The sequence below is a fragment of the Castor canadensis genome, chromosome 15, assembly GCF_047511655.1.
Source record: "Castor canadensis chromosome 15, mCasCan1.hap1v2, whole genome shotgun sequence".
In the NCBI taxonomy this organism is placed as follows: domain Eukaryota; kingdom Metazoa; phylum Chordata; class Mammalia; order Rodentia; family Castoridae; genus Castor; species Castor canadensis.
Genome location: NC_133400.1, coordinates 19,724,310 through 19,795,726, shown reverse-complemented (window position 1 = coordinate 19,795,726; position 71,417 = coordinate 19,724,310). Strand labels below are relative to the sequence as shown.

At 41.3% G+C, this 71,417-nt stretch overlaps 3 protein-coding genes across 4 annotated transcripts in view; 1 reads left to right on the top strand and 2 right to left on the bottom strand.

Moving 5' to 3' along the window:
* Positions 1–8,670, bottom strand: part of Terb1 (telomere repeat binding bouquet formation protein 1) — a 20,796-nt gene extending 12,126 nt beyond the window's left edge. The window contains exons 1-10 of the mRNA XM_074055365.1: positions 8,516–8,670; positions 7,605–7,733; positions 6,306–6,437; positions 5,453–5,513; positions 5,246–5,361; positions 5,018–5,140; positions 4,267–4,419; positions 2,658–2,789; positions 1,568–1,693; positions 1–57 (exon numbers count right to left, since the gene is read on the bottom strand). The exon at positions 1–57 is cut by the window's left edge and continues 104 nt beyond it. Coding sequence (XP_073911466.1) covers positions 1–57; positions 1,568–1,693; positions 2,658–2,789; positions 4,267–4,419; positions 5,018–5,140; positions 5,246–5,361; positions 5,453–5,513; positions 6,306–6,437; positions 7,605–7,733; positions 8,516–8,624 — 1,138 coding nt within the window. The 5' untranslated portion in view covers positions 8,625–8,670. The remainder of the gene's footprint in view (positions 58–1,567; positions 1,694–2,657; positions 2,790–4,266; positions 4,420–5,017; positions 5,141–5,245; positions 5,362–5,452; positions 5,514–6,305; positions 6,438–7,604; positions 7,734–8,515) is intronic.
* Positions 8,671–22,946: 14,276 nt separating this feature from the next.
* Positions 22,947–52,683, bottom strand: Nae1 (NEDD8 activating enzyme E1 subunit 1). Of its 2 annotated transcripts, XM_020174569.2 has the most exons (20): positions 52,558–52,683; positions 49,085–49,188; positions 48,937–48,997; positions 47,796–47,826; positions 46,794–46,865; positions 46,497–46,576; positions 45,484–45,593; positions 43,111–43,220; positions 41,556–41,618; positions 41,111–41,174; positions 40,764–40,855; positions 38,793–38,852; positions 38,568–38,701; positions 32,173–32,248; positions 31,432–31,471; positions 29,280–29,366; positions 28,762–28,854; positions 25,158–25,272; positions 25,023–25,072; positions 22,947–23,186 (listed from the first exon to the last, which is right to left on the bottom strand). In XM_020174569.2, the coding sequence occupies exons 1-20, from the start codon at positions 52,608–52,610 to the stop codon at positions 23,077–23,079; spliced, it is 1,605 nt and encodes a 534-aa protein (XP_020030158.1). In that variant the 5' UTR covers positions 52,611–52,683; the 3' UTR covers positions 22,947–23,076. The 2 variants fall into 2 exon arrangements, with proteins under 2 accessions (XP_020030158.1, XP_073912001.1); XM_074055900.1 differs by lacking the exon at positions 38,793–38,852.
* A 6,577-nt stretch (positions 52,684–59,260) lies between these two features.
* Ca7 (carbonic anhydrase 7) lies at positions 59,261–67,070 on the top strand. The gene is made up of 7 exons (XM_020174552.2): positions 59,261–59,481; positions 61,960–62,157; positions 64,015–64,133; positions 64,887–64,982; positions 65,085–65,147; positions 65,637–65,792; positions 66,312–67,070. The coding sequence occupies exons 1-7, from the start codon at positions 59,442–59,444 to the stop codon at positions 66,432–66,434; spliced, it is 795 nt and encodes a 264-aa protein (XP_020030141.1). The 5' UTR covers positions 59,261–59,441; the 3' UTR covers positions 66,435–67,070.
* Positions 67,071–71,417: the final 4,347 nt, after the last annotated feature.

The following is a 71,417-nucleotide window of genomic DNA, read 5'->3' as shown; positions in this document are numbered from 1 at the left end:
GTTCTGCTTCATTTTCATCAAAAGAATGCTCTTGCAGATGTAGAGATAATTTCTCAGCTTTGTAATATGGGGGAAAATAGTAAGTTTATCCATTACTAGAAATTTATTGTCACACTTTAAGGACAAACTTATGCCTCACCCTAACCCTTCTTTAAATTTTATCCATTCAGACTAACTTAACTAGTTCTGAAAATAAATTGAAAGAGTGCTTGACCAGGGCCTGGGACTCAAATATTGACATAAATTAGACTCTACTTACAAGAAAAGCAACATCATGAAAATGTTATTCCTGTCACACAAATGCCCTTAGGTAGATGAACACAGGGTTTAAAGTAGGAATTTTTGGTGCTGGGGATTGAACCCAGGGTCTTACACATGCTAAGCATTTGCTCTACCACTAAGCTACATCTCTATTCCCAAAGTACTTACTTATTTATTGACAGTACTGGGGTTTGAACTCAGAGCCTTGTGCTTGCTAGGCATGTGCTCTAACACTTCAGTAGTAGTTATTTAAAAAATAGTGTTCACGAACTGGTTACTTCCTATAATCTTTTTAATCCTTTTTGAATATATTACGACCATAATTTTTCTTCCACAAAGACAACAATCCTGATCATTGCTACCACCCTCTGTGCTCTAGCCACCCTTGCCATCATTTTCCCGAATGATCCACCCTCCCTGCTTTGTGCTTTGGTGCTGCTTAAGTCTGAGATTCACCAGAATAAATTCTCTTCTTTTCACCTAGTTAACTCTAGACATTCAGATCTCAGCTTAAGAATCACTTTCACCCAAAGCCTTTTCTGCTTCAAGTTTAGGTCCAATTCCTTTGTTACAGGCTCCCAAATATCCATGGTCTATCCCTCATAACTCTTATGTCAATTTATAATAGCATCCAATCTCATTGTGAGATAACTTAATTACTATCTGCTTCTCTAGTTAAATTAAGTTCTATGTACACAGACTGTTTTTCCTTATCACTGAATACCTAATGCCTAACATAGTACCTGATACCTAACAGAAACACTAATAGCTCTTTTAATTTTAAGTCCTACAAACTAAATTTGTCCATGATGCATAAAATAAGTGAATTAACTCTACTGTTGCTATCTATATGCTCTCTTCCATATAGGCTCAACTATGCTGAAAATACCCTAGTTGTCATGTCCAAATTATATACTGTTGGTTTTCAAGTGTAAAAAAGAACCTAGAGGCTGGGTATGGTGGCTCACACCCGTAATACCAGCTGTTTGGAAGGCAGAGATAGGAGGATCATGGTTAAAGGTCAGCCAGGCAAAAGTTAGGGAGAATCTCCAAACAAGCCTGATGTGATGGTGCATGCCTGTTATCCCAGCTACTTGGGAACTACTTGGGTGGTACAAACTGTAATCCTAGGATCGTGGTCCTGTCCAAGGCTCACTGGGGCAAAAGTTTGAGACCCTATCTTAAAAACAAACTAAAAGCAAAGAGAAAATGTGGGCATGGCTCAAATGGTAGACCATTAGAGCAAATATAAATTTCCCTTTATAAACTTTGGTTGGTATTATTATTATGTTAACAGTAAACTTACTAATTTTTCTGCAGTTGTGAAGCACATAAGTGGCAGCCTTGTTTAGTTCCTCATTCTGAGATTCAGTTAAGGCCTGTATCATGAGTGGAAGGCCATTGTTTATAAAAAGGTCATACTGATTTTCCTCTGGAAAAATATCAAATATTAAAACCGAAGGCAACTATTTTATCATAAACTGTATGCATTAAATCATATTCTTCTTTGTGATAATTATGAACATAGTTCAAAATTTTTATAATAGAGAAAAATAAATAGAGAAACTTGAAAAGTATTTTCAATTTAGGAAATAATCTGTTTACACAAAATACCTAAAGCTCATAAGCAATGATTTCTGAAATGCAGCCAGAGTGTCATATCTCATAAGAGAAAACAAATCCCCTCACTTGTTTTAAGAAAAAGGTTGAGTCAATCATAAGTTACACAGAGGTTAGGAGAAAGAAGAGAAAAATAAACTACTGGAAGGAGTACAAAATGAGTGAAGCAAAAGAGCAGAAGAAGCAAGAGAGCAAAGAGAAAAGTATGGAAAAGTGGGGATGGGGAAGGAGAGAAGGGAGGAGATTGGAAGACAGAGTGAAGAAAGTAGGAGGGTTAAAAAGAAGGAGTAGATTAGAGAGAGGGAGTGGGAAGAAAGTAGAAAGAGGAAGGAAAAATGGAAGGGGAGGAGAAAGACATAAAATGGAGAGAGTAATAGGTAGTGAAAGAAGAATCTGTGAATGTTTTTAGTGAGGATAATAGGATCAGATTTGTGCAGCAACATGAAGAGTGGTGTGAAAATGAAGATAGAAAAAAAAGGAGTGCAGGAAAGTAGCTATTACTTTAATTTTGGTGAAAGGTGCTGAGGACTATGGATCTAAATTAGGAGGGTAGCATTTGCGATGGTAAGAAAAGGAAAAGAAAGTAAGATCCACAGGTCTTAGTGACTGATACAATGTGGGAAGGAGGATGAGGAGGTAAAATGACTAGTTTGAGGCCTGAAAGACTGGGAGAAAGGCAATATTTAAAGCTTTTACTATCACTGGAAGGAAGAAACAAAAGTATGTTTCCATGCCAGTGTGTTTTAATAAACACACTGAATAAACTCAATACTCACCACATTCCTCTGTGCAATGACCAAGAGCAAGTATGATGCTAAATTTTTCTCCAGAATCCAGACTTTCATGAGGCAGTAATGCCAGAAGTTTTGAAACAATGTGGTATTTGGATAGTACTACCCCAAAAGCATCTATTAGTGTAAAACAGAAAAAGAAGGATAGTAAGTAAAAGTTTAAAACGGAGCCAGTGGCTCACACATATAATCCTAGCTACTCAGGAGGCAGATATCAGGAGCATTATAGTTCAAAGCCAGCCCAGGAAAATATCCAACACCCTACTTGAATATATCCAACACAAAAAGGGCTGGCAGAGTGATTCAAGTGGTAGAGCACCTGCTTAGCAAGCGTGAAGCCCTGAGTTTAAACCCCAGTACCACCAAAAAAATCATATATATCTTTATCTATATATATGTATGTGTGTGTTTTCAGAGGTTATTCAAAAATATCATCGTCTATAATATCTAATATACAAACATAATGTTTACATATGTATATGTTAATATAAATAAACTCATAAGATGATGGCTTATTATAATAGCCCGCATTAATCCTTCTAAAGCAAATTTTATGAAGAATGGTTTTTTTTAGTTATTCTGCCTAATGTTGTGAATATGAGTAATGCTATAATGTTATGATTATGAGTAATGCTACTTTCCTAAAAACTGAATACCCACTCTCAACTTACACATCTCCTCCTATCTACAATGGTCAGTAAAGCTGTTCCTATATAATCCAATCCTGCCTGACAATGAAATATGCTCTTAACTGACTGTGGTTCTACTGATGTTAGTGATGCAAGGAAGCATATTTGAACCTATGCTGAGATGTGACAAAAGTCAAGAAGTCCATTATCTTAAGCTACACTTCTCCTCACAGGCGTTTTTAATAGAGTTCACCAAGTCTAAAATACTGGTGTCAACAATAATGTAAAATCGAGCCATTTATTAATCATTTCAGTATATCTGGAGCTCAGCAGGCACTCCATAACTGCTTTTTAAACAATCATCTATTTTTCAGTTATTTGTGAATGCCAGTAGTTTCTTTTTTCAAAGATTTATAGAATAGTACATCTCAGTGCTTGTACAAATGAGAAGCAGGCATGTATTCAAGCCAGGTTCTGCTATTCACTCATACATTGGGAAAGTCAGACATCATACTCATCAGAAAAAAGTATACTTTAATTCTTTATATAATTCTTCTTTTTTTTTTGTATTGGGGTTTGAACTCAGGGACTCATGCTTGCTAGGCAGGTGCTCTACCACTTAAGGCACTCTGCCAGCCCTATGTAATTCTTAAATATTTGTAAATTGGGTTTTTCATTCCTTTTGTCTCAAAAATGTCCCTGATTTCTCATTTAAAACTTTTAATTTAATGCTGCTTTTTAAGTGAAATAAAGGTCTAGGAATGACAGAATCTTATTTTCATTCTTGAAGTCAGAAGAGCTAGATATATAACCTTAGGAATGTCCTAACTTTCATGAGAAAGATTCCTTTCCACTTGTGTGAAGATGTAAATCTAATCCATGACAGTGTTTAATCTACCATTTCAACACTCACCATGCTAAATTCAAATAAAATTCAAATAAAATTCAAAAGCATTTTCACTCACAATTATCAGCAATACAGGCATCTACTGTCTTTGTCACCACCACTGCAAGCTTAGCACTGGAAAGAGTCTTGTGTGAATCAGATTCCAGTTGCACAAGAACTTGAGATAATACATCCAGTCCACCCACAGATACAAAGTATTTCTGAACACATGCTTAAGGAATAAAGTAGCAGAACTGTTAATATCTCAAACAAGACAAGAGTATGGTTTCATTCAATTAATTTGCACTAAATATAACATTAACTTGACTTTTTCAAATACTTAACTAAAAATCCCAAAATTAAAATTTAAAAGTCCAGTCTTTACCTGCGCATTTATATTATCAGAGGGTAGCTTACTTATATAAGCATTTCACTTTGACATAGTACAACTACATGTAGTCTTCTTGAATGAAGAAAATCTTATTTATATCATTTAGTGAGAACTGGTATATTTTCTAAGTGATACTATTAAATTGTTCTACGGCATTATTAAATGAATCTTTCAATAGTTATAAAGAATAGATTCAGCAGGCTGGAGGTGTGCCTCAAGTGGTAGAGCACCTGGCTAGCAACTGCAAAGACTTGAGTTTAAACCCCAGTATCTCCAAAAAAAAAAAAAAAAAAAAAAAAGAGCCAAATGTACCCAAAATGACCTAAATGACCAAAATAATAAAGCTACTAATTAATGAAATAATGAATTAAATAGTTTTTTTTGTTGTTTTAAAATATGCTGCTATTCTAGTGTGGGCTAGAGAATAATGAATACTTACTGTTATTTGCAAGAGTAAGTCCAATAAATGAGCAGATAGGGCGAATTATCTCAGGCTTCATGCAATTTATTAGCCACTCATTAGCATGTGGAAAAAGTGAACAACATAACATTTGATTCTCATCTGAAATGAGGCAAAGTCAATCATGCTTTAATTTGACATTTGGAAAATATCAGTTTTTATTTGTTTTTATCCTTAACTCTGTATGTAAATATTTGAGATAATTACCATTTTGAGGGTTGTTGACACAGACACACAAAGTACTACATACTGAAGACCACAACTGATAACTCTGGAAAACATTATTATCTGACAAATTCAACTCATACTTTGGAAGAATTGTCCTGTCAGTTTAAAGAGAAAAGGAAATGAATTAATATAAGTGCATTAAGGTCTTAAGCAAGGAACAATTAACAAAATCCTGTTTTTGCTTACCTGAACAACTGTGACAGAACTGTAATGCAACCTGTTTCTCTCACAAGTGTTTGTCCATTTCCTTAAAAAAGTAGCCACATATTATATGAGTATGACTTTTATTTAGAAATAATTTTGTAGAAATAAACATCTATGTAGTACTTTAATAAAACATGAGCTTTTAAACTACTTTAATATATTAGAAGGTAAAACAGAATTATAGTAGGTAAAACATTATAATCAAAATTATTTTAGAATGCACTATTTATGCTTAGAGACTAACAAGTTGCAAAACATTTTTTTATATCATGGTTCTCTGTCACAATATGAAAATATGCTCCAAAGTAGAAAAAAATACACTCAATCTTTTCTAGTTTTTCCAAAATAGGAAAAATTAAATCTAGAAACATTTTAAGTACCTAAAAATTTGAATAGCAAAATAAATACTAAAATATAATCTTAGCCTGGGCAATTGGTTTATGGGAATATTCTATACTATATTTTCAACTTTTCTGTAAATCTAAAACTATCCAAAAATAAAAACCATTAATGGCTAATACAGTAAACCCTGTAACTAAATTATCGATTCAGAGAAAAATCAACCAATTGAAAATTTATGAAATGTTTCTCTTTCTCCTTTTAAAACTGTTAAATTTCAGTTACTATTTAACAAATCTCTAACAAATTACTATTTCTTAACAAATATTAAAGGATTAAATGCATACAATTAATTCCTTTTTCTTTAAAGCTAGTATTTCTCACAAATTAATGACATAAAGACAGTGATATAAAGACTAGAATAAAAGCATTAATGATGACTATTCCAATTTATTATTTTAAATGCTTTTTAACATTCTTAAGAGAATATACTTACTGTTATTTGAAACCAGAACCAAAATAACATAGACAGACATTCTTTTCAAATTTGTGTTTGACTCATTATTAGATAGGAACAAAATTAAGTCTTCAAATAACTCTGAGGTACACAAAGTTTGCTGACAGTAAACTGAAATATAAAATATAATTTTAATTTCAATACATTAGTACAAACCAGTTTTAAAATATGCAGAACAAAACACAAAGCTGTCAACCAGATGGCTCTCAACCAGATGTCACTTAATGGACATTTATTAGAAATACATGCTTTGAAATTGGAAGCTAAAAAAAATACAAAATTTCTGACAAACTGATATATGCTTACTTAAATAGCAGACCAAAGCAGCAGTTTCTTAATCAAAATTTACTTATCTAGGCTTCAAAACACAGTTAAAATCCCTTAGAATTTCCAATAAAAACCTAACTAAAAGCTGAAAGTCATACAAAAAATTTAAGAGTGTAAGTAACAAAACAAAGTAAGAAAAACAATTTAAGAAAATTCAGAAACCTGCTTTGGAAAACAGAGGGACAAATAGGACGATATTTGTACTATGTTTTGAGAATTTTCTAGGAATAAGTCTTTTTTTAAAAAACTCAAAATTGAAAATGAGTGTTGTGGCTGTTGTCCCAGCACTCAGGAGCCTGAGGCGAGAGGACCTTGAGTTTGAGGCTAGTCTGGACTATAGAGCAAGACCCTGTCTCAAAATAAATAAATAAACAAATAAATAAATAAAATGGTATCTGACAATGTTTTGATTTTTTTATTGAAACTCATGCAATATGCAGAATCTTACAAAAATAATTTAAGAGCTAGGAGGTGTAGCTTAGCATGCATGAAGCTCTGAATTCTATCCCTAGCACCAACAAATAAAAATAATAATTTGAACAAAGTGATATAATGAGCATTTTACCCAGTGCCTAGCACTAGCTATCAGACCCTATCTCAAAAGCAAGAACTACTAGATTATTCACCCCATACCTTCAACACCTAGCATAGAACTTGGTTCTTAATAGCTGATGAGATGTAATTAATTGACAAAAATGTAAAACTACCATGGTTTGACAAATGGTGATTTATATTCAACCTCATTTCAGGTATAATGAAGAAAAGTATTCTTGCCATATGAATTTCTGTACTCAAAGCACTCAAGACGGTTGTTTGTGGATTATTTTCATCTTTTGATTTAAGTGCCTGGATAAAACTACTTAAACACTGAAAACATTTAATTCTAGAATTACTTTTGACTAAAGAATAACATGATACTTGAAGGATAATGAATAATATTTTATATTTTACCATTTCCTTCTGCAACAGCTCCTAATGTAAATAAGGCTGCTTCTTTTACCATGCTATGCTCACTTGACTTTGCAAGATTTTTTACAAATATCAGACCACCAATTTCCCGAAAATAAACACCTGCATTACCTGTAGGGTGTAGAGACAAAACAAGACAAGACATATTTATTTATTTTGATTATGCTGTTAAGGATAAAAGAATCAAATGAAGAAAGTACATTCTCAAGTAAATAGATGGAACTGGAGAACATCATTGCAGAGTGAGTACAAGAAAAAGAAGCTTGCATATTTAACATATGCAAGCCAGGCTCAGAAGACCAAAAATTGTATGTTCTCTCTCATATGCGGACTTTAGATCTAGGGCAAATACAGCAATGTTGTTAGACTTGGGTCACAGGCGAAGGGGACAGCACATATGGGAGATATGGGAATAGCCAGGAAACCCAAAACATGAAAGTGTTTGATGTCCCCACTGCAAACACTAATACAGAAGCCTTAAAGTAACAGAGGTCAATATAGGAAGGTGATCAGGAACTAGTGAAAAGGTCAGGTAGAGATGAATCAATTTGGGTTGTAACACACTTGTGCATGGAAGTAAAGCTAGGAATCTCTCTGTATAGCTATCCTTATCTGAACTAGCAAAAACGCTTTGTCTTTCTTATTATTGCTTATGCCTTCTCTTCAACAAAATTAGATAAAAGGGCAGAACAGGTTCTGCCTGGAAGCGAGGGGAGGTGGGGGGTAGATGGAGGGAGGGACAAGGGGAGAAATGGCCCAAACAATGTATGCACATATGAATAAAAAAAAGTAACATAGCAGAGTGAGTACAAGAAAAAGAAGCTTGCATATTTAACATATCACAGTACAAAAGAACCAGAATCATGGATAAAAAGTTCACTATCAAGCCTTACTGTTTTGTTGACAAATTGAATGAATAGTGACTAAAGCTTGCTTCTGTGAGAAAGGGTTGTCCATTTGATATTTTAGACACTCCAACAGTAAGTTCAGGTCAGTCTTCATTTCTAGAAAAGAAAATTTTCATTATTTAAACCAAAAGTTTTATTTGGTTTTGTGGTCCTAGAGTTTAAACTGAGGGCCTTGTGCTTGCAGGGTACGTGCTCTACCACTTAAGCCATACCTCCAGCACTTTTTCCTCTTAGGTTATTTTTCAGATAGAAAATATTTTTTCAGATAGAATTTTTTTCCCCCAAGATCCCAGCTCAGACAGTGTTCCTCCTACCTATGCTTCCTGAGCAGCTGGGAGTACAGGAGCCTAGGCCAAAAGTTTTTTGTTTTTTTCAAAGTCTACCGTTCAAATTCTTTCATATCTTCAAATGCTTGACTTTAAAAATAACATGTATTACTTTTACAATCTAACAAGCAATAAAGATATATAAAAAGAAAGAAGTTCTTGCCTGGCACTGGTGGCTCATGCCTGTAACCCTAGCTCTTTGGGAGGCTGAGATCAGGAGAATCACATTTCAAGGCCAGCCTGGGAAAAAGTTGGTGAGACCCCATTCTCAACCAATAGCTTGGGCATGGCAGTACATGCCTGACATCCCAAGCTACACAGGAGGTTGAGATCAGGAAGTCTGCAGTTCCAGGACAGTCCAGGCAAAAAAGTTTGTGAGCTCTTATCTCAATGGTGTAGTGGCATGCATCTGTCATTTCAGTGACAGTGGAAGGCCTAAAATAGGAGGATTGAGTCCAGGTTAGTTTAGGCAAAATAATGTAAGGCCCTATCTACAGAATAACCAGAGTAAAAAAGGGTTGCAGGTGTGGCTTAAGCAGTAGAGTGGAGCCCTGTGTTCCAACTCCAGTACCACACACTTTTTCTCTAAATTTTCTTTATTCTTTAAATAAAAGAACTTACAATGAACTTCTTATAGTACCTTGGTTTCCCCTTCCATGAAATACAAGAATAGAGAATACAAATACTCTTTTTAAGTAATGCTACACTTGCTTCACTATCTGCCATTTAGAGAATTAAATGAAAATGAAAATACAGGGGGGATGTGGATAAAGAATGATGGAGGGGGTGAATTTAAGTAAGACATATTGTAAGCACTTTTGTAATTGTCACAATGTACCCCCAGTACAACAGTATGATAATAAAAATTAAAAATTTAAAAAGATCTATAATATGTACACTTTTCGAGGAGACCTAATACAGTTCCACAGTGTTCAAAGCAAAATAAATAGATAAATAAAATAAAAACAGCAATTTAAAAAAAAATGGAAATACATCAGAATCTGTGGGATGTACTTCAAGGTGTGGCTCAAGAGGTAGAGTGCCTGCCTAGCAAATGAAAGGCCCCAAGTTCAAACCCTAATACTGCAAAAACAAAATAAAACAATTTGTAGGATGATACTGAAACAGTATTTAAGAGGAAATTTATAGCAATAAATATCTGTGTTAGAAAAGAAAGCTCTCAGCTTCCACCTTAAGAAACTAGAAAAGGCTGGGGACAGGATTCAAGTTCTAGAGTGCCTGCCTAGCAAATGCAAGGTCCTGAATTCAAACCCCAGTACCACCAAAAGAAACTAGAAAAAGGGGCTGGCAGAATGGCTCCAGTGATAAGAGTGCCTGCATAGCAAGCATAAGGTCCTAAGTTCAAACCCTGGTGCCACAAAAAAAAAAAAAAAAAAAAAAGCCCAGTTAGTGAAACAGAAAAAAATAATACAGCAGGTTCTTTGAAAAGATCAATAAAATTGATAATCCTCTAGCCAGACTGATTAAGATAAAAGGAATATAGACACAAATTACTAATATAAGAAATGAGAGAGATGGTATCCCTACAGAGTCTACAGATATTCAAAAGATAATAAGGGAGCATTAAATATAATTTCATACCTACAGAATCAACATGTGATATGGAATTCATTAAAAGATATAAATCACTAAAATTCACCCAAGAAGAAATAGATAATCTGAATAGTACTGTATGTATGAAAGAAGTTGAAATCATAGTTAAAAGCCTTCTATTAAGAAAACTCCAGTTTCAGAGAATTTCATTTGTAAATTTCACCAAATACTTAATGAAGAATAATATCAATTCTATAGCAACTTTTCCAAAACTTTGAGAGGAAATACTTCCTTTTTTTGAGAAAGGATTTTGCTATGTTGCCTAGGTTAGCTTTGAACTCAATATTCTTGTGCTTCAAAACCGTAAGCATCTGGGATTACAAATGCATAACATACACCACTGTACCCAGCTTCCCAACTTAAGAGGTTGGCATTGCCCTTTCACCAAAACTAAAACCATTAGAAAGGAAAGTATAGAGCAACATACCTTGTGGACATATATGCGAAAAGTCTACACAATTTTAGCAAATTGAATCCAATAATATATTAAAATAACAGTACATCATAACCAAGTGGGTTTATCTCAAGAGTGCAGGGTAGATTTAAGTTTTGAAAAAAAATCAATACAATGAAACAAACTAAAATTAAAAAGGAAAATCTTTTGGTTATATCAGTAGATGCAGAAATAGCATTTAATATAGACTGAACATCTATTTCTGGTTGTTTAAAAAAGCATTCAGCAAGCTTAAAACAGAAGGAAGATTCTTCTGCCGGTCAGTGAAGCCTATAAAAAACAAAAACAAAACAAAACCGTAACATCATACTTAGCAGGGAAAGACAATACTCTCTAAGACCAGGAACAAGAGAAAAGTTTGCTAGTACCACTCTTATTTAACATCATACCTGAGAGTCTGGCCAGTGCCATTGGGAGAAGAAAAAGGGAAAGGAAAAAGAAAAGAAAGGAAAAAGGGCATTATTATGTTCATACAATCTCATAGCACCATTATAGGTAATAGCCAACACACTAGTAAAAACTAAAATGTCCTTCAGATGAATGGATAAGCAAGTCATAGAATAACCATATAAAGGGAAAATATTTAACAATGAAACAGATATAACATGAATCTCAAAATAATTATGGTGAAAGAAGCCACACAAAAGGAATACATACTATATGATTCCATGTGTTGAAAAAAAGGCAAATTAATTTATGGTAATAAAAAAACAGATCAGAAACTGCTTAGGGAAAGAGGGTCTGAAAAGGGAGAAAGGGAGGAGTTACTAAAGGGCAGATGGATAAATTTACCATCTTGATGTTTGCATGGCTATATACATAGGCTAAAAATTACCAAAGTGTAAATATTTTGTAATTAAACAGCAAATAATAAACAGCCATTTTCTCATAGAATGCTTTACTGTATTCCTTAAACAGGCCTTTCTCTTTAAGTATTTAAATAAATTGTATATTGATTTTGGAATAATGCTTGAATTAACATTTAGAGTTCGAAAAATACAAGACTAAGGAAGGACATAAAAATATAGAGAAGCACACTAAAAGAAACTAAGATGTATTAACCAATATTTAGTTTTCCTCTTCAAAGAAATTTAACTGTCTTTCCAATGAAACATTCAAATGTTACTACTGAGGTATCTTTGGGCAACAACACACATATATTGATTATTGTATATATTAACAAAAACTACAAGATGGTAAGTTTATATGGATATTAATAAGCCACATCAATACCATGCCAAAGAAAACTTTTTTTCAATTATTGTGGTGTGTGTGTGGTACATTGTAACATTTACCAAAGTTCTTAAAATATCATAGTTAAAGTCACCTCCTCCAACATTCTTCTTTATCCCCCGTTCCCCTCTTCCTACAGGTTTCATTTTTCTATTTCATACATGAGTACATAATATTTCCAGCATACTCACCCTCTTATTCTTTCCTTATATCTTTTCCCCTCCCACTGGTGCTAACTCTCAGACAGGACCTATTTCATCTTTCTTTTTTTCAGTTTTTGAAAAAAGACATTTTGTTTGTGTAAGACAGCTAAACAGGGAGTTTCATTGTGACATTTCCATGTGTTTATGTATTGTAACTCTAATTGTTCATCCTTTCTATTTTTCTCCTTTCCATCTTGGCCCTCTTCTGGTGATTTCAACAGGTTTAAAAATTCTGTATTCATTTTTGTGTAGGAAGTACATCAAGCATACTCATATTCCTTTGCAGGAGTGGCAATAAGGTTTGAACTCAGGGCCTCACACTTGTTAGGCAGGAACTCTTACTGCTTGAGTCACTCCACCAGCCATATTCACCTTAACTTCCTTCTTTTACCTTCCCTCTCCCATTAATGACCTCCTCTTAGCATGACCTATTTTTCATAATATTGCTTTATTTATATTAGGCCTATATTCCACACATGAAAGACAGCATGTGACCTTTGGCTTTCTGAACCTGGATAACTACATTTAAGATGATGTTCTCCAGTTCCATTCACTTACCTGCAAATGACAAAATTTCATTCTTCTTTATGGCTGAAAAAAATTCCATTATATATAAATACCACATATTCTTAATCCATTCATCAGTTGTTAGGCATCTTGGCTGTTTCCATGACTTATTGTGAATAATGCTGCAATAAACATGGGTGTGCAGGTGTCTTTATTGTAACCTGACTTACATTCCTCCAGATGTATTTCTAAGAGTGGCATTGCTGGATTACATGGCCATTCTATTTCTAGTTTTTTGAGAGCCTCCATACTGTTTTCCATAGTGGTTGTACTAATTTGCTTTCCCACCAACAGTGGGTTCCTTCCCCGTCCCCACATTCTCGTCAACATTTGTTGTTGTTTCTGTTCTTGGTGATAGCTATTCTAACAGGAGTGAGGTGGAATCTTAGGGTGGTTTTGATTTGCATTTCCTTTATGGCCAGGGTGTCGAGCATTTCTTCATGTGTTTTTTGGCCACTTGGATTTCTTCCTTTAAAAAAGCTCTGTTCAGTTCATTTGCCCATTTCTTCATTGGGTCATTAATTTTTGGGGGAGTTTGATATATATATATATATATATATATATATCGAAAAACCTGTATATCCTGGTTATTAGCTCCTTGTCAGATGTACAGCTGGTAAAGATTTTTCTCCCATTCTGTGGGCTGCCTCTTCAATATTTTGTGGTGCAGAAGCTTTTTAGTTTCACGTAGTCCTTTTTGTCAATTCTTTCTCTTAGTCGCTGAGCCATGAGTTCTACTTAGGAAATTATTGCCTATGCCTACTAGTTCCAGTGTATTCTTTGCTCTTTCCTGCATTAGCTTCAAAGTTTCAGGTCTTATATTAAGGTCCCTAATCTACTTTGGAGTTGATACATGCACAGGGTGAAAGACATGGATCTAGTTTCAGTTTTCTGCATAAAGGCATCCAGTTTTCCCAGTAATATTTGTTGAAGAGGCTGTCTTTTCTCCATCATATGTTTTGGGCACGTTTGTCAAAAACCAGGTGGGCACAGTTGCATGGAATCATATTTGGGTCTTCTGTTCCATTGGTCCTCATGTGTTTTTGTGCCAGTGACATGCTATTTTTATTACTATGGTTCTGTAGTATAGTCTGAAGTTGAGTATTGTGATACCTCCAGTGTTGTTCTTTTTGCCCAGTACTGCCTTGGCTATTTGCAGTCTTTTGTGTTTTCAAGTGAATTTTAGGGTTAATTATTCAATCTCTGTGATGAATGTCATTGGAATTTTGATGGGGATTGCATTGAACATGTAATCACTTTTGGTAATATAGTCATTTTCACAGTATTGATTCTGCCAATCCATGAGCATGAGAGCTTTCCATCTTCTGTAGTCTTCAATTTCTTTCTTTAGTGGTTTATAGTTTTCATTATAGAGGTCTTTAAGCTTATTCCTAGGCTTTTTTTTTTAGGTTATTTTAAATGGACTTGTTTTCCTATATTTTTTCTCTGTCTGTTCATTATTGGTAGATAAAAAGGCTACTCAGTCTGGAGGTGTGGCTCAAGTGATAGAGTGCCTTCTTTGCATGAGTGAAGCTCTTAGCTCAGACCCCAGTCTCAACAAAAACAAAAACCACAAAAGGCTACTGATTTTTGTACCTGCTACTTTGCTGAAGGTATTTATGATGTCTAAGTTTTTTGGTGGAGTTTTCTAGGTCTTTTAGGTATAAGATCATGCCATCTGCAAATAGGGATAGTTTGACTTCTTCCTTTCCCACTTGAATTCCTTTTATTTCTACTTCCTGTCTTATTGCTCTAGCTAGGAATTCCAAGACTGTGTTGAATAAGAGTAGAGACAGTGAACACCCTTGCCTTGTTCCTGACTTTAGAGAAATGTTTTCAGTTTTTCCCCATCCAGTATGATGTTGGCTACAGGCTTGTTGTATATAGCCTTTATTATGTTGAGATACATTCCTTCTATTCCTAGTTTCATCAGAGCTTTTATCATGAAAGGATGTTGAATTTTGTAGGCTTTTTCTGCATCTATTGAAATGATCATGTGGTTTTTGTCTTTGCTTCTGTTAACATGCTGTATTACATTTAATGATTTGCGTATGAACCATCCCAGCATCCCTGGGATGAAACCAACTTGATCATGGTGTATGACCTTTTTGATATGTTGTTGAATTTAGTTTGCTAGTATTTTATTGTGTATTTTTGCATCTAAGTGTATTAAAGAGATTGGCCTATAATTCTATTTTTTTGTTGTGTCCTTGTCTTAAGATGTATGTTATACTGGCTTCATAGAAGGATTTTGACAGTGTTATTTCCCTTCCTATTTCATGGAAAAGACTGAAGAGTGTTAGTATTAGTTCTACTTTAAAGGTGTGGTAGAATTCAGCAGTGAATCCATCAGGTCTGGACATTTTTTTTTGGGGGGGAGACTCTTTATTGCTGCTTCAATTTCATTGCTTGTTTATAGCTCTATTTAGGTGATTTATACTCCCTTGGTTTAATTTTGGATGGTCATATGTATCTAGAAATTTGCCCATTTCTTCTAGATTTTCCAATTTATTTGAGTATAGTTTTTCAAAGTAGTTCCTAATGATTCCCTAGATTTCCTTGGTGTTTGTTGTGATCTCCCCTCTTTGTTTCTAATTTTATTAACTCGGATCTTTTTCCTCCTAATTTTAGTCAGATTTGCTAGGAGTTTATCAATCTTATTTATCTTTTCAAAAGAACCAGACTTTTGTTTCATCGATTCTTTGGTTTTTTTGGTCTCTATCTTATTGATTCTGGTCCTCATTTTTATTATTTCTTTCCTTCTGCTAGTTTTGGGTTTAGCGTGGTCTTGTTTTTCTAACAGTGTGAGATACAGCATTAGGTTGTTTGAGGTATTTCTGTGCATATTTTAATATATGCATTCATGGCTATAAACTTTCCCCTTAGCACTGCTTTTGCTGTGTCCCATAGATTTTGGTAGGTTGTGCTTTCATTTTCATTAAATCTCTGGAACTTTTTGATTTCTTGCCTTATTTCTTTGATGACCCACTGGCCAAGGAGCAATGTGTTGTTTAGTTTCCAGGTGTCTGAGTATTTTTTGCTGTCTCTTTTGTTATTGAGTTCTGGTTTTATTCCATTGTGGTCAGATAGTAGTATGCAGTGTTATTTAAATTTTCTTATATTTGTTAAGACTTGCTTTGTGACCTAAAATATGATCGTTTTGGAAAGTTCCATGGTCTGCTGAGAAGAATGTATATTATGCTGTTGCAGGATGGAATACTCTGTAGACAGAGAAAACTTCTGATGGGGCGTGGTGATTTTTAATTCTAGGTACAATGCAAGAACATTCTCTTTATGTACCCTTCCATTCCCTTCTGTTTTTCTCTCTCATAGTTTGAGATCTTCTATCATACTCTTTTACTTCCCAACCAAAGTACCTATCAACACCTACAACTATTGTGTTTCATCTTGGTTTTAACTACTCTAGGCTGAGCAACCTAGTTCCTTCAATAATTACTGAAGAAAACAAACAAGCAAACAAAAGCTGAAGAGCATACAACACCAAAAGTAATAAAAATTTGAAAATTAGACTTAAAATTCAGAACTTTTGAGTTTCAAAAGATACCATCCAAAATGTGAAAAGAAGCCCAGTTTTGAAGAAAATGCCTGGAATTTAGATACCTAATAAGAGGCTTATGTTCAGAATATATATTGAAAAACTCTCAAAACTCAATAATAAAAAGACAAGCTAATTTAAAAATGAAAGTTTTAAATACACATTTCTCTGAAGAATATAAATTGCCAGTAAGTTTATGAAAAGATAAATATTGTTACTCATTGCATTGTTAAGGAAATGCAAACCAAAACCACCATTTGGTACCACTTTACACTATTACTAAACGAATGACTGGTAAGAACTGATGGAGAAGGGCATGGTTAAAATGGTAGAGTGCCTACATAGCAAGCTTAAGGCCCTGAGTTCAAACCCCAGTACTGCCAAAAAAAAAAAAAGGCTGATGGAGAGGTACCCTTCACCCTTGGCTAGAATGAATCAGAGATTCCTAGAGAGGTTAAGTTCCTGATAATCTTTAGCAATTTTCTCCTAGGACCCATTTCTCATCAGAAGTACTTGCCTTCAAATGCTTGTTTCAAGGTCTATTCAGGATTGGGGATAGGGACCAAATTAAGACAAAAATGACAGACAGAAAGATGTGGAGTTGAGGTTGAAGGTTTGATAAATGGGGTGTGATCTGAGAGGGGCATACCTAACAATTATCCCCTTTCTCCAGATTCCTCAGCTTCTTTTTCTCCAGAATCTCTATTCTCTCTTCAAAAATTCTTTGTGTCTATAATCACGTAAGACTTCCTTGACAAGCTGGGTGTGGTAGCACACTTCCTGACTATTCAGAAGGCTGAGGCAAGAGGACCCTTGAACTGGTGAGTTCAAGGGCAGCCTGAACAACATAACATGGAAAGACCCTCAATCAAAAGATTTCCTTAACATTATAACCTCCCTCTAGCTAAGGTCATATACCTTCAGTCAAGTTTTCAAAAACTTAAAAAAAAAAGTGTTTTAAAAGAGCAAGCTATCCATAATGTCTTTGGATCTTTAATTTCCACTCAGACCTAAATATACTGCTATCTAGCTGAACTCTAAGTTTAGTGTTAATAAAACAAATGATATCACAGAGCAAAGTCCCATGGATAATTCAGTCTTTATCTGTGACATTTGACACTGATGCTCTTAAACCAATCTTTCTCATGAAGCAATCTCCTAAGGCTGATTTCCAATACAACACATGCTTAATTCTCTTTCCCCTTTCTTTTTTTTGAGGGTCCTCTTCTTCAGCGAAACATTAGGGGATACTATTCCCATTCACGCCCACAATTTCAGTTTCTATCTCTCCAAGGACAATTCTAACATCTGTAACTTCAGGCAGTGATCCTCTCAGGTTCCCACTGTTCTTCCCACCTCTCCACCCCAGGTACAGAGGATTGAACCCAGGCCTCTTGCATGGTAGGCAAGTGTACTACCACTGAACTACATCCCCAGCCCTTTTTATTTTGAGACAGGGTCAGAGTGACCTGGAACTTGAAATTCTCCTGCCTTAGCCTCCTGAGTAACTGGAATGACAGAGATGCACTACCATACCCAGTAAACACCTTTCTTTCCTATGCTATTGCAGCAGTGGGGTTTGAACTCAGTCTCAGACTTGCTAGACAGGTATACTACCATTTGAGTCACACATCCAAGCCCATTTTTGCTACAGTTAGCTTGGCTGAGATCGAAGGTATGCTACTATGCCCAGTTTATTGAGATGAGATCTCAATAACTTTGTGCTTGGATTGGCTTCAAACAATGATCCTCCTGACGTCTGCCTCATGAATAGCTGGGATTACAAGCCTGAGTCACCACAGCCTTTTATATTCTTTTTTTTTTTTTGGTGCCACTGGGGTTTGAACATAGGGTTTTGCACTTGCAAAATAGGCACTCTACTGCTTGAGCCAAACCTTCAGTTCATTGTGCTCTGGTTATTTTGGAGATGGAGTCTCTCAAACTATTTGCCCAGGCTGGTCTAGAATCTTGATCCTCCTGATCTCAGCCTCCCAAGTAGCTAGGATTCCAGGCCTGAGCCACCAGCACCCAGCTTATACTCTTTCATATCAACTATCATATGCTATTCTAAGTAGCAGCATGTCTTTTCCCACATGTTTCCTAAAGCCGGGAATTACGTGACACGAACAGAATAGGACTCAATATTTATGCTAACTGCTGAATGATTCTTTCATCTCCTGGATCCTGTCATATAATCATATCCATGAAACTAATTATAGAAATATGATCCATGAATTTCTCACCTTGCATTTTCTTTGTGTCCTCATTTTCCATGCTTATTTATATTCTATTCTCTTATAATTCATCTACAAAACAAAGGTATTTTCTCAATTTAAATCAGTTTTTAAGAATGCCAAAAATATAAAAGGGGTGGGAAAAGAATAGCTTTCCTAAAGACAGAAGACTAGAGACTGAATCTGCAATTTATTAGATGTATGATATTGAGTAGATTGCTTCAATTCTCTGAGATTTAGTTTTCTCACCTATAAAATAGGAAAACTGATACTTCTACTTCACAGGATTATTCTAAGAATTAAATAAGAAAACATAAATATAGCTAGCATTCGAAGGGACTATAGGCATTCAACAAATTTTATTAAATGAATAAATAACTGAATCTGATTTTTCTCTGATCCACTTTCTTATTTTCTTTCCTGCAATCATCATTTCATAGTTACAAATTGTGTACATCTCCAAGAATCAAAAGTTTAAAACACAGAATCAGGACTGGGGGCATGGCTCAAGTGGTAGAGCACCAGGCCTTGAGTTCAAATCCCAGTACTGGAAAAAAAATATTCACAGACATAAGTTATTTCCATTTCTCTTCACAGGCTAAGTTTAGTACTAAAAATTTTACTAACAACCCATGATTACTTTCAGCATGTATTCTACCATTAAACTTAAATCTTTATATATATTAGAATTTTTTAAATAACTGGCAACTCTGAAATGACCTCTCACATGCCCTACTTTAGAATGTTAAATTGATTATTTATTAAAATATATGAGAGTCCAATTCTTTTTTTTTTTTTCCCAGTACTGGGGTTTTAACTCAGGGCCTCACATTTGCTAGTCAGGTGCTCTACTACTTGAGCTACTCCACTAGCCCTTTTCTGTGTTGGGCATTTTCAAGATAGGGTCTCATGAACTATTTGCCCAGGCTGGTTTCAAGCCAAGATTCTCCTGATCTCTGCCTCCTAAGTAGCTAGGATTACAGGCATGAGCCTGGGTCTTTTCTTTTTTCTTTCCTTCTCCCTTCCCCTCCACCCCATTCATTCTTTTTTAACTTAGGCCTTGTATTTAGGCAGGCATTCTACAATTTGAGCCGCACCACCAGTCTTTTTTGCTGTAGTTTTAAAATTTATGCCCAGGCTGGCTTGGACTGGGATCCTATTTATGCTCTCCACATAGCTGGGATGGTAGGTGTGCCACCACACCCAATTTTTATTGAGATGGGGGTCTCACGAACTTTTTGCAGGGGCTGGCCTTGAACTGCAATCCTCCCAATCTCTACCTTCCACGTAGCTAAGATTAGAGGTGTGAGCCACTATTCCCAGCCTCAATTAATTTCTTACAGCAACAAAACCCTTGCACATACTAAGCAAGCTCTTTACCACTGAGCTACACTCCCAGCCCCCTTCAAAATCTAAATGTCTTTAAATTGAAACATACATTTTTCTTTTTTATACTTTCCTAATAAATGATTACTTTGCACAATAAAAATAAAGATAGTTTGCCAAGTACTTAGTAGTGTTAATACGAGTCATCTATTTACTAGCTAAGTGGTTAAAAACATGCACAGCAAAGGACAATTTACAACTTTCAAGGAATTGATAATTACAATATTACACTTAAAATTATAAATATAGTGTATTCCCAAGAACAGCATCTGCCAAATAAAGATTATGCAATGTTTTCAGTGATTTAGTGAACAGGCACAAATTGTCATTAACGATGAGATCTCAAAACTCTTTACTGGGTTCTCATATGAAAAAATAATTTTTCCATATAACAAAGGGAACAACTTCTCCAAACAGTACTGTTAACCTAAACTCATATTTCAGTTAAAAGTAAGTAACTTGCTTTACCACTAGGCTAATCACCATCCCTTGTTTTTCACTCTTTGACCTAACTCAGGAGACAGAGATCAGGAGGATAATGGTTGGAAATAGTTCAGGGAGGCCCTATTTTGAAAATACCTAACACAAAAAGGGCTGGTGGTGTGGCTCAAGTGGTTTTTTTTTTTTTTTTTTTCCGGTACTAGGGTTTGAACTCAGAGCCTTTGCCTTGAGCCACTCCACCAGCCCTTTTTTCGTGAAGGGTTTTTTCAAGATAGGATGTCGTGAACTATTTGCCCATGCTGTCTTCGAACCTCTGTCCTGATCTCTGCCTTCTGAGCAGTTAGGATTACAGGAGTGAGCCATAGACACCCAGCTCAAGTGGTTTTTGGAACGGGGTGTGGTGGCACACACCTACGATCCCAGCTACTTGCAAGGCAGAGGCAGAAGAAGGCTTAAGTGGAGGCCAGCTGGGGAAAATTAGCAAGACCTTATCTCAAAACCAAAATAAAAACAAAAGGGTTGGCTGCGTGGCTTCCGTGCTCCGGCGCTCCACTAGGAGGGAGGCCCAGAATAATAAATTGGAGACTTGTGAATCTATTATTACCCCCAAATATGAGAGAGAAATGGAACGTTTCCGTGCAAGGAAAACCCCAGCACAAGCCACTGGCAGAGGCCAGCACCCCGGAATCATCCACGAAGACAGGCGTCTCCTACGGCGAGGCGGGGCAAAGGGCACTCAGGCCCACGTGCGCACATCTCCCGCTACGCGGCCGGTCGGTCACCAGCTCTGCCGAGTGATCCGGGGAGGCCCGGCCCACCCGAGGGCCAGGCCTCCTAGCCGGCCACCCAGCCCCGCGGGCCGTCCTCACACGCGGATCCCACCCCGGAGCAGCCGGGGCTCAGGCGTGCGCAGACACCTGCCGCAATGGAAAGCCGCAATGACCTTTTTCCACCGGGGGCTGCGGAGGCTGCGGCCGAGCCTGGTGCCTGCTCGTAAACCCTGTCCCCTCAGCCCCCGGAGCGTCCTAGTCTCTGTAGGGCAGATGGGCCTCGGCCCGCCTTCCATGGGGGAAGCAGAGGACGTGGCCTTTACCCTCAACCTGAAGCGCGCGGAGCTCGTCAGTCCTTCCTCCCCCGCAGCCTAGCGACCACGACGCAAGCCCGGCTTTCCCGCGCAGCGGCCCGGGCTCACTTCCGCTGGGCGGGGCTTGCGGGCGGAAGGCCCGCCCTCACGCAGAGCCCCACGCAGAGCCCCACGCGCGCCGCTCGCCCTCGACGTTCTCTAGCGCAGGGGCTAGCGGGGTGCGGTGTGGGGTGTTTAGGTGGAGATGTATTCACTCTTACAGCCTTGGTGTTTGGGGCTTTCCTTCCTCCAAGGAGCACTCGCCGCAGGGGAGAGCGGGCTCGGCGATGCGATGACGAGCCCGCAGGTGTGGCAGGGAGACCTGGGGTTGGACTCCACTTTCCCGATCTTCTCAGTACTGGGCGTTCTTCCCTTGTGTCCGGTCCAGCATTCCATCGAGGGACAGCTGCCCCAGAGCAGCAGCCAGGCCTTTGCGTCCCCAGTGGCCTTGGTGCAGGCCAGGGGCACTTACCTCTAACACAGGACCAGGGCAGTCAGTTTACAAGTCTTAAAATAAGAGTCACATGAACCTGTTCCTCAGCCATACATAAAGTCAGAAACTGGGCCCTGCTTGATTTCCAGTCTGCCACTACTTTCATCCTAATCGCCCCCCCCCCCATCAGTGATTTTTCTTTCTTACGGTTTTTTGAACCAGGGTTTCCAGGCTGGCCTGGAACTCTGTATACAACTGCCTCAGCCTCCCAAGTGCTGGAACTACAGGAAGGCACCATGCTAGACTCAAAGTGATTATTCTTTAAAATGAAATTTAAGAGCTTATATAATGTGGACAGGATGATCCCTTAAAACTTCAAGAAGCAGGTATAGACAGCAAAACTTAAGTTACAATGACACTGAATACAAGGGAATGGATTTGTTTTCCAATAAAACTAAGCATCCTAAAATGTTTCTGTTTTGAAATCTATTTGCTTGAGCTGGGGGTGTGGCTAAAGTGGTAGAGTGCCTGCCTAGCAAGTGGAAGACCCTGGGTTCAAACCTGTTAAAAAAAACAAAACAAAACCCAAGAAACAAAAGCATAAAATCTGTTTTTAACAAATGAAGATGGTCCTAAAAGGTGCTGAAGTCCAAACGTGATTTAAATTCACTATTTACAATGGTAAGGAGAAAAATATTTAAGTTACTTCTAATGAAACAGATTTCTATGTTAAATAACTGAAATAGCAAACCAGTATTAATAAACTGAATTAGAAATGGATAGTTTTTATTCTTTGGGAAAATTACTGTTTTCTTCTTCCCACCTCTTCCAGTGAGTAAGACTACATTACAAATGAGAAAAATGTTTATTGGGGAAACAATTTAACAGCTCTCCTTTAGCAGAATTTTACAGATTATAGCACAACCTGAAGGCAATTACAATTTTAATCATTACTGCACTGCACAGGGTGCTTATTCTACAATTGGAAAGTTGCAGAAGTTTGTGACATGCCACTATAAATGTAAGTATTATTAAAAATTACAAATTGCTTGGTGATCACTTTGATAACTTCTTGAGCAGCAGCTCCTGCAAGGAAAAAAGAAAAAAGGAAACCTTTGAAAAGAGTAAATGTCCAAGAGTTAAATAAAAATACTCAATTCCATAAAGTAAAGCAAAAACAAAGTTGTTTAAAAGAAATCCAAAACAGATATAGCTTACTGGATCACATCAAAATAAAAGATCACAGTTCTTTTTAACTATGTTATTAAGAGAAAGAAAGGATTTTAGGCATCCACACAGTGGGGTATTATAAGCCACAAATTAAAAGAATGAAGTATATTTAATTATGGTGGTTTAGCAAGATTGGCAAGATACAATGTGTGGGGTGTTTTTTGTTTTGTTTTGTTTTTGGTGGTTGAACTCAGGGCCTTGAGTTTGCTAGGCAGGTGCTCGTGCACTTGAACCACTCCATCAGCCCTTTTTGTGTTGGTTATTTTGAGAAAGGGTCTTGTTTTAAGCTCAGGGCGGCCTGGAACATGATCCTATTATGCTTCCCACGAAGGTGGTATGACAGGCATAGACCACTGTGTCCAGACAGGAGAGAGAGATAACTTACAAATAATAGTATGTCAAATGACCATAAGTACTAAGGAGAAAAAGTAAGGAAAGAGCCATGTGGAGTGCAAGAGAAAGGGCTCAGTTTTAAATAGGGGAGCCAGGATGACCTTACAGGAGATAACATTTAAACCAAACCTGAAGGAAGTGAAGTGACAGAATGACAGTGTTCAAATGATTATAAAACACATGGAAGTAAAAAAAAAACTTCAATTTACATATTTTTCCGGTATAGGCAAATCATTCAGTCATCTACCCTCTCTGGTTGGTTGTATCTCTCTTAGAATCTAAACTGGATTTAAAAACTTGTCCCTCTCTGTGAATTGGCAAGTTACTATTTTGGCATGGGAGAGACTGGTTTTATTTAAAATGATCCAGAATCAGGCTTTAATTTTGGTTTGCTTAAAATATAGTTTTCTTAGGTCTGTATCATTCATTTGCATTTTGAACATTTTGAATGTTAATCAAAATAATATATAGAAGGAAAATATCACAAGCAAATAAATTGGGTTACAGAAATCATGGGCAGGAAGTAATATTTTTCTTCGAGGGTATTATGGACTGAATGTTTGAGCTCTCTCCTCCAAATTAATACAATGAAATCTTAATCCCTAATGCAATGGTATTAGGAGGTAGGGCTTCTGGGAGGTGATTAGGTTATGAAGGGTCCATGAATGGGTTAGGACTCGTATAAAGAAGATACTGAAGGTTCTCTTACTAGACCCTGACCATGCTGGCACCCTGATCTCAAATTTCCAGAACTATGAAAAATTTCTGTTCATAAGGAACTCAATCTATGATATTCTGTTACAGTAGTCTGAACTGACTTAAGACAATGCAAAAGTAGAGGAAGGGAGGGAGAGGGGAGATAACAGGGAGCTCTTATGAAAGAAACAGCATTTTTTTAATTGGACCTTGAAAGACAGGTAGATTTTGGACATGTAGGAAATAATTTTTAAGGTCAATATGCCCAGAGGAGCAAAGATCTAGGACAAGGAAATCAAAGAGCATGTCTGGAATTATTTCTGAGGACAACTGTGCAGACTGGAAGGAAGGGAGGGGGAGAGAGTGTTGTACTGGTGGTGCAGGGGTTAAGTGAGGGACATGATCAAAACTATGCTTTAAAGGACTGGTGATTCCTTTAAGAGTTTAATATGAATAGCAATAGGAGGGACAGAGGCAGGGAGACCACCAGTATGGAGGGCTACTGACCTCCCTACATAAAACAGCTAAGAAAACAAAACTTCATATTAAAACAGTAGCTATATTGTATAACTACAGATAAGTCTTCTCATATACAGGACTCACCTCCCAAGAACGCAGCAATGGTGTGTGGCTCAGCAGCTCCATATCGACAACTACAGGAAAAGAGAGAGAGATGAATTTAGATCAGCCTTCCAGCAGGCGGGTTATTATCTCTTCAAGGCCCTAAAGAATACTCACAATTCATGGACATAGTCATCTTTCACCATTACAGATAACCCATATTCCTGAAGGAAGCCTGTGAGACAGGACTTCAACTTTCCTATATCTTCTTCAACTTGATAGTTAGATATCCCTAAAATATAATATATATATAAGTTAATTTTCATTAAAATAAACATTAACTTAGAATTAATGGCTACCTGCTTCACTTAATCCAGTTTCAGGTATTTTAGTCAAAACAGAAAGGTATAAAGCTGAAGAACAAAAATAACTAGTATAAAAACAGTATTTGTAAATATTGGGAACCTAGAGTCAAAGGGACCAATTAAAAGTTATCAAAAATTCAAATTCAGCCAGGCTTTGGTGGCTCACACCTTTAATCCTAGCTATTCAGGAGGCAGAGATAAGGAGGATCTCAGTTTGAAGCTGCGCTGGGAAAACAGTTCATGAGACCCTATCTCAAAAATACCTAACACACACACTAAAAAAGGGCTGGCAGAGTGGCTCAAGTGGCAGAGCACCTGCCTAGCAAACATGAAGCACTGATTTCAAACCGCAGTACTGCAAAAATAAATACATACATACATACATACATACCTATTTTCAAATTCAGCCAGGCACCGGTAGCTCACACTTGTAATCCTAACCAGTTGGGAGGCTGAGATCAGGAGGATCATGGTTTGAGGTCAGCCTGGGCCAATAGTTTGCAAGACCACATCTCCAAAATAACCAGAGCAAAATGGACTGGAGGTGTGGCTCAAGAGGGATATTGCCTGCTTTGCCAAGTGCAAAGCCCTGAATTCAAACCCCAGTACCACCAAAACAAAATCACGTTCAGTCAGTCTTTATCCTGTGCTCCTTAGCTAGTGTGTAGAAAAGGACTATATCTGGCACATAGTTCATGCTCAGTAATTATTTGGTATAAGAACTGAACAGGAAAGTAATGTCCTCTTTATACCTTCCATTTAAAAATGGTCTTTTATCCATTTCTATGGGACTAAATGACACAGAGCATGTAAGCTATACAATAGGTAACATCTGCTGAACACTATTCTAAATACCTTAAATATATTCATTGATTTAATCCTTACAACAAACCTATGGAGTAGGCATAAATATCTCCATTTACAGATGAGAAAACTGAGACACAGACAGATTACATTACTTAGCTCACGAATAGCAAAATTAAGATATAAGCCCAAGTTTTGTTTTTGCCATACTGGAGTTTTGTTTTACCTGGCTCAAATGCAGGATCCTCATGAATGCTAGGCAAATATTCAACCACCGTGCCACAACCCTAAGAAGTTTTTAATGACTAAACTGTAAAGTTTCCAAAGGCAAGCTATTATTACTAATGGAGAAATATAATAGCAGTTAGGCAGTATAAAAAAAATCAATTACCTTTAATTCCCTGGTTTAAAAACGATTACATAGCCGGGCACTGGTGGCTCACACCTGTAATCCTAGCTACTTGGGAGGCTGAGATCAGAAAGATCTCACCAGCCTGGGCAAATAGTTCATGAGACCCCCATCTCCAGAATAACTACAGCAAAATGGACTAGAGGTGTGACTAAAGCAGCAGAGCTCCTGCATTGTGTGTACTTGCTTTGCAAGTGCAAAGCCCTGAGTTCAAACCACAGTCCCACACAAACAAAAATAAATTTATTATAACTCTTCATCATCGTAATAGTAATACCTACCCTTTACTGAGTATTTAAAAAAGATACTGGTAGTATGTTAAGTGATTTCCATACATCATATATTCAACCATTACAATCTAATAGACACTGTATCTGCCTTTCCGTAAATGAGAACTGAGACTTACAAAGAAGTAGCAGCCTCCTCAAGGTCACAAAGAGTGATAGAGTTGGGACTGGAACAAAGTTTAACTCCAAACCCTATGTTCTAGTCTCCCATGATGGTTCCACAGCAAATATCCCCTCAGGCTCTCATCCCTTCCCACTCTTAATCTAAACACCCTGTGAAATCAATGGAACACAAAAAAGTGATGGATGCTGCATGGCTTCCATCCAAGGCTAGATCATAAAAAGCATTGTACCTTCCACTTCAGTTTTTTGGGAATTTTAACGCTGAGGAAGTTAGACATCATATAAGAACTCTACCATAAGAACACCATGCTGAAGGAAAGTTCAAGTGGAGAGAAGTGCCTGATTCCTGTCATCCTGGCTTCACTACCAAGCATATGAGTGAGATGTCCTGTTAGATGTTTAAGTCACTAAAGCCCTCTGAATCTTCAGCATCACACAACAGTATTTCCTCAAAGAGAATTGTCTGAGCCCTGTCGATCAACAAATCATAAGAAATACTTATTTGTTTTAAACTACTAAGTTTTGGGTTTTCTATGCAATAAATAACCAAGACACATTCTAGTCAAATAAGACAAATAAAACAATACACATTTGGTATTTAACTTTTCCTTCTGATGCTTGGGCACTGTGACTATAAACTGGGAGCACACTAAATTAGTTGAAGCAACAGGTTTTATGACATGTCCAGAATGTGTTGCTATGCAATGATCCTGCATAATTAAAAATATCAAGAATACATACTTATTATCTAATATGTATGCAGTAGTAACCAGTTTTAAAGTAGAATTTATTAAAGAGTAGAAACTTAAAAAAAAAAATCTAGAATAAAAATATTCTGAGCACTGGAGGCATGGCTCAGGTGGTAGAACATCTGCCTACCAAGTGCTAGACCCCGAATTCTAACCCAAATACTGCCAAACAATAATAACATCCTGAGTGACTACAGATCTTTAAGACTATGCTAATTCTCCAATTATTGTATTTTCAGACAACAAAAAATAGGTATGGAACAAAGAAATTCCCATAACTTCAGAAGTCACTGGCATATTTCTTCTGGCTTTCCTATTTCACTAGATTAAACAATGTGAAACTTAAAAGTAAACTATAGAAACTAACAGAAAGAAAGTTTCCTTTCAATGGGCATTCCTCTATTGTAGTTTAAAATAAAACACTATGTGCAAATACTTATATTTAAAAAACAAATGGGGATAGAGGAGTGGCTCAAGTGGTAGCATGCCTGCCTAGCAAGCCCAGCCCACAGCCCTGAGTTCAAACCCTATTACCATAAAAAAGAATAAATAAAATAAAAAAGGAGCTGAGCACAGTGATTCATACCTGTAATCCTAGCTACTCAGAAGGCAGAGATCAGGAGGACTGCGGTTTGAAGCCAACCCATACAAAAAGTTTAAAAGACCTTGTCTCAATCAATAAAAACTATGCACCTTGACTCTCAACTGTTATCCCGGCTACACAGGAAGCATAAACAGGTGGATCAAGATCCAGGTTGGTCCAGGCATAAAAGGAAGATCCTATTTAAAAAGTACTGATATCAAAAGAGGCTGGGTGTGTAGCTCAAGTGGTGGAGTGCCTGCCTGGCCAAGTGGGAGGCCACAAGTAACAAACCCCAATACCACAAAAAAAAAAAAAAAGTCAAGGCAGTTTCTCTCTGGGTTGAGCTAGGTATAATCTGTTATTAATGTAAAACTCAAATACCACTGTACCACCCAGATAACACTAAGATTCAATTCAAGTCTTTATTCAAGATTGTATTTGGTACCTTGTGGCTTTTTTACCTGGATATCTACCGTGTTGTTTATGAAATCTGTCGACAGCCCGTAACATTAAGTACAATACTATCTCACTATCTGGATTGTCCATGCTAGAAACTGAAAGAAAAAAAAAAAAAAACAGTATAATTTGGATAATCTGCAACATACAAGCAATAAAGGGCTGAATTTAGACTCAAGGTTCAGGATACAAGACAGTATTACCACAAAATTTAAATATTTTGTGACAATAGGAAGAAGGTAAATAATAATAAAATAAGCAAAATACATTACCATGTAACCCCAGTAGACTAGTTGGAGTCTCATAATCTCTACTAAACTAATAACATGATGATTTCAGCATTTGATGGATTCAGTAACCTAAATCCCATTTTATGTATACACTTTCATATAGCATAAATTACCATTACTTAGGTTTACAGAATAAAACTGAATGTTTATATATTTTTACACACTCAAACACTGTTAATTATACATGAAGTACATGTATCTTTTAACCTAGCATCAGAAGGTTATTACTTAACTGATTTCATCCTTGTTAACTGTATCCAAACCATATTCTTCAGCTAAGGATCGACATCTTACCACGCGAAGAAATGCTGAATTGCTGCCTGTATACAGGAAACACTTTATGGAAATAATGGTTGTGACAGGTGAATATTCTGAATTACAGGTCACTTTAAGAATAGGAAATTCTGTATGCACCCTTCACACATACGAGAATATGAAGAAATGTCTTTGACTTGGCTCTAATGGTTAGCAGAGAAGGCAGTACAACACAAGTCATCTTAAATTCATGTTCTTGGCACAGCAACTAGTTCAGCACCGAGTAAGGAGTGTAACACCTCTCTGAGCCTGTCCTTAACTTGTAAAATGGGGATAATAATGTTTACTTTTTAAGAGCTCCATGGATCAAATGTGACAACTGTATAAAGTGCATACCAAGCACAATGTCTGAGAGGCTCAATATAATAGCTTTCATCATTATTACAGATAAGTAGTCTTAAAGGGGGAGTGTTATATAGTGTGCTCTTGGTACACAAAGGCTTTTTTTGACAAAGAAAACTTTGGGCCAGGTACAGAGGCTCATGCTTATAAATCTCAGCTACTTGGAAGGTGGAGATCAGGAGGATCTCAGTTTGGCTGGAGGCCAGCCTGGGCAAAAAAAGCTATCGAGACTCCATCTCAACAAAAGCTAAGCATGGTGGTTCGTACCTATAATCCCAGCTACACAGGAGCTATAGGTAGAGGATCACAGTCTGAGGCTGGCTCTAGTCAAAGAGTGTAAGATCCTATCTGAAAAATAACTAAAGTACAAAGGGCCAAGAACATGGCTCAAAGACCCTAAATTCAAACTGCAATACTGCTTAAAACAAACAAATGAACAAACAAAAAGAACTTTGTATTATGGAACTTTTCAAATACACTCCAAAGTAGACAGAACAGAATAAATTTGAAAATACCCAACAACCAAATTTTAATCTAATGTCATGTAATCTAATAGAACAAACACTGATGCAGGTGTAAGGTACAAGATTAGTAAAGTAACAAAACATTAAAACTGAACCCATACAGGCACCGTGGAAAAGTCACATAATTGTAACGGAAAATATCCGTAAAGCTCGGATAATTTATCTAAAGGAGGAGGAGCATAAAAAATAGGAACTTGTTCAGAAACGAGGGGCAGTAGCTATGTGAAAAATCTTCAGACAGCATTCACAACAGATGTCTAGTAGTCTGTAACTGACTTTTTTTTGTGTTTTGTTTTTTCACAGTACTAGGGTTTGAACCCAGGGCCTTGCACATACTAGGAAAGTGCTCTACCACTTGAGCCATGCCCCCACCCAAAATCCATGGTGAAGATAATCTTTTTTTGTGGTATTGGGTTTTGAACTCAGGGCTTCATACTTACAAGGCAGCCACACCTCCAGCCCAGCAACTGACTTTTAAATAAAAGGAAATGGTTTTGGCTTACTCAGGAATTATGGAAAAGGTCCCAGAAGCCTATCCACTCTTAAAACTATAGGGCAAATTCTCAATTCCATTATAGTCGTTTATCACAGATCAAAATGAGCATTTAAGCCAATACTGTCGATATACATGTGACCAAGGACTTCACACCTGAAGACTTTAGAAAAAAACTCCCTTAAAAATTATTAAGCCAAGGGCTGGCAGAGTGGCTCAAGTAGCAGAATGCCTACCTAGCAAGTGGAAGGACCCAAGTTCAAATCCCAGTACCACACACACACACCCCACACCCCCTCAGAACAGCTCACATGTCTATCTTTCCTAACTGTCCTTCCACCTGTGCACTAAAGATCTGGTAATTTGCTGGGGGGCATAGCTTAAGTGGCAGAAAGTGTGAGGCCATGTGTTCAAACCCCAGTACCACTAATTAAGCCAAAATAATTTTGTGTTAATGAGGCTTTTCAATTAATTGACCTTCATGGCTTTTTAGCATTAGCATAGACAGAATGCTTTTCCTATGACCTAGTCTTAAAATACCCTTCTCATTTACTATAAGCGAATAGAAACTCACCTTATCCAACAATGATATATTTCTACACCATTGAGACCACTGAAAAATTTAAATTTCTACCATTTAAATTTCTTGGGAGCATTCCTTGTGGCACATTTTTATCAAGCAAAACAAGGACATGATTCAAGGGGACTTACAGAGTAATTTTAATTCTTTCTCTGAAATGGACTCTGGTGCCTGTAAAGAGATAAAGGCAGAGTTTGCTCCAGTACAAAACAGATGATTAAGAAACAGGTCCACACAAAGCCAGTGGCTGTGAGATGGGGAGGCTCTCTCCAAGACATGGGATGACACTCCAAAAACTCCTCCTTTGAGAGTAAAGGTGAGGGGAGGGGAATGACAACTGGACTGTTCAGGAGTGGGAACCAGAGGGGTGGGAGGGTGACAAGAGTGGGGGAATATGATTGAAGTACTTCATATGCATGTATGAAAATAGAAGGCTGGAGGAATGGCTCAAGCAGTAGAGTGCCTGCCTAGCAAGCCTGAAGCCCTGAGTTCAAACCCCAGCACCACCAGAGAAAAAGAAAATAAGGGTAATGGAACCCATTAGAAAGTGTTTAAGAAAAGAGGGACTGGAGGCCCAGTACTGCCAAAAAAAAAAAACAGTGGGGGATAAGAAAAAGTAATAGAGGGGATGAATTTGATCAAAGTACATTATATGCACGTATAGAAATTTCACAATGAAATCCCTTTGTACAATTAATATATGCCTTTAAAAAAACACCTGCTTTATTATCACAGGCATGCTCATTAGGTAGGCAAGTAAGCGCTCCCTCTGAAGTACAGAGCAGGTGCCAACGCCCTCTCTTTACCCTCCTGGCTAGTCTCAGACCTGTAGGGAATGAACTGTCACAGGCATGGTATGCCCAGCAGCTTACCTGCCCGATGGACTGCAGCAATTTGGCAACATGGTTCCCCACAGCAGCAGCATCTTTCTTTGCTTTTTCACGGTAACTGGAAAGAACAACAAAAAAAGCTATAATTAACAACTTTTTAAATTAGCGAAATGTAAATTATCACTATAAAGCAAACAAAACAATTTCTCTTTTGTGAGAAAACATGGTCTAGAACATACAAAATGTGAAAATGCCAGAGAAATGCTACCAAGAGCACTTCCTGGTGGTTGTGGATCTTTACAGTCCCTAAACTGATGATAAACCTTTGGGGCCTACTAAAACTGAGGCACCCACTATAATCAAGAGTGCCCGACTTAAACCTGTCATCCTACAGGGACCCATGACCCAAGGTTCTGACAGGACACCTGAGAAATGTCACTGAAGAGTAAGACTTTCCTCCTTGAAGTCAAGTCCAAGGAAAAGTTAAAAGATTTCAAAACTGTCCATCTACAAATTCTCGGAAAACTTTTCTTTAGGTCTGTATATCTCACCCTTTGAAAATGACCAGTGTTTAAGATGACTACTTGCCATGTGATGTCACACTTACATCCTCACTTGATCTTTCCTAAGTTTTGGGCACTTGAACTTTTACACTAGGACATAAACCAAGAGCTCTTAGATGTGACTGAGATCTTCACTGTATGACATTATTTGGCCCCAAGAAAACCAAGCAAGTAGTTCTGGATTCATCTGTACCATGCATCACCTACACAAAGGTAACATCCATAGAAACCCATCCCTACAACAATCAATCTGGTCAGGTTAATGAAATCTGGGATAACAGGTATCTATGTACAGTCAAAGACTCCCTTAATTATGAAAGATTAATGACAAAAAATTCTACCAAAAGTAAAGACTTCACAATTTAAAGTTACAGACAGAAGGGCATAGCTAAGCAAAAAGACTCTGAAGCTGGGTTTACCAGCTGTCTGTCTTTTGATAAATTACATTTTCTGGGGAGACTACAGTTTTTCTATCTGTAAAATGGGGACAAGAATGGTATCTCTGGTGTGCTAAATTTGACAAAAATTATGTATATAAAGATGTTTTGGGAATCCCTCAAAGAGGAAATCACGGAAGAGATCGCAGAAACTCACAGAGGAGGTACAACACATGGTTAACCAGAAAGTACAAGATGTACTCAAGAAATTTCAAGACACCACAAATAAAGAACCTAAGAAACAGAAACAAATAAATGATCTCAGAGAAGACTTCAACAAACACCAAAGTGAAACAAAGAACACTATAAAAAAAGAGATATATGAAATAAAGAGAACACAAAATATAAAAGAGGAGTGGAACAAAGATACAGAAAACCTCAGAAAAAAAAAATCAAACAGAAATGGTTGAAATAAAAAGTCCCTTTAGTCAAACAAAAAACATGGTGGAAGGTCACTCCATGAGACTAGAACAAGTGAAAGACCCAAATCTCAAGAGTTTGAAGATTATATAGAAATTAAAGAAAAAACAGAAGAAATTTTAGTCAAACAACTCAAGAGCTGTGAAAGAAAAATGCAAGAACTCAGCCACTCCATTAAAAGACTAAACCTGAGAATCATGGGCACTGCAGAAGGAGAAGAGGTACAAGCCAAAGGGATATGTAATATATTCAATAAAACATTTAACAGACAATTTCCCCAGTCTCGAGAAAGATTTGCCCATTCAGGTACAGGAAGCCTCCAGGATACCAAGTAGACTTGACCAAGATAGAACCTCTCCATAGCATATTATCATTAAAACAACTAGCACAGAGAACAGAGAAAGAATATTAAAGGCTGTAAGAGAGAAAAAACAAATAACATATAAAGTTAAACCCATCAAAATAACAGATTTCTCAACAGAAACCTTAAAAGCAAGAAGGGCATGGAGAGAGGTATTTTAGGCACTGAATGAAAATAATTTCAGGACTAGAATACTCTACCAAGCAAAACTATCATTCAAAACTGATGGAGCAATAAAAATCTTTCACGATAAACAGAAACTAAAACAATGTATGACCACAAAAGCCACCTCTCCAGAAGATTCTATAAGGAATCCTGCACACAGAAGATGAAGGTAAACAAAACCACGAGAGGACAGGAAGTATTAAACTGAAAGGGAAGAATAGACAACTACTCAGAGAGTAGCACTGATTTGGCTGCATACACTCAAACCCTTAAACAACAAAGACAACTAAATGGCAGGATTCACCACATACCTATCAATATTAACACTGAATGTCAATGGACTCAACTCCCCCATCAAAAGACATTGTTTGGCAAACTGGATTAAAAAGGAAGATCCCACAATCTTGTTTACAAGAAACCCACCTTATTGACAGAAATAAATACTGGCTTAGGGTGAAAGGCTGGAAGATTTACCAAGCTAATGGCCCCTAAAACAGGAAGAAGTAGCAATACTTACATCAGACACAATACTTACATCAGATGAAGTAGACTTCAAACTTACATTGGTCAAACAAGACAAAGAAGATCACTTCATACTAATAAAAGGGGCAATACATCAAGAGGAAATAACAATTATCAACCTATATGCACTCAATGTCAGTGCACCCAATTTCATTAAACATACACAAAAGGACTTAAGAGCATAAAAACCAGACAAAGACACATCCAAAAAGGAGAACTACAGGCTGATCTCCTTAATGAACACTGATAGAAAAATCCTCAATAAAGTAATGGCAAGACACACTCCAACACAGTGGTGGTGGGAGATTTTAATATCCCCCCATCACCAATAGATAGATCATCCAGACAAAACCAACACAGAAATCCTTGACCTAAATAACACCATAGCTCAAATGGACCTAACTAATAGAGTATTCCATGCAATAGCAGCAGAACATATGTTCTCCTCAGCAACCCATGGAGCTTTCTCCAAAATAGACCATATCTTAGGGTACAAGCCTCAATAAATTTTTAAAAAACTGAAATAATCCCCTGTATTCTATCAAATCACAATACAATAAAACTAGAACTCTACAACAAAAGAAACAGCAGAAAATATGCAAATAATTGGAGGCTGAATAACACATTGCAATGATCAGTGGGTCACAGAAGAAATAAGGGAGGAAATCAAAAAGTTGCTGGAATTTAATGAAAATGAAAACACAACCTATCAGAACCCATGGGATATAGCAAAGGCAGTCCTCAAACTGAAAGTTTATAGCCATGAATGCATATTAATATGCACTCATATTAATTGAAGAGCTCAAATAAACGACCCAATACTATCTCTCAAACTCACAGAAAAACAAGATAAACCGAAAACAGCAGAAGAAGAGAAATAATAAAAATAAGGGCCAAAATTAATGAAATAGAGCCCAAAAAAACCATACAAAGAATCAACAAAACAAAAAGCTGGTTCTTTGAAAAAAATAAACAAGATTGACAAGCCCCTGGCAAATTTGACTAAAAAGAGGAGGGAAAAGACCCAAATCAGTAAAATCAGAAATGAAAAAGGGAGATAACAATAAACACCAAGGAAATCCAGGGAATCATCAGGGACTGCTTTGAGGATCTATATTTAAAATAAATTGGAAAATCTTGAAGAAATGGACAAATTTCTAGATACTTATGGCCACCCAAAACTGAACCAAGAGTATATTAATCACCTAAAGAGATCTATGACACATAATGGAATTGAAGCAGCAATAGAGTCTCCCAAAAAACGAAAGTCCGAGACCTGATGGATTCTACCAGACCTTTAAAGAAGAACTAATACCAATACTCCTTACACTTTTCCATGAAATAGAAAGAGAAGGAACACTGCCTAACTCATTCTATGTAGCAAGTATTACACTCATCCCAAAACCATACAAGGACACATCTGAAAAGGAGAACTACAGGCTGATCTCCTTAATGAACACAGATACAAAAATCCTCAATAAAATAGTGGCAAACCAAATCCAACAATATATCAGAAAGATCATTCACCATGACCAAGTCAGCTTCATCACAGGGATGGTTCAACATACGAAAATCAGTAAGTGCAATACGGCACATTAACAGAGGCAAAGACAAGAACCAACTGATATCGCAATAGACACAGAAAAATCCTTCAATAAGATTCAACACCATTTCATGATAAAAGCTATAAGGAGACTAGGACTAGAAGGAATGTACTTCAACATTATAAAGGCTCTATATGACAAACCTATAGCCAACATCATACTTAATGAGGAAAAACTGAAACCATTTCCCCTAAAGGCAGGAACAAGACAAGGGTGCCCACTCCCTCCACTGCTATTCAAAATAGTCCTGGAATTCTTAGCCAGAGCAATAAGGCAAGAAGGAGAAATAAAAGAAATACAAATAGGTAAAGAAATAGTCAAAGTATCTCTACTTGCAGATGACATGACCTTATACCTTAAAGATTCAAAAACTCCACCCAAAAACTCCCAGACACCATAAACAGCTTCAGCAAAGTAGCAGGATACAAAATCAACTTACAAAAACAGTAGCCTTCTATATGCCAACAATGAACAAATTGAGAAAGAATACAAGAAAACAATTCCATTTACATCAGCCTCAAAACAAAAAAAAATCACATACCTAGGAATAAACTTAACAAAAGATGTAAATGACCTCTACAAGGAGAACTACAAACTACTGAAGAAAGATTGAAGAAGACTACAGAAAGTGGACAGATCTCCCATGCTCATTGATTGGCAGAATCAACATACTAAAAATGGTTGTACTACCAAAAACAATCTACATGTTCAACGCAATTCCCATCAAAATCCCAATGACATTCATCACAGAGATTGAAAAATCAACCCTAAAGTTCATTTGGAAACACAAAAGACCATGAATAGCCGAGGCAATACTGAGCAGAAAGAGCAATGCTGGAGGTATCACAACACCTGACTTCAAACTATACTACAGAGCCATAGCAATAAAAACAGCATGGTACTGGCACAAAAACAGATATGAAGACTAGTGGAACAGAACAGAGAACCTGGATATGAATCCATACAGCTATGCCCACCTAATGTTTGACAAAGCTGCCCAAAACATATGATGGGGAAAGATAGCCTCTTCAACAAATGTTGCTGGGAAAAATGGTTATATGCCTGCAGAAAACTGAAACTAGATCCATGCCTGCCACCTTCTACTAGTTATCAACTCAAAGTGGATTAAGGACCTTAATATCAGACCGAATCCTTGTAGTACAGGAAAGAGCAGGGAATACACTAGAAGCAATAGGTATAAGCAAGGACTTCCTCAATAGAACCCAAGTGGCTCAGCAACTAAGAGAAAGGATTGACAAATGAGACTACACGAAATTAAAGTTTCTGCACAACAAAAGAAATGGTCTCTCAATTGAAGAGACCACCGACAGAATGAGAGAAAAATCTTTGCTTACTATACATCACACAAGGGACTGATAACCAGAATATAAAGGGAGCTCAAAAAACTAAACTCCCCAAAAATCAATGAACCAATAAAGAAGTGGCAACTAAACTGAACAGAACTTTTTCTAAGGAAGAAATCCAAATGGCTAAAAAACACATGAAAAAATGCTTACCATCTCCAGCCATAAAGGAAATACAAATCAAAACCACACTAAGATTCCACCTCACTCCAGTTAGAACAGCTACCCTCAAGAAAACCACCAATAACAAATGCTGGTGAGGATACAGGGAAAAAGGAATCCTCATATACTGTCAGTAAGAATATAACCACTAGTATAGCCACTATGAAAACAATATGGAGGCTTCTTAAAAAACTAAAAATGGATCTGCCATATGATCCAGCAATACCACTCCTAGGGATATACCCAAAGGACTGTGACTCAGGTTACTACAAAGGCACCTGCACACCCATGTTTATTGCAGCACTATTCATAATAGCCAAGTTATGGAAACAGCCAAGATGCCCCACTACTGATGAATGGATTAAGAAAATGTTGTGGGCTAGTGGAATGGCTCAAGTGGTAGATGCCTGCCTAGCAATCATGAAGCCCTGAGTTCACACACCAGTATCATCAAAAAAAAAAAAAAAAAAAAAAAAAAAGAAAATGTTGTATTTATACACAATGGAATTTTACTCAGCCATAAGGAAGAATGAAATCTTGTCATTCGCAAGTAAATGGATGGAACTGGAGAACATTATCTTAAGTGAAGTTAGCCAAGCTCAGAAGGCCAAAAATCGTATGTTCTTCCTCATATGCTGACTTTAGACCTAAAACAAATACAGTAATACTATTGGACATGGGTCACAAGCTAAGGGGTGAACACATACAGGACATACAGAAAGAATAGGGAAAGATAGGAAACCCAAAACTTAAAAGTATTTGATGTGCCTACTGTAGAAGAGCTAATATACATCGTAACATAAACAGATTAAATTGTCAGTTTGAAAACAGTGACTTACACATTTTGTAGTTTTATATATTTTCCAGAATCTGCAATCATATCTGGAATTGTGCCTCGAACAGGTAAATTTCCTTGCCCTTCCTTGGCCACAAATTCCTTTAAGGCACGAGCTAAAATCCAAAATGGTGGAGTCTAAAAGAATAAGAAAAAATTAACATTAAGTAGTATTTTATTTTGATCCAGAGGTTAAAGCAGCATTATTTTTGCTTCTTCTTATTGTTACCTGTTTGGTGATATTTATGCAGCAATCGTCATTAAATATATCTTCAATACTGCTTGGGATCTAACAAAGGAACATCAGATATTTACTTATACTAAGAATTTGCCCACCTTTATTTTCAATGCTGTTTCTTCAAATAAGTTCAGTTCTCAAAGTCTAGTAAAATGCCAACTTCTGATTTGTTTTTTATTTAGTATCAGAACCAAAAATCTGATGAGGGAAAAGAGAAGAAAGTGCCCTCCCTACCCTCTGTTAGCATTCAAGATTAGCCATTTTCCTATACCATACATGGAGTAAAGGAGCCCAACAGTAATTTTGTATAGTTACATCTGAAGACAACAAAGACTACAGCTATTATTACCAAGCCAGGTTTGTAGTTCTTCTATTCTGTCAAAAATTTTTAATTCTTATACCCTAGCTAGAGCCTGTTGAAAGACAACCACTCTGGTGAAAACTAAATAAATTATACAATTCTATTGCTTAGCAAGATCATCATACATTCAAAAACTACACAAATTGAAGGTTTTGATTCTACTATTGTTTGGAAAAAAGAAAGTTCTTATTGATAACCTACTAACTGATGTCTCTGCTTTTACTCCTATCCCTTCCATTCTATTCTCCTCACGAGAGTCAAAATAGCCTTCTAGAAATCCAAAGATCATTCCACTTTGCTGCTTAATACCCTTCCATGGCCTGCAAGGCCCTTATGAACTGGCCCTTTCTCTCTCCACACTCAAATCCTTCCCAGCACTTTCCCCCTTTCTCTCTAATCACACTGGCTAGCCTACTGATCCCTAAAAAAATGTCAAGCTTCATCCCATTTCAGGGCCTTTGCACATGTCCTCTGCTGGACAAGCTCTTCCATCAGACCTCTGCATGTCACCTAACTTAGCTTCTGCTTAAAAGCATCTCTTTGAGAGTCTCCTTGGTCCCCTATCAAGACTGCCTCCCAAACCCAGATCCCCTCTGCCCCATTATGCTCTACCCTTAGTTCTACTCCAATTTTATTCATAACAACTGGTGCATTTACATCTGTTTAATCAGTGTGCTGCCTCCCAACCACTAGAACCATATATTTTTAGTTGGAGTAAATACTCATTGAAATATACAGACCTTACATGTATAATCTGATACATTTTGATAACTTCACATATATATTTTCAACCTCACTCTAAATAAAACACAGATGATCTTCATCACCCCAGAATATTCATCCACAAAGCATACACTTTAATCACTCAGCAATTGTCTCATTGTCTTCAAAAAAGTCTGCAATGACAGCTCATGTGCTTTCCTACTGTGAAAGGTAGTATTTTTGCATTTTAAATTCTAACAGACTTCTAATAATATAGTAGATGCTATATCCCAAAGTTCCCCCAAAAACCTCACTGGCCAACTTTAACAACAAAACCACGACAAAACAGAAAACATGTGAGTTATCCTCTAATTTTTTTTTTTTTTTTTTTTTTTTTTTTTGTGATAGGGTCTGGGTATGCAGCCCAGCTATCTTTCAACTCACAATCCTCCTGCCTCTGCTTTCCGAGTGCTGGGATTGCAGGCCTGTTCCATCACATGCAGCTTATAATTTCTAAAGTGTCCAATGTTATTAAGAACGTCTTATACACACAAGAAAAAGAAAAAGAGTATCTTACATTATATCTAAATAATTACTATGAAAAGAAAATGCAGGGTAACAATATTTAACTTTTTAGACAACAGTATCTGGGACCAGCATAACATCACTTTTATTTTATAATTACTACTATTCACAAATAACTTATATCACTATTACATACTAAAGCACTGACACACATTTTAAGCACAGTACAAAACCTTATTAAAACAAGACTCAATCTGTTATATTTATTTCTAGCTAACTATACATTTAGGAAATATTGTTATAATTAACTTTCACATCTGAGGACTTCAGAAAATATCTTTCTTGTATGAATCCCTCAGCAACTCCCTTAATACCTGAGTTGTATTTAGTGCTGTGTTCACATTTTTAATAGCTTCTTCAAAATTCTCTTCATCTTCTGGAGCTCCATTCTCATTCTTTAGAATCCCTAATAAGACAGGAAATGGTTAATAAACAATAGCCCTTTTCTTCTCACACTTTCTGTCCCCCAAATATTATAGAAATAAGATTCTAAAGGGAGGATCACAATACTGAACCTCCATCACCTCCCCAGAAGAAAAGTAAAATAAAACCTGAAGATGGTACCATGACAAAGGTATTAAAAGAAATCGAATAACCATTTTCTTCAAGCAATTTGCTTTTCAAACTTTACACAATTCTTAATCACATCCCATAATATTACCTTGTCTAATCAAATCTCTGAAGTCCTCTTTTTCTTTATAGGTTTTAGGAATTCGTCCATTTGTCTAAATTGGTTAAAAATTTTAAAAATCTAGTTATAAAAACTCAAAATATGGAAATTGAGTCCAAATTTTCCCCCACCATCCACATGAGATTTCATTGACAAATTTGTACCCCAATGAAATCAGAGAACAGAAACTGCAGGCCATTTCTTTATATTCATTTCCCACTGCTAGTTTCAAAATTACATCTATCCAAATTTTAATTTGTTAATGAAAGTATCAATATTAAAAGAGGAATAGGTAGACTTAAATTTAAAAGCTTCTACCTGCCCTATCCCCCCATAAGGAAAAAAATTAATCTCCCATTCCCTTCCAAGGAACTCCTTTAGAATAAATTAAAAATAAGGTCACATACAGAATTTTTGTTTTTAAAAAAGGACATACTTCACTATACCACTGTGCTAAATATTTAGCTACAATCACAATCCATGGAGTATGGCTGTGGTCCTAAAAATGAGAGACAAATCAAAGAAAATATCAGTATTAGTTAACATTAATTCTTCACTATACCATCTCATTTTCAATAAACTCAACAATATTCATGTTCATCTCCTAATATGTATGGAGTAGTGAATAGAGGAAAATGAGCTGGGGTTAAAAAAAAAACTGGTTTACAAATGTTTTTAGAAGGAGTATCCAGTTTGATCCTGGTATGTCAGGTATATACTATGTTCCCATTTTCTCAGCAAGAAAACAGTCTTAAAGACATTTTACCAAAACTAGCTCAAATCTCTTGATTTCTGATACCAATCTTAGACTCAGAAAAGACAATCTTCTCTGGGTTTTCTCATGAATCAAATGAACATCTGCATTTTAATTAATATGTAGGTGGAAATGAAATATATGCTCTTTATTTATAGACCATTATAAATAACATTTCTATAAAAATGTAGTTCATTCTCCCTCCCTCCCTCCCTCTCTCCCCCCCCACTCTCTCTCTCTCTCTCTCTCTCTCTCTCTCTCTCTCTCTCTCTCTCTCGACAGGCTATTGCTATGTAGCCAAGTTTGGCCTTGAACTTCTATGCAGCCCAGGACTGAACTCTCAATCCTCTTGCCACAACCTCCTATGTACTTCAGTTATAGGGGTATACCACCATGCTCAGCTGCCTTAGTAATTTTCACACACAAAAATAAGTTTCAAGAGGATCAATTTCCATAAACACCCACCCCAAATTCAAACTTCACGTGTATGTATGGTTTCTGTTTGTTTTTTGGGTTTTGACAGGGTCTCACTTTTAGCCTAGGCTGGCCTCAAACTCTAGATCCTCCTGCCTCAGCCTCCTCAGTGCTGGGATTATAGGCATGTGCCATAATACTTGGCTCAAATTCAAACTATTTTAAAAAGTAAAATTATCTGTTTAGAAACAACGCCATAAAGAGGCCTTCTGGGATATGTTAATGCCCAATTCCTTGACATGGGTGGTGATAACACAGTGAAGTTCAGTTTAATATATGTACCTTCAATAAAGTTTTTAAGTTTGGGGGAAAAATAGTTTATTGAAAACAAATAAGGGGCTGGGAGTGTGGCTCAAATGGCAGGAGTACCTGCCTAGCAATCACAAGGCTCTGAATTCAAACCTCAGGACACCCAAAATAGAAAAAAAGGTAAAACGTTATTATGTGATTTGGATGACAAGAATATGGAGGTTTATAGTATTTTCTCATACTGGTACAATTAAAAAAACTTATGTTAAAAAAAAATGAGAGTTCACACCCCAGTCCCATCAAAAAAAAAAAAGCTTGAGCCAGATGTAGTGGTGTACATCTATAATCCCAGCACTCAGGAGACTGAGGAAGGAGAATCAGGAAGGAGTTCAAGGCCAGCCTGGGGAATATTGTGAGTTTGAGACCACCCTGAGTTACACTTCAAAACCACATCTTGGTGGTAAAAAAAAAGAAAAAAAATCGCTGTAAATGTAAGCTTGTATACCCTACCAACCTTTTTTTCCATATGATCCAAATCGTAAGACTGAAAATGTTCTCTCAGTTCAGGAAATGGCTTATCCAATCGTAGATCCTCTAATGCATTATCTGGATGAGACTCTATTACTGTAACACAAGCCGCCCCAAAACACAAACTTAATCCTTTAGCACTACTGCAGCAATACACTACTTTTTAGAAACTTAGGAAATCTGTAATTCTTAAATGGCCATATGGCCTACAGATTTTTTTCATTGTTATTTGTACACAGTAAAATGCATGAATCTTAAGCAGACTATAAGGAGTTTTTTGTTGTTGTTGTTTTGCAGTACTGGGGTTTGAACTTAGGGCTTCACACTTGTAGGCAGGTGCTCTACTACTTGAGCTAATCCGTATGAGAGGTTTTTTTTGTGTGTGGTTTGTTTGTTTGTTTGCTTTGCACAACAGGGTCCAGTTATACAAGCTAGCCTTAAACTCTAGATCCTCCTGCCACAGCCTCTCCAATGCTGCAATTACAGGTATGCACCACATCTGGCTCACTGTAAGTTCTAATAAAAGTTAAAATCAAGATTCCTATAAAACAATTTACCATAACTGAAAAAGCTCAAAACTAACAAAATGTACATACAAACAACTTCTGACAACCTATCCATCCTCCATTTGTGGTCTTTACTACTGAAGATCAGCATCACCATCTATCTAGTCCTCTTCCCTAGAAATCCAAGGGTTATCCTGGATTTTTGCTTCTTTTGCCCCAACATCAGTTGCTCCCCACTTCCTGATCTGACTTGGAACACTGCTCGCCACATGGAAGGAGGACAACAGTGTGCAATTTCAGTGAGCATTCAGAACAAGGCATCATTCTGTCAACTTGCTTGTTACGTGACCTAAGGCAAATAACTTAATTTCTCTGTGTCTCAGTGTCATTTATAAGAAACAGGTATTTCAAATCCCAGTACCACCAAGGAAAAAAAAAAAGATTGCTTTGGTTATAAAAGGTGGTTGTAAGCTGGGCACTCTACCCCTTAATCCCTAGCTAATCAGGAGGCAGAGATTGGGAGGATTGTGGTTCCAAACCACCCAGGCAAACAGTTTTCGGGAACCTATCTAGAAAACACCCAACACAAAAAAAGGGCTTGCAGAGTGGCTCAGATGGTAGAACACCTGTCTAGCAAGTTTGAGGCCCTAAGTTCAAACCCCAGTACCACCAAAGGAAAAAAAAAAAAGCTGATATAATAGTATTTACCTGACAAAGGTTTTGCAAAGAGTAAATGAAATAATCCCCATAAAGGCTGGCACACAGCTAGCAATGTTAACCTTCACTCTTACCTACCTCTTCTTCCCTTCCTCTCTCTACCTATGTTTTTCCTAAAACAGGGGCTCTCCCTTTTTCTGTCTCTCTCTTCTCTAGACCACTGGAAATATACTAACAGTAACCCCTGCCTCCAATCTTTGCCTCTTTAAATACATTCATTCTCCACTCAACTTCAGAGTGATCCACTGAAAATAAAAATTTACACCCTGTCACTTTCCCACTTATAACTCTTAAATAGCCCACCACCACGTACCAAAAGCCTACCCAACAAACCTTCCCTAGCTACCCATTCAGATGTTATTCCTCAGTGATGATGTCAATGCCAATGGCTATCACTGTGTTAACAGACTGCCTGGCTCATAGCTGGCACAGAATGAAAACACTTTAAGTAAACAAAGAACACTGTATGAGTACTTAATGAAAATGTTATGAAATTCTAGAAGCAAGATTTTATACGTAAAGGGCTAATATCCCCCCTCAACTAATGCAGGAGTACCCAAGAATAGAGGGAAAAATGGTGGTGTGACTTCTGTGTGTCAGGATGACCCACATAACTTCACTCTCTCTTGTGGTAGTCATACAGGCCCTATGTGGGTTAGAAGGCAAAAGAAACTAGGTACTTGCAAAGCTGCTAGGCCTCCTAAAAAGATAAGGAAGCTGGCTAAGCGCTGGTGGCTCACACCTATAATCCTAGCTACTCAGGAGGCAGAGATCACAAGGATCACGGTTCAAACCAGCTCAGACAAACAGTGTGTGAGACCCTACCTCAAAAAAAAGAAAAAAAAAAAATCACAAAAAAGGGCTGGTGGAGAAGCTCAAGGTGGAGGCCCTAAGTTCAAACTCCAGTACTGCCAAAAAAAAAAAAGATGAAGAACCTGTACCTGTTGTATTTCTGCTTTGTATCCTTCTATAATGCTATGTAAGGGATAGATTAAAACCTATTGAGTCTGATTGGAACGCTGAACTTATAACCAGAGATATGCTGCTACAAATTTAAAACTGACTTTCTAAATTACTAAGCTTCTAAAATTACAACTAAACAACCAGTAGCAAGCCCCATATGCTCAAAATTTTACCTGGATGTTCTTTTATTATGATCCTCATGTAACCAACCAGTCCATATGTCCTACAAATCAAAAGAGGGACTTGGGAATTCCAAAGGACATCAGCTAAATGTAGTAATGTACTGCAAAAGAAAGTAAAATAAGAACATAAGCAAATGAGTATTATGCCAAACAAGAAACAAGCCAAACATGAAAATGTCTTAAAATAAAGCAACTTTCAGAGTGAAGGTGTGGCTCAGGCAGCAAAGTGCCTGCTTTGCAAGCAAAAAACTCTGAGTTCAAACCCCAGTTCCACCAAAAACATAAATAAATTAAAAAAAAAAAAAAGCAACTTTCTTATTAACTAATGAATGCAAAGATGCATCCACTGTGTTTATATAAGCAGGTCAAGAATATAGTGAAAAGCAAACAATTTCACAAGGCTGCAATTTCAAAAAAAAGCATGTTTTGGACTAGAAGCTATGAACCCCTTGTCTGCTGCATCAGGAAGAATGTTCTTAAAAAACATTTTCTAAACATTTCTGTGATTGAGAATATTTATAAAATCCATACACACACACCTCCAAATAACAAGATTTTGGGTTTGTTTGGTGGGACTGAGGTTTGAACTCAGGGCTTTGCACTTGCAAAGCAGGCTCTCTATTGCTTGAGCCACTCCTCTAGTCCATTTTGCTCTGGTTATTTTGGAGATGGGATCTTATACACTATGTGCCCGGGCTATCCCTGAACCACAGTCCTCCCAATCTCAGCCTCCCAAATAGCTAGTACATCATGCCCAGCCCTAACTAGTTTCTAATCACTAAATAATAACCAATGTTAACTTTAACTGCTCTAAATATCCAAAAGTTTTAAGTCTCAGTATTTTTCTCTTCCTCATCTTTTTAATGCTAGAATACATAAGAGCTTCAAGTTAAAGATTTCTAAGGAATTAAAAAATGTTTGAAACTGTATGTCTGTAGAGAAAATAAAACTATGCAAATCAAGTAAGATTAAAATTTTTTAAAAATGTTAACATCAAAATTTACCTTTCAGGAAGCTGAGTTGCAATCACAATAGTAAACCTACAGAAAAATGAGGGATCATTGTCTAGAAGGTTTTCTGGACTCTAAATAAGACAGGAGAAAAAAAAAAATCCAACAATTTCACAGTCATATTAAACATAGCAGATACAGTTGAGCTACTTTAGAATAAATGAGGAAACAAATTCAATTCCAACTACATAAATGATACAAAGATCCAAAAGTCTAAGTTTCCAGGGCTTGAATAATTAAAAAAAGAAACTTATTTCAAAACAGAAATGATAAAGTATATATGTATTGTACCTCTTCCACAAAACTTCCAGAGACGTCATTATTTAGTTCTTGTAAGAATTCCATGGCAGCTTGAGCTCGATTCTTTTTAAAAAACAAAGCATTTGATTTGAATTAGAAAATGCTTGGCTACAATATAATCCTCCAGTACACAGATCAGGCAAACTCACTATTAAACGATCTAAATTTCATGTGTAGGTATGACGACTCCACTTCCCATGATGCTTAAATTTAAACTAAAGCTCAAGCAGAGTTTCTTAAAACAGAGCTAAAACATTACTACACGGAGTTCTTAAATAATCACATTATTTGCCCTTGACTTTTCTAATTAGGCACATGACCAAAGAGTTCTGGGTAGTAGCAGGCAGGGATATCCTAGATCAAGTTAAGTCCTACTCTAACCACCCCAGCTATAATCCTGTACAAGATAGTCAATCATTAAAGTAACTGCCATTCCCATTCAGAATATTATCGTAAGTTCTCTAACATGGTTAAGATTTGTTTTTGAGACAGGGTCTCACTGTGTAGTCCAGGCTGGCCTCAAACTCCTGATCCTCCAACCTCAGTCTCCTCAGTGAACCACCATGCTCAGCAAAGCATGCTTCTTTTTTGTTGTTGTTGCTATGCTGGGGATTGAACCTAGGGCCTCATACATGCTAGGCAAACACTCTACCATTAAGCTACATCTCCAGCCCTAAGATTTTTATTTAAAATATAAAAATAAAGAATCTTTTGGCTAATTTCAGTTGAAAATTTTGTTAACCAGAATACTTAATTCTCTTAACGTGAATGTTGCTCAAGACCTTAATACAGGATAGTATGAAATCACAGACATTACTTCCAAATTCTTAAACTACCAAACATATAAAGATTTACCAGATTAGAAAAATAAGCTAAAAACTTTTTTCTCAGAAATAAGCTCTTTTAAAGTCAAAGCTTTTCAGGCAATCAAGACATAGTAGTATTACTAGGTGCTCACACACAACCATATTCTATAACAAAGTGATTGCTTACCTTGCCAATACTGCTTCTTTGAAGGAAAAAACTAAAGTGGACAAAAAAAAAAAAAGTAAAGGCTTATGTGCTATAAAGGAAAACCTGTATGTAATAGTGTGTGTATTTCATTCATAGTATAAAACAAACTCTATTGCATTAGCAGACCGTAAGAGCCTTCTTGAAGGAAGAAAATTAGACGGGCTAGTAAAGTCAATGTTTCCCAAAGCATGCACCACAGAATTCACAAGATGCTCTAAGAGAAAAAGCTTCCCAGGCATATACCTTATGCTATCTTTCCATCTAAGAAACTCACAGTATCATACATAATACATACAATATCAAAGTTTTATAGTAAAGAAGTTTGAACTTCATTTGACCCATTTCCCAAACTCATTTGACTGTGGCACCTACTGGCAAGAAAAAGCAACCTTATTCTTACCACATCCTGCTATAATCAAGCAAGTAGCAAAGGTAGTAAGACTGTTTCTTTACAGACACCAATAAAAGGGCTGCATTGTGGAGAGCAGAAACTAGCTACATATGAACTAATTTTGTTTTCCTTATATTTACTCATTGTCATTGTTTACCAACAAATACAATGAAAAAGCCCAGATTCCAAATCCCTGAAAATTTTAATCCAATTTCGGAATGCTCTCAAAGTCTAAAAATGACAATGTATAAAGAATAATATGTAGACCATCTCTAAAACAGTATTTTTACAGTGATAATGTAATGTGGTGAGAGATAGACCTGAACTAAACTTAGAGAACACCACAAATAAAATGTATTATGTGTATTATTCTCATGATCCCCCAAAACAACTATTGTTATTACTTATTAACACCTAGAAGTCAATGCAAGGGCTTAGAAAGCACCTACATTTTACAAATAAGGGAATAATGACTACTCCTTTGTATTAATAACAATAAAGACAGTAACGATGGGTATCTTTTGTTAATGATCCATTTGCCAGACACTGTGCTAGCACTTTACCTGTATTTTTACTTCCTTCTCACCATTATCCTACATATGTGGATAATTTCCACCACAGAGTCAAGTCACCCTAATCAAAGAGGCAAAGCTAAGATTCAGGCCTCCTCTTCCATGTCAGTGTACTACCTCTCTCTCTAACATGCACATATTTGAAAACAGAACATACTTGTTTCCAGCATCTTCTCCGCTGACCTGATTCCCATCAATAATTGTAAATGAACCAATACCTGAGAGACAAAACAGTCAGTCAAGAATATGTATTTGTAAGTTAGAAACCACAGTCACATTAGAGCACAACCACCCAACTACATTACCTGGTAGTACCAAGTTTTTAAGAACTTCAGTTCCTGTAGCTGTTGCATTTATCAGACAAACATGAGCAGATTCCAAAGCCTCTTGCCCATGATCACCCCACAATCTACAAAATAAGACACAAAATTCAACATTTTAAAAACTACCACAAAAATATAACTTTCCTGTTTGAGTGGTGACCTTCTATCTTTAAAGCATTATTGCATAGAATAACCCACATAATAACCAAAGCAAACATGCAAGACAGGAACAGACGCTATTGTAGGGATTATATGGCAAAGTAATCAAACACTCCAACAGACTATACTTTGCATGGTTTGGGCGGAACATCAAATCAGAACTAGAAACCTGATCTTCCAGCTCCTTATCTGTTTTCAGATCAGACAATTTACAGAACAGAAAGTATACAGACAGGCTGGTGGAGTGGCTCAAGTAGTAGAGCACCTGCTGTAGGCACTAGGCCCTGAGTTCAAGCCCCCGTGTGGGGGTGTGGGGGAGAGTTATACTCATCAACATTAAAGAAGTGTCTTAGCCAGGTGTGGTGGTATGTGCCTATAGTTCCAGCTACTCAGGAGGCTGAGACATAAGGATCCCTTGAGCCAAACTCAGGGCTAGCCTGGGCAACAGAGTGAGACCCCATCTCTTAAAAAAATAAGTGTCTTGCACCTAAAATCTAATCTGTTCTATTTCAGTTCTTCTAAGATATGTAGATCCAGTGAATTTAAGATCTTGACATAGGACTTACCACTGTGACATCTGCAAGTATAAGCAAAATCTTTACCAAGAAAACTGAATTATTATCATCTGAAAAGCCTCACATTGACTTTTATAGAAGTGCTTTAAAATATAATACCTGTTGAGGCGCTCAGCCTTTGAGACCCCTCCCACTTCGGAAGCTTTTCTTCTCTTTTCCTCTTTGCTTAAAAAAACCTCTGCTTTCATTCATATATGTATATACATATATATGTAAAATACCTGTTTGAATACTCAAATAGCATGATTAACAGATGTTTACATTAATAAAACAGATACAATAAGAATTACAAATGTTATGTATGTGTTCTTTTTGGGTTTTATTTTTTTATGTGTGGTACTAGGGTTTGAACTCAGGGCCTCAAGCTCGCTAGGCAGGTGCTCTACCACTTGAGCCACTAATCAGTCCACAAATGTATGTCATAACCTGACTCTCACTGGCACATCACTAACAAGGCAAGGTACATCATCACACAATGTACCATGGTTTCTAGGCCAACCTGGTTACCTTCATTCAAAAACCTGCTTATTGATTTGTCTTTCCTTTTCAGTTTAGGAAGTATGGAGGAGCACAAATTATTAGAAAATGCCATGGCCAGGTAAGTACGAGCAGCCCAGAGACTGAAAAACACTGATGTGCCTTCCTGTCACCAGTCTAAAGCAGATTCCCCCTTACTGTATAGAGCATATCACAACCAACTCCCCATTTGGCTTTTTATTTGCTGGACGTCTATCTCTTCATTCTCAGCTCCATAATGACCCAGACAACCCCACTATGTTCACCACTGGGGCTCCAATACCTAGCCACAGGGCCTTGCCCTGGGTAGGAGATCACTGAACAGCTGTCAAATGAATGCAAGAACAGCCTGGAAGAACCAGATGGACTGGAAACATGTTTGTGGAGCACAGAGTCATCTCTGGTTGATAGAAGTTTGGGTAGTTGGAGAATAAGCTTAAGAATACTAGAGTATCTCTAGTATTCAAGAAAGGAGCCAAACCTGAAATCAATCCACTCTCTGTCTTGCTGGCCTGAGAGAAGGCACTGGTGACTGCTACCTGGCCACACAACTTTGCTTCTGCTTCCTTCTGACACTTCCACACCAATAACCAGTTCTCACAACGAAAGGTAAAGTTTGCTCTTTTCATGGAACAGACTCAGTAAAAACCTTTTTGTGGTGCTTAGCAACCTTAAATATCTTCTGTTTGCTACTGTTTGGTTATACCTGCATTCAAAACTTCAAGAATTTATAAGGAAATACGGTAATGTTAAGGGCCCTGTCACCTTGTTTCTTTCCCCAAAGGCATGGAGGCAGTAATATAACTCAGTACCAGCTCTGAAAAAGCCAGAGGGCCTGAATTTAAAAACATGTGGAGCCAGGTGTGGCGCTTCACACCTGTAATCCCAGCTATTCTGGAGGCTGAGATAGGAGAACCTCTGAATGAGACCCATCCTGGGCAAAAGCACGAGACCATATCTGAAAAATAAACTAAAGCAAAAAGAGCTGAGAGTGTGACTCAAGTGGCAAGGCACCTGTACAGCAACTGCAAGGCCCTGAATTCAAACCCTAGTACTGCCAAAACAAAACAAAAATCAGGAGCTCTGGACAAGTTTCCTAACTTCTCCAAAACTCAATTTCTCCATCTGTACGGTACAAGAAATGTCTGTCTTCCACAGCGCTCTCAGAATTAAGTGCCTAAAGCCCCTAATACAGCACTAGACTGAAAGGGCAAACAGAAGTTCCAGTCCTTAGGAACTTATTGAAATTTCTCTAGGCTTGGGGGCTCCAGGGAGGAGGGAGGGGCAAGCATTTTTATTACCTCCACTGACTCAACACATAGAAGATGCTCACTAAATAAGCAAAGGAGAGGGAAAGCAGCAGCCTGATGGTTTAGATTCACCCAGTCCACTAAGGTAGTCTGTGGCCACAAGCGACTACTCAGCACTAGAAGTGAGGCTGACATGAATTAAGACTGTTGGGGGGGGAGGCAAAATGTCTCAGTAACTTTTTTTTATTGATTACATTTAAATGGTAATATTTTGGACACAGTAGGACAGTAGATTAAATAAAGTACATCATAAAAATTAATTTCATTTTTTTCTTTCTTTTTTAACTTTTGATTGTTTTGTATTTTTTGAGATAGGGTCTCCCTCTATAGCCCAGGCTGGCTGGAACTCGCTATCCTCCTGTCTCAGCCTCCCAAGTGCTGGGATTACAGGCAAATAGCACCACGCCTGGCGTCTTTTTACTTTTAAGGCGACTACTACAAAATGTATAATTACAAACATATGTGGCTTGCATGAAGCTAGCATTACACTTCTATTGGACAGCGTTGGCTTAGAACAATACCTGACACTCGGTGCCGCTGTACGCGGGCGGGATGGAGTACTCTAATCCCCCCATTCGTTAAGACCGGGGGCCTAAGCCCAGCCAGGCTGGGCAAGCAGCGATCCTGGGGACCGGGCTGACCTGGGCACAGCGCACCTGGAACCGCACAAGCGTGGCGGGAGGGGGAAGAGGAGGGCCTGGCCTTCATGGACCACTCAGCCCCGGACCAGAGCCCCAAAGCGCTGGCTCCCCACGCCGCGCACCGCACGGCCCGGCGTGTCCCGGCCTGGCGACAGGCCTGAGCGAGGCCCATCACGGCACCCGCGCGCCTAGGCCTGGCTCGGGCGCAGGCCAGCCCGCCGGCCCACCCGCCAGGCTCGGAAGCCCTGGCTCACCTCAGCTGCCGATCGTACTTCTGCTCCTTGAGCAGCTTCTCTGGCTGCGCCATGGCCGCGCCTGCCGCGCGAACAGCCAAGCCACCACCGAGCGCCACCACCGGCTCGGCGCGCGCGCAGGCGCACTGGACGCCCCTGCGCCGCCGCCCTCTCCGCGCGCCGCCTGCAGGGGGCGCCGTCGCTGCACTGCGCACGCGTCACCCGGACGCCTGGGCTTGCGCGACCGACAACTACAAGGTAGCCAGGTGGAAACTTGCGGGTTCTCCCACGTCGCTAGTGCACTGGTCCATTCCTCTGTGCAGTAGCTGTTGGGAACTCGGGCTTTGAAACCAGGCAGAATTGGAGTTTAATCACTTACACTTGGGAGATTGGCTCTTTCCCATTCAGATCCTCAATTTGCTCACCTGTGCAATGGGGATGAAAAAGTCTGGGTCACAAGGGTCACAAGGGTCTTTGACCCTTAAATGAAATATTGAATACACAGGGTCAGACTTACAAAAAGTCTTGTACGAATAATAGCTTTCAGTATCGTGATCGTTATTGTTCACCCATTTCTTCCATTCTGTTATGCTCCAGCCTGCAGAGCAAACACAGTAAGTTCAGGCACTGTTCTTGGAAATTCACTGGTTCTTTGAGCAAAGGACAGTAAATAATGCAGGCCTCCTATAGAGGGAAGCTGGGGTACACAGAGAAACCCCACCCCACTCCTCCTCTCCAGTAATGTCCCACATAGTGTGGGAATGGGAAGGAATTTTAAGCAGAAGGAACAGCAAGTGGCAAAAGTTAAGCTAGGGAGTCTAAGGGGCTAGTGAAGTTTGGTAAGGCGACAGATAGGCAGTGGTGGGGGGTGGTTTGAAAGCCAGCAGGGGCTGAGCTGTGAGTACTATGAACTTAGAAAAAGGTGTAATTAATAGCTGTGCACAAATGCAGAGTGTTCTCTAACTGAGCCTCGGGTCCAATTAGCACAGTATGACTATCCTGCGAGGATGGATGACTAGAGAGGCCAGGTGACCAGAGGAAGGGAAATGAGAATTCCTTCCCCTTTTCACAGATCCTCAGGTTAATAATTGCCTGAAATAAAGTGTAAATGTGCACAGATCTCCAGGTTCCCCCCACTAGTTTGGGCAGGGGCACAGTTTGACAGTAATAATGAAATGATGATAAATGCACTTACCCCAGCCAAGGTCTTCAGGACCAGGGTGAGGGCACACCCAGGACTTCCTGGCTCCCACCCAGCCAGTACCCATGGAACCCAACTGATGGGAGACAGAGGCACAAGGCTTTCCCAGGTCATTGTGTGCTATGTTGTCACATTTCCTTCTCCAGCTAGTCAGGTGACACATAAAGGATAATAAAATACACCCAGGGAATGTTGGAAGGTCAAAAGGGATGGGTGAAAGTTCGCTACTTATCTTTTATTCATGACAATCAGAGACTGCATGAAAAGAAACATCCCCAAATTCGGTTGTTGGGGGGAAAAGGATGGGGGTGGGGGGAGAGTCATCCTGCCTATGAAATGCATGATTTTGAAGATACACTAGGATACCTTAGTGTATTCATTTCCTGGGACTTTGCTATAACAAAGTACCACAAACTGGGTGGCTTAAAACGAGAGAAGTATTGTTTCACAGTTCTGGAGGCTAGAAGTCTGAAATCAAGGTGTCCTGTCCCAACAGGACTCTGCTTCTTCTGAAATCTGTAGAGGAGAATTCCTTGCCTCTTCCTCGTTCTGCTGGTTTGCCAGGAATTGCATCCTGCCCTGTGTCCCATTGGATCAGGACCCATCTAATGACCTCATCTTATAACATGATGATATCTGCAAAGCCCTGTTTGCAAATAAAATCACATTCACAGGTAGGGGCCTTAGAACTTCAACAACTTTTGTGGGTCTACAATTCCACCCATAGAAGCAAAAGCATGAAAAGGTGCCAGTGTTACAGCCATGGAGGCTGATCAGACAGATGTGTTTTTCCTATTGTGGAATGCGGCAAACCAAAGGTATCAGACCAGAAAGCCATGGCCTAATTCATCCTGAGCTAGCAGTATCAACATCACTGGGAAACTTGTTAGAAATGCAAATTCTCATACACTGTCCCAGACCTGCTGAATCTGAACCCTCAGGCTAGGCTCAGGAAACTGTTTAACAAGCAAGGTGATTCTGATGCATGCTCTGGTTTGAGAACCACTCAGCTAGGCCAACCCCCCATTGAACAAGTGGGAAGTGACCTCTATCCATAATACTACCCCTGTTTACTGAGCACTTACTATACATCAGGCAGGCCCTTGACATGCATCACCCCTTGGCTCACAACCATTAATGGTTCTGCTGCACACCCTGCTTCAAGAGAGGAAATACCAAAAGTTAAGGCATCAGAAATAAATACCCCAACAGATCTGGCCAGACCCCAAGTCAGGTCTGTTATTTTATTCATCCTGGTTGGTCTCAGCCAGAGGAGACTGAATCTATGGGTTCATGTGAAGTTTGGGACGGCTATAGTCTGTGGGAGACCAGCCAGGAAAAATGAGTCACAACCTAGAACACCTCTTCCCTGTCTGCCCTTGACCATCCTAGCCCTTCTCACCCTGGTGTTCCTTGGCTGATTCTTGCCTTTCTCCTTAACCCCAGAAGTAGCCTGAGACAGCAGTGGGTCTATAATGTTCACATTTGTGTCACCCGTGCCTGGTCCAGTACTCAACATCTAATAAGTCTTCAATAAATGCTTGCTGAATGAAGCAATATGTTTCTGAAACTACTTCCACAATATTTTCTACACTTTAAAATATGTTACTTGGCAATGTATATATCATCTAATTTGGTAATCTACTTCTAGCAATTTATCCCAAGGAAATAATCAGACACATTCAAAGATGTCTAAATAGGGGTGTTCACTTCAGTGCTATTTACAATAGTGAAAACTGGAAATAGCACATGGACAATGCAGTGTACTAATATCAAATTCTCCAAGGCTAATCAAGCAGGAAAATGCTTACTGAGGTCATTAAGTGAAAAAAAAACTGATCACAAAGCTATCTATATAATACGGATTGTTTACTCATACATCGCAGAGAAGCCTGGCAGGATGGTTACTAAGATAGTGATCCTTGGGTAGTGACATGACTGATTTAAAGTTTCTTCAATATGTGTTTTCCATTGTTACAAATTTTCTACAGTGACTAGATGTCAACTACAGATGAATCAACCTATTTGGGAAAGGCATGTTTGAGATTTTAAATGCTCAACAAGCTAAGTGAAAGGGGAAGGAGGAGTCCCAGGATCTGAGGATTGTACTCTTGGTATCAGGAATCACAATAACACCTTATCCGACCATTTTATTAGCCTGCTAGACTCTCTGTTTCTAGCTTAAAGATCAAACACACCAACCCCAGGTTTGAATCCACAACCCAGGCTCATTCACCCGTACTCGGAGTGGAATCTTGTGTGTTGTGCACACATGTGCGTGTGTGTGGTTCGGGGAATCAAACTCAGTAAATGTGCTTTTTTTTTTTTTCTGGCAGTACTGGGGTTCAAGCTCAGGGCCTTGCACTTGCTAGGTAGATGCTCTACCACGTAAGCCATGCCACAACCCTTTTTTGTTTTTTCCTTTTATTTTTCAGGTAGAGTCTTGAGTTTTTTCCCCTACCTACTGAAATCCTACTACCTATGGTCTCCCAAGTAGCTGGGATTACAGGTGCATGCCACCCTGCTGCCACTCCTGGTTTATTGAATGAGATGGGGTTTCTGCTAACTTTTTGCCTGCGCTGTCCTCAAACCACAATCCTCCCAATTTCTGCCTAGGATTACAGCTAGCTAGAATTACAGGTGTGAGCCACTGTGCCTGGCAGTAAATGCTTTCTTTTTTAAAAACCAGGAACAGATTCTAGCGTGGCCCATGGGCACTGTACATAACAAGTAGCGAGAAGGAGACACAATTCTGCTTGTTGGTGCAGCATTGGACATCTGCTGTTTCAATGGATGTACACAGGGATCCCCATGAAATGGACAGAGCAGAGACAATTCCCTTTATCAACTGTTGTAGAGCAAAAACACTGTATTCTAGAGAAGGGAAGTGAGAATTGGCCAAGGTTGTTTGATAAGTGAGGCATGGCTTTATAAGCAGTTTATGCCCTCCTCCCCCAGCCTTTCATCATAGTCCACTTCCCTCAGCCTTCCCCACAAATAGTGAAAGCCAGGAGTCACTGATGCCAGTGAGACCCAAGAGTAAACTCTCAAGCAGAGAAATCAATTCAGCTTTAAAGGAAGCATGTAATTGAAACTGGAGGTGTCTGAATGGGAGCACAGGCTCTCCCTAGTTGACCTGAGTGGGCATGCTGGGGCAACTAGGTCTTCACCTAGAAAGGGTAGATGTCACTGGCTCCTCTTACCTCTTACTACCTGAGTTCCCAGCACTGGGGGGAAAATTGCTCAAGACAGGCTGCAGGAAGGAGAGAATTGTATTTACTTTTATTGGTTGTTAAAGAGGTAATACACTATATATACTTAAATTCTTTTAGTAGGTACAAAGGACTCGTCGATAGAGTGCCCTTCCCACCTCATTCTGTACCCTCCCCCATCCCTTTCCAGTTCCTGTTCTCCTCCCTGGAGGTATAACATTCTGCCAAGCTTCTCTTAAGTCCTTCTAGAAAGGACTTGCATATATACACAAATAAGAGGCAAATTTGAAATCCACTTCCTCCCCTTCCCATGATTTTAAACAATGTTGAATGAGAGACCAAAGCAGCGCTTGCTCTGTCACTGACTGTGCACCCTCAGCCCATCACCAAACCTCTCTAAGCCTTGCTTTCCTCATCTGTAAAAAGGGACAAAAATCTCCCAGGGTTACTGCATGGAAGAAGCTGGATGCAAAGCTATATGAAGAACTCCAGTATAATTTTTTAAAGGCTATAAATAAATATGGAAAAGGCCTGGGCTGCTGTGAAGAGGAAGTGGATCACTGGAGCTTGTGCTGTCCCTAAGTGCCGAGGGTGTTGCAGTTCCCGCAGGAGAAGGGGGCCAGGGCCAACATGGAGACTGCGACTGCAGACCTCCCCCAATCATGCCTTATCTTATGGATCCATGTACTGTTTCTGGCTTGGAGACCTGGGGCCTTGAAAATGTTGGATTCTCTATCATTTGCTGGTCTTGAGGACCACCCCCATGCATCTCCATCATGAGTCCTGTTACCCTATCCTGAGGTCAGAATTATCTCTCAATTATTTATTTATTTATTATTTATTTGTTTTGGTACTGGGGATTGAACCCTGGGCCTTGTGCTTGCTAGGCAAGTGCTCCACCACTTGAGCTATGTCCCCAGCCCAGAGAGGGGCATCTCTTCAGCACTGGGAATCACTAATGTTGGCTCAGTTGTCAGTGTTCACACTTCTATTTGGGGAACCAGGAGAGGGAAACTGAGACAGACCCAGAAAGGTAGCCGAGCTAGGTAGATGGAATGTCAGATTCCTTCCCAAGATCAAAAAAAGCAAGGCCTGAAAGAGTGTCCCCTGGTTAAGGTCTGAACAGAAGACATTGTACAAATGGCTTTTGAGCAATTGTTGGGTACAGAGCCCTGGGTGGGAGCATTTGTCCACCCTTCCATCCACCCCATCTATTTAACTTCCCAAAACTGCCTGCTGAGGCCTAGCCAGAGATGAGCCCAGTCCTTGGCACAAGGCCATATGCTAAGATGAATCAGATTGGGCCGGCTGGAGTCAGTGGGTGGAAGATAGAGGACATACCAGGAGGAGGGCACAGCAAGGACCAGGGTTGGTGGGTGGGAAAATGTTGGGCTGAGGTTGGCAATGAGGATGAGTGCAGGGTGGAGGGCCTGAGCTCCCAATAGGTGCACTGAGGGTCAAGCAAGAGGAAGCACAAACAGCAGGCTACAGAAGAACAGGCAAGGAGCCCCTTGAAAGAGGGAGGAAGTGGCAGAGAAAATGAGGGAGAGGGCAGGAGGCAGGGCCTCAAACATGGTTTCTGGGGAGATACAGCTAGAGTTTGTGGGTCCGTCCGTACCCATGCCCCTTGGTTGCGATGACTCCTCCTCGCTCCATTTTTGGGGCTCTGACTTCACCTGGGTCCCAGGTTTGTATTGTCAGTCCTGTACCCCCATCTACCCCAGAACTCACTGACCCTCACGTGCACAGGAGACTTTCTTGGCCCCCAGCACTGAGGGGAAGCTGTAAAGACCACAGCATTTGGAGGGAGACAAACTGCCAAGAAATACCCCATCCCATGAGTTTTGGCAGATCACTTTACCTCTCAGGGCCTCAGTCTCCTACTCTTTGAAGTAGAGCCATTGTAAGCACTCCTCTTGCAGGGGTGGCTGAGGGCTGTAACACAGGAAAGACCAAATCTGGGCATCTGCCAGAGCATCTGGCAACCTGGCAAAGCACCAGTTCTGGACACTTTCTGGTCAGTGCAATTTGCAGTATACAGGGGAGTTTCTACCCCTAGAGGACTCGGGTGGAGCCAGGTCCTCGGGGGTGGCATTATGATTCAGGACCAGGCCTGGGGAGGGGATGCAATGTGAACTCTTGCAGCCCTCAGCATGGGCGGTCTCGTGTCCCAGAATCTGTTCACGTGCAAGGGAAAGGAGACAGAGTGGTCGGCCGACCTGGGATGGGGTAGGAGTGGGAGAGAGGTTTATTTCCCCCTGACCTCTCACCTCGACTCCGGGCTCAGCGGGCCTGCGGGCAGGCGGGAGCAAAGCAGGGCCGGCCTCTCTCGCCCTACTGGGGAGTGGGGGGCGGGTCCCGGGGGAACTGCTCCTCCCGCCCGCCACCGCTTTAAGAGCCTGCTCCGCCGCAACGAGCGGGGCCGGAGCCGCAGCCCGAGCCAGCGGACCGAACCGATCCGGCAGGTGCACGGCTGCGGGGACGGGAGCGGCATGACCGGCCACCACGGCTGGGGCTACGGCCAGGACGACGGTAGGCGCAGATCCCCACTGGCCCTCACCAGGCTGGACTCCTCCAATCCACACGCCCGGTCGGGTTTCCCGACTCTCAAGGACCAACCGGGACCTCTCTCCCATCCAGACCCCAGAACCCGGCCCGCCTGCCAGGCCCCAGGCTGGGTTCCCCCGAGATGGGCGCAAAGTACGCGCTGCGTCCTGGCGAGCTCCGCAACACGCGAGCGACCAGGTGGCTGAGCGCGTCCTGCAGCCGCCTCCGCGCAGCCCCGGAGTGTTGCGCTCGCTCCGACCCGGCCCGGCACTCGTTCTCCCTAGGCGTGCGCAGCGCGGGGAGGTGGCCCAGGGCAGCAGGGGACCGCAGCGGCGGAGCGTTGTGCGCGGGTGTCTATGTGGGGAGCGCGCACGGCGGGTGTGCGAGGACCTCGGGAATCTGGGCTCTAGGCTCCGCGTGGGCAAGGGCGCGGTGTCCCCGGGGGGAGCGTTTCCCAGCAGAAATGTTCGAATTGCGGTGCCGGTAGTACGTGAGGGAAGGAGGCACTTGGGGACGCAAGCATGTGTCTGGGTGTCTACACCTAGCAGGATGTCCGAGCACGTCCTGTGTGAGGCGTGGGAGCCGGTGGCCCGCACCAGCCTCTTGGTCTGATCGGAAAGATAGCTCCCTCCAATCCCGCCTCAGTTTACTTGGCTTGCAGAGGAAGGGAGAAGAGCCAGAAGGTGAGCCAGCCAGCTTGAGTGTGGGTCTGGAACAGGTCATCTTCCTTTTGAGCTAATTCTTATCAAGCAGAGGTGGGGGTGAGATAAGGGCTTCCCCATTTCCCTGAGATGAAGGATTAACACCCAAGATCCAGGCTGTCAGGAGAAGAACCCAAAAAGAGCAGATGTGGGTGGGGAGAAGAGCAAGTGCTGGCCGGAGGAGCGTCCTTCCAGCCCCACTTCTCCCAGAGAGACAGTGAGGGTGGGTGGAGGTCCTGGGCTACCGTCTGGAGTTGCAGCGGACCAGGGAGTCAGAAGGTGCTGCACAGTGTCTGCCCCCAAGGACAAGGGAGGATATTTTGGAAGAGGAACCCCAGATCTGGACATGCAAGAGAGGAACAGAGACATTCAGAAAAAGGCAGTGGATACCAGCAGAGGTAGAAAAACAGGCAGCAGAGAAGGTCCAGGCTGACAGAGCCCACAGAAGATCCATTACCCCTACCCCCAGCCCAGACTTGAGCCAGCTTTTGGATGCTTCTCCCAGGGCCCCAGTCCCCCAGCCCTTCCTGCTAGTCGTATCCACCAGCTTTGAGCTCCAGCATCCTGAAGGACCTGCCCCATGCCCAGTGTTAACCTCAGGTGACTGCTCCTCATCCAGCCAGCCCTGGACTTTTCAGTCTAGGGGCAATGAGGGAGGGAAAGACAGAGGACAGAGGTGCCGGCATGTGGCAGTGCTCACAGGACTTCAAAAATAACCAAGTGGGGCCGGGCCACGATTCTGAGTCATCCATTGGGGACATGGCTCTGTCGGCACCTGCTGCTGTTTTCTCGGGAAAACTTAAGAAGCCAGAAAGGGGGAGAAGCACCAGCCGGCAGAAGCTCTAAAAATAGGCCGTATCTCAGGATGTTCCCCAGGGAGATGCTGAGCCCTCCGCTGCAGATGGAGCCTCTGGGAGGCAGGTGGTGGGTGCCCGTGGGTGTGTGCGCAGGTGTGTGTGCATGGGGGTGTGTGCATGGGCATGTGTTCTGCTGTGGTCCCTTCATGCAAACTTGGGTTCCCAACAGGAGGTGTTTGTGTGTGAGGGCACATATGCGTGTGTCAGATATAGTCAGCAGGGCTGAGTGTGTGTTTGGACACATGCATATTCTGGGCTTGGCCACTGTGGGCCTGGGGAGTCCAGATCGCTGTGCACATGTGTGTGCACGTATGATCTCTATGGCCCTGACTTCTCAGAGCATGCTTGCAGAGGGCAGCGGGAGGCAGTACAGTTACCTGCTGAGTGCATGTGTTGCACGTGGACATGGCACATGTGTGAGGGGCCTTCTGTGACATGGATGTCATGCTGGTTCCAACTCCACAGGGTGGTTATGAGGAGCAAACACATGTCACAGAGTTAAAGCTAAGTGGATGAGAGTTTTTGTTGTTATCACAACACAAAGAAGCTAAATTCCTGACAGGGTCAAGTAGGAGATTTCTTTAACCTGTGGACCTTCCTGAGTATGTGATGGGGGTTAGGAGGATTCACTCACTGGAACTGCCTTTGAGGTCATAGCTGTGTTACCTTCCCTTCCATGTACTACCTCTCTGGGCCTCCTATCAGTACTGGGAGGTGAGTTTTACTGAGGCCATTTCCCATATGCGGAAGTGGAAGCTGAGTTGTGGAGTGGCATTGCTGTGATTAGAACTCAGGGCTATGTGACTCCAAAGCTAGGGCTCACCAAAAGGATGCGAGAAAGACCATTCTCCAGGGCTTCCCTCAGTCCTGGCTGGCCTGAGTCCTTTCCCCCTCCCCACCTGCAGGCCCTTCGAATTGGCACAAGCTGTATCCCATTGCCCAGGGAAACCGCCAGTCACCCATCAATATCATATCCAGCCAGGCTGTGTACTCGCCCAGCCTGCAGCCACTGGAGCTTTCCTACGAGACCTGCACGTCCCTCAGCATCACCAACAATGGCCACTCTGTTCAGGTAGACTTCAATGACAGTGATGACCGGACTGGTAAGTGACCCCTGCCAAAGCCTGGCACCTGACCCTCTCCCAGTATCTTCATCCCGTGCTGGGCAGGCTCAGGAGTGGCAGCTTGCTGAGGTGGGGGAGGAAGGCTTCATCTCTCACCAGCTGTGAAACCTTGGGCTGAGCCTCATACTCCTTGTGCAGAACAATGGGAGGAACAAAATCTGCTCTCTAGGATCATAGAGAGGACAATGGAAAAATAAAGTCACATTTGTAGTTTCAGCATCTATACAGCAGATCCTCAAGAAATGTTAATTCCACCAGGCACTGGTGGTTCACACCTATAATCCTAGCTACTCAAGAAGCGGAGATCAGGAGGAGCATGGTTCAAAGCCAGCCCAGGCAAATAGTTCATGAGACTCTATCTCAAAAATACCCAACACAAAAAAAAAAAAAAAAAAATCAGCATTGTTTCTGTTTCCTGCCCAGCATTGACCTGCTGATGACCTCAGGCAAGCCATCTTGTCCTTTGGTGTGTAGTCAAGCTGGCAGGGAGTGGAAGAGCCTGAGATTTCATGTGCCCTATTCCTTGCTAGGGTCTCACATGGCACATTTGTTCTCTCAAGAACCCACATGTCAGATGGGCAAATAGAGGCTTAAGCTGCAGAGGGCCAGAGCAAGCCTGGTTCAGCTCAAAGGTCTCTGTCAACTCACCCCTAACCTTGATAGCTACACCATCTGGGCCAGAGAGAGGCCATGGGAATGCATGGCAGCTCCTTCCAAGGCCTCTTTGCCCTGAGATTAGAGTCTAGTTTCTTTCATAATAAATTCCTAGGAACACCACTCTGTGGGGTCTTAGAAGAGGCAGAGAAGTGGATCCCTATAGATGGGTCAGAATGCTCTGTTTGCAAGCCCAACTGCTTGTCCCACCCTTAGGCAGTCTCACTAGGGCCCTATGCACAGCCACCCTCTCCTTCTACCATGACCCTGGACAGGCCCTACTTCTCATGGAAGGCAGTACATCAAGGAGCAGCCTTGGACTGTCCCGTCCTCCTCCTTGTCATCCTCGAGGGACTCACAGGGCTCATGTCCCTGCCCTGGTCACCCACTATGGAGGGGTTGAGTGGAACTTTTAGCCTGGGGCTGTCACCTGATCCAGGGGCTCACATTCAGGTCTGACTGGGGCCCCCACTGCCAGATCCATTTCAGCTGGAAATTCTATCAGTCCCAAGAGGCCTTGTGCGTGGCCCCAGCTCACCTACTATGGAGGGAGGTGAGAAACTCACAAAACCAGCACAAATGGGGCCTCCGAAGAGGACATTTGTGCAGGAGTTGGCCCTGGAGGTACTCGGGCTGGCCTGGAAGGAAGACAGGGACCCTGGGAGCTAGCCTTCTGTTCTGGGGCAGCACCATGTTCTAGAGAGTTCCACGGCTGTAGGGAGGGAGTGTGGCTTGATTAGAGGCTCAAGCTCTGGACACAGGAGATAACTCAGTGCCTTGCTATGTGACCTTGGGCAAATGCCTTGCCCTCTCTGTGTCTGTTTCCTGCTTTATAAAATAGAGATAATAATAGATTCTGCCTCTCATGGGTTACCAGGAGGACTAAACAAAGGGTTCCTTCCAAAGCCAGCCTTGGGTCAAGACTCCAGATCCAGGAGACTTCCTGGGTCTAGGAGGCAGGCCCAGCTTCCACAACAAATCATGCAGGAATAGGAGGATGGCGCAATAGAGAGTTGTACTCCCTCAGTCCCAGATGCTTCTACCACCTGCAGGCTGTCAGACTTTCTGCCCTGACCCAGACTAGTAGGACTGCCGCACGCCCAGTGCCTGGGTTCTAGCACTGCCACCTACCAGGCTGTGTGTCCTCCCACACCAACTGCCACACCCCACTTCTACCCACAGTGGTGACCGGTGGGCCCCTGGAGGGGCCCTACCGCCTCAAGCAATTCCATTTCCACTGGGGCAAGAGGCACGATGTGGGCTCTGAGCACACGGTGGACGGCAAGTCATTCCCCAGCGAGGTAAGGGCTCATCCCAGCATCCCTTTGCTGCCCGAGGAAGGAGGACGGATGGCAGTCAGGGGCTTGAGAATGCCTGGGGAGGGCTCTGAAGAGCACGAAGAGTGGCTAGAGGCCTTTGGGAGAGATGCCTCCACCTGTCCCCAGCATGGTCCTTCTTCTGAATTTTGCCCACTGCTGTCCTAGACCCTGCATCCAGGGGTTTTTAGAAGGCCCTCTGTATTCTCAGTTGCTGAGCCTGGCATTCAAGGCCCTGCAAGAACATGACTTGGTCTTGCCTGGCCTCATCTTCCCTACCCTTTTCCCCTGGTGAGCTGTGTGTGATGAATCACCTGCCCACACCTGGCTCCTCACATCTCCAAAATTTGCCTATGCTGTTCCCTTTTTCTGGAATGACTTTCCCAGAGGCACCCATCTGATAACCCTCTACTTACTCTTTGGACTCAGCTGCAGGAGCCACCTGCTACCTCTTCAGGGAGGTGTCAAACTGGATGGGCATCAATTTCACAGCTAGTGCACCTTGAGCTGGGCCTGAGCCAGATTCCTCTGTGCATCTCCTGTGGCTCCAGAAAGGGTTGGGCCCAGAGCAGCAGATGCTACCTGTAGTTCTCTGGGGCTCCCCCAAGACTGAGATGTTTGATAGCCAACCGCTCCTGCAGAGGAGCAAGAGTCTGGCAGGATGAGTGGAGACTGGCTCCAAGCTGCCACTGCCTTGGAGATGCTCAGCCCTGGCCTGGCCTGTTTTTGCCCCTTTAGCTGCATCTGGTTCACTGGAATGCCAAGAAGTACAGCACCTTTGGGGAGGCGGCCTTGGCCCCTGACGGCCTGGCTGTGGTCGGTGTCTTCCTGGAGGTGGGTGGTGGCCCCCTGGGGCCAAGAAGGGCAAGGGAGGCCTGGTGTGCTCCTAGTTCTGGGTTGCAGTGCGCTGAGATCACACTACTCTCTCCCCGATAGACAGGGGATGAGCATCCGAGCATGAACCGTCTGACAGATGCACTCTACATGGTTCGGTTTAAGGTGAGACTGGGAGTGGCTGCCCCGGACTGAGAGCAGCCTGGTGGGAAGGGAGAAAGAGACTGGCTCACAGAGTGGGCCCCTTCACTCCTCCAAGCTGACAGTGACCCCTAGCTGAGGTCACCCTTGGGGCCACGCACCTGGCCCCTTTTTACAGGGTTCTGCAGTCCCATGGGTGCCTAGCATGCAGCCTGGTGGGGTATAAGGAGCCAGTCACAAGAATGGCAGTCTGCCAGGCAGCCCCACTGAGGGCTGCCAAAGGCAAAGGAGTGGTCACAGTGACCAGAGAGCCCCAGGTGCCAGTTTTACATATAAGCATACAGTGCAGAGGGCCCAGACCAGGTTAGGAAGGTGGCACCTGGGGTCACAGACATTTGCCAACAATTTGCATCAATGGGCCAAGAAGAAACCTAAATCCTGCAGCCAGCAATGGGTGCTGGGCTGATCCTGGTGGAATGTCTGTGCTGATTCCTGAGTCCCCACCCTGCCCAGGGCACCAAGGCCCAGTTCAGCTGCTTCAACCCCAAGAACCTCCTGCCTGCCAGCCGGCACTACTGGACCTACCCAGGCTCCCTGACCACGCCCCCGCTGAGCGAGAGCGTCACCTGGATCGTGCTCCGAGAGCCCATCAGCATCTCTGAGAGGCAGGTGAGCCACCCAGAACCAGATCCCACCCAGGCAGTGCAACTCCCAGCCAGCAACCTGCAGCCTGAGCCCCCCATCAAGGTTCCCATCTTTGGGTAATAAACTTTTTTCCCCCATTACTGAAGTTTGAACTTAGGACCTTGAGTTTGTGAGGCAAGTGCTTTACCACTTAAGACAGGGAATGAGACTAGGGTTGGCTTCCCCCAACCCAGAGCTGGAGCCATGCGTCCAACCCTTTTGCTTTTAGGTTGTTTTTCAGATAGGATCTGGTGCTTTTGCCCTAAATAAGATTGGAACTATAATGAGGTGGAGTGGATCCAGGCTCAGAGGCCCTTTAGGGAGGGAGTAAATAACTGAGGTTGAGGTCTCCAAGAGGAGGAATAGTGGGAGTAAGCACCAGAAGCAGGAGGAAAGAAGCATAGAGCTGGCTGGACCAAGGTATTCTGGATACTGCATCATTTGGGGTCCTAGAGGACCACAGCACCGCCATTGTGCCCTGAGCATCCTTTCTGCCTTCTCAAGATGGAGAAGTTCCGGAGCCTGCTTTTCACCTCAGAGGATGATGAAAGAATCCACATGGTGAACAACTTCCGGCCGCCACAGCCACTGAAGGGCCGTGTGGTCAAAGCTTCCTTCCGGGCCTGAGCTGAGCACCTGCCCAGCCAGCCCCAGAACATCATCTTCCCAAGGGCTTCCATGTCAGCAGACACCAAACCATCGAAGTTCCTTGCCCAGGGTGCTGCAGCTCCCTGGCCTTCTCCTTGGCCTCCCCAAGGGGTTCTTGTTGAGACCCTCAAGTTGGAGGTACCATTCAGCTATCCTAGGGGCCAGAAGAATAGGAGCTGAGCAGGGTCCTAGCCTGGGGCTGCCTCTGCTTTCCAAGTCCCAAAGGCCCCTGGGACCCTTCTCTTGTCTTCCCCACTGGCAGTAGCAGCAGCCCCACCCTGAGCTCACACTGTGATGGATGAGACCGAGCTCCTGGGGCAGGCAGCTGGCACTGCCAGAAAGACTCAAGCAATAATCCGAGGTGGGCAGAGCTGCCCTCTCAGCATTACCTCCTCCGCAGGCCTCTGCCGTGCTCCCACCTCACTGCCAGGCCATTCAAATAGCACCTGGCTGCTGGAGGTGATGTGGCCTTTCACTCAAGTCACCTGCTGCCATGGGGAAGCCCTGGCTACAGCTTATATACTATCTCCCTTTGTCCCCACCCAGCCACCAAAGCAACCTATGTGACAATCCATCTATGTACTCAAGAATAAATTCATTTATCCATGCAACAAATACCAGCTGAGTACCTGTGCTCAATCAAGTACTGTTCTGGAATATGGGGAACTGATGGCAGTGGGTCCAGCACAGTTGGGAGGGGCTGGGCCCTGAGCAGGGGAGGATGAGACAAGGGTCAGGGCAAAGGCTGTGGGAGCAGAAGACAGGAGAGTCTTCCTCTTTGAGTTAGGAATGAAATTTCAGACAGTATTCCAAGGCAGAAAGAAGAGAGGGTATGAGGCTAAAAAGTGGCCTGTACTCTCTCCCTAGGCTAGCTGGGAGCCATGGAGTACAGTAGTACTGGAAGAGCAGGACCAGGCATACAAATGGGGAAGATCTCTGTGGGATGTGGCAGAGGGAGGAAGTGGTGGCTGGTGGCCAGGAGGGAGAGGGTGATGGAGATGGGAAGCAGAGTCTGAATGACAGAGGTTTGAAGGTGCAGCCCAGAAGACAGTGTCAGCCATGTGTGAGAGAGGAGTCTGGGGTGTGTTGTGGGCAGAGAGTGGAGCCTTCTGGTGGAACTGACCATGTTGGACTTGACTATTTACGAAGGAAAATTTAAGGAGGCACGAAATCTAGGCCTGAACCCTACACTTATATAACCCTGAGAGTGAGTGCCTCCTTAAATTTGCACCCTAAGCACCTTGCTGGGACCCTAGTCCCAGCCCAGATCCAAAGCCAAGGCAAGCTCACAGTTGACTCTAGAGACCCAGTGAGCATTGTGATCAGATGAGACCAGGCCAGACACAGACAGAAGACTAAAGAGGGAGGGGAGGAGAGGAGAGAGGACAGCAAATGTGCAGGTATGGCTGAGGGGGGTTAGGGAGGAGCAGCTGTAGGGTAGGGGGTGCAAGGAGATGAACGCCCTTGGGAAGTAGGCTGAGCTGCAGAGGTGGCAGGGCCTGTAGGGGATGTCTCCTCCTCATTTGGGCTGTAGCTCCTGTCATTGTTACTATACAATGAGACTCCAAGGGCACTCCAACACCACAGAATACCTCTAGCTTTGAACTCCAGGAGGCTAAAAGGGTGAGGCTTATTGACCCCCCTCCCACTCCTGCTCCTATGATCAGGGCAAATCTGTCCGCAGAGTAGGTAAGGATTAGGATTAGTAGAACAGGAGAGGGAAGACCCCTCAGCAAAGGCAGAGCCAGGCATAACTCTTGGTCTGATTCTTGGACTATCTTTTCCCTCCAGGTTTCTGGAGTACGGAAGGGAGGGGCAGGTGTCTAGAGGACAGCCTCTGCTCAGGGGGACAGGTGGCTCTGGCAGCCTGGAAGTAATGCTAGCAGTATGAACTGCAAAGATAAGCAAAGAGTGGGGCAGATGTCCAGCTCCTTCCCTGTGATCCAAGAACTGCCATTAGCCACATTTTACAGATGAAGATAATGAGTTTCAGGGAGGCTGTTGAGGCAACTGGCAGAACAGGAGTTGAATCAGATCACCCTGAGCTTTCTCCCACTGTATACCTGAGCATCTGGGCCCCAGGAGGGAGGAATGGCATGGTAGTGGCCAATTGGATGTGGTATAATAACCCTTGTGCTGCTGGGTATGCCAGAGACCTTTGTCCAGTCCCTCCCATGGATGGTGGCACTGCAGAGACTTGGAAAATGGGAGCTGGTTTTGTAATTATCCTGAGCCTGCCAAGAATTCTCACTCCCTAAGTTCTTTCCTTTAATTCATTTCTTAAATTTAAAACTATTTTAAAACCCAAAGTGGCCTCCTTATGTTATAATCACAGCCCAAGACTTGACCCTGTTACATCCAAATGGGATGTCCCAGCTGGATCCCAAATACCTCCAGCAAACCTGGCCTCAAGGGACCCAGGACTGAGTCTTGAATCCTTATCCAGGGCAAGACAGTCTCCTGGAGGTGATGCTGGGCACATATGAGGCACCCAAGACAAGATGGGCTCTGCTTGTCTCCAAGACCCCAGAGAGGCCATCTCTGGGAAGCCAGCAGTGGCTCTCAGGGAGATTCAGGCACAAGCTTCCCTTCAAGGCACCTTCTGGGAGCCTAGCCCTGGACCCCACGGCCTAGCTTTAGACCCCGGATCAAGTCCCTTCTCTGGGTGTGGGCAGGGGACCCAGGAGGTGGGTGACCATGAAGCCCCAGGCCCCCTGGAGCTCCTGCTGCAGTGAACTTGTTTCTAACCCCAAGATTACTACTTCAGAGGCTTGCAGGCTGACTGTGAACCCTCGCCCTCCAGGGTGCTCATGTGGGGAGGTTGCAAGGTAGCCCCACAGTCGTTGCCTGGTTGGAGCCACAGCTAATGGCCAAGGTCATGTTGATAAGAGCTGGAGCAGCAGAGGTCTTTTGACAGTAGTTGGAGCTGGCCAGGGTGGGGAGGGGAAGACAACGGTATCTGCCCAGCCTGGGCATCCTGGGGAGGCTCCCACGTTCACAGGTTCTAGCACTAACACTGAGGTTCTGGAAGGTATCACTAATTGGTCAAGATTCAGGGAGAGGGAGCGGGGTGTGACTCTGAGCATAAAATCTTCTGGTATTTGTCCTCCAGCCACAGGCAGGGCTGGAGAAAGCACCCATCCCTTTTGGAGTCTTATCTGTTCTCAATCCTAGGGCACATATTGCTGCCCATGTCACTCAAGTTTGTTTCCTCCTCTGTAAAATAGAAATGATGGAGTGTGAACCACACCTGTAGTTTAAAATTTTCCAGTAGCTATATAAAAAAAATATAAAAGGAGCTAGGGTGTGGTGGTTCACGCCTATAATCCTTGCACTAAGGCGGGAGGATCTCAAATTCAAGGCCAGCCTGGGCTACATACAAAAACTAAAGAACAGTAAATGGAAATAAATTTTTTGTTTTGTTTTGTTTTGGTGCAGAGGATTGAACCCAGGACCTCACACATGCTAAGCACACAATCAAAAGTCATTTTAATAATATATTATTTAACTTAATTATACCCAAAATACCCATGTTAATATGTCATCAATATAAAAATATTAAGAAGATAATTTGCATTGTTCTTATATTAAAAACTTTGAAATCCTGTTTTCTACTCACAGCATATCTCCCATTCAGACTAGAGACATTCCAAGTGCTCAGGAGCCATGTGCCACCAGTGGTGACTAACTTGGACAGCACAATCCTAAATTGATGTCACTCCTTGCAGAGCCATCTGCTGACATGGTGTCTGAGAAGCCCCTGTGATTGGGCCTACAGACAGGCAATGGTGGCAGGAAGGAGTCAGACCTGCCCTGAGCCTCTGACCCCTCTGACACTGAATGCCAGTTTGGCTCCCTCTGCCTGGTTTTCATTGTCCAGGAAAGCTCACCATCCCCTGCTTCTCTCTAGCTTTGCTGGCCCTGCCCCAGCCACCCTGCAGGACCTCTGTTCTCCACAAGGAACTGACCGCAGGAGGCTGTTGGAAATGGACTGGGAGAAGGGTTCTGCCTGGATTAAGGAGAATTGATTAGTCTGGGAGGGTTTCCTGGAGGAGGCACCCAGAGAAAGGTGGCCCCTCATTAGTGAAGGACAGAAGCCTCAGCTGCAGGCCACAGAGAGCAGGAAGGCCTGGCTAGCTTGGGCCCAGCATGTGTTCACTAAAAGGGGTTGCATGGCTGGGGACACGGGCTCCCAGGATCTGGAATGGGGGCCCAGCATGAGATCTAAATGATGTATGGAAAATAAAGACATTCTATGTGTTTCACATACACAAGTCTGTGAACCATGAACCAAGTGACAATGAGGTCTGCACTTTCAGAGAAGACAGTGCCTGGAAATGATTTCTCCCCGGAGAGCAGAGTTCTAATGGGAGGGGCAGGAGCTGGTGAGATAAAAACGTATTTTGGGGGCAGTCATGCCTTTGAAGATCTGGCTCCAGCACTAAACCTGGAAGCCTGTGGTTTCTGGGGGCAGCGCAAAGGACCTAGAGGGGCACTCTTCACCCCTGGGCAGCCCTGGTTCTCGGGATGCAGAGCTTCTCACATGTGCCCTCTGACCCCAGGCTAGGGGTGGAGACCTCAGTGCCAGCATGGCTGCTTCAGTCAGCGACAGCAGGAGTTCCAGCCACTTGTGGGGGTCCAGGTCAGGGCACCAGCATCCAACTACAGTCTTTGGGGCGCCTGCTTTGAGCCTGAATCCTCCTGAGGTCAGAGGTCATGCAGGAGGAATGTGGAGAAGTGCTAGTGAACAAGACTAAACCAGAGGGGTCTGGGGCAAAGATGGAAAAAAGTCAGGTGTCTGTTAATGGCAGGAGCGTCACCAAGCTCAGCAACTGTGCTAAGCCTGTGCAAGGGAAGATGCCTGCGGCTGCGCCCTCATCCCCTAGAGCTCTCAAGATCCACCATGCCAGTGTTTAGGGATCTGCTACTAGACTCAGAGGCCTTCACCCTCCCCAGATTTTC

Bases quoted from the DNA above. Each gene is read 5' to 3' on its own strand.
- Nae1 (XM_020174569.2), bottom strand. From the start codon at position 52,610: ATGGCGCAGCCAGAGAAGCTGCTCAAGGAGCAGAAGTACGATCGGCAG. The intron at 45,594-46,496 runs GTAAATTTTGAT...TTTCTTTTGCAG, and splicing joins GCAACTCAGCTTCCTGAAAG to TACATTACTACATTTAGCTG. The intron at 23,187-25,022 runs GTGAGTCCTGTA...TTTTCCTTGCAG, and splicing joins CATTGCTGCGTTCTTGGGAG to GAGCTGCTGCTCAAGAAGTT.
- Ca7 (XM_020174552.2), top strand. From the start codon at position 59,442: ATGACCGGCCACCACGGCTGGGGCTACGGCCAGGACGACG. The intron at 64,134-64,886 runs GTAAGGGCTCAT...TTGCCCCTTTAG, and splicing joins GCAAGTCATTCCCCAGCGAG to CTGCATCTGGTTCACTGGAA. The intron at 65,793-66,311 runs GTGAGCCACCCA...TGCCTTCTCAAG, and splicing joins TCAGCATCTCTGAGAGGCAG to ATGGAGAAGTTCCGGAGCCT.